Source organism: Dipodomys spectabilis, unplaced genomic scaffold (genome assembly GCF_019054845.1).
Source record: "Dipodomys spectabilis isolate Male_0828 unplaced genomic scaffold, ASM1905484v1 ptg000145l, whole genome shotgun sequence".
Classification (NCBI taxonomy): domain Eukaryota; kingdom Metazoa; phylum Chordata; class Mammalia; order Rodentia; family Heteromyidae; genus Dipodomys; species Dipodomys spectabilis.
The window spans coordinates 23,870,145-23,928,765 of record NW_024870822.1 but is presented as its reverse complement, the minus strand read 5'-3'; the positions used below and the strand labels follow the sequence as shown (position 1 = coordinate 23,928,765).

Sequence of the window (58,621 nt, the reverse complement as noted above, 5' to 3'; positions counted from 1 at the left end):
CGCTCTACAACTTGAGCCACGGTGCCACTTCTGGTTTTCTGGTGGTTAATTTGAGATAAAAGTCTCACCGACTTTCCTGCCCCAGATGGCTTTGAACTGGGATCCTCAGATCTTAGCCTCATGAGTAGCAAGGATTACAGGCCTGAGCCACCAGCACCTGGTGCTGAGGAATCAAACCCAGGACCTCATGCATGCAAGGCAAGCACTCTACCACTGAACCACCTTTCCAGCCCCTATTAAGAATTTAATAGCCACCTGCTGGTGGCTCACACCTGTAAAAATTTCATGGAGTCAGGCGCCGGTGGCTCATACCTGTAATCTTAGCTATTCAGGAGGCTGAGGTGTAGGATCAGGGTTCAACTATGCAACTTTACCTCCAGTTAACCATCCAAAAAAAACAAAGAGGAGCTATAGCTCATGGTACAGTATCCACCCTGGCCCTGAATTCAGGCCCCAGTAATGGCAGACAGCTATTTCATCCCTGGATTACTGTGCAACTGTACTGTTGTACTCTTAGACTTTTTTTTGGCCAGTCTCGGGGGCTGTCCCTGAGTTTTTTGTGTTTTTTTTTTTTTTTCCCGGTTGGTCATGGGGCTTGAACTCTGGGCCTGGCTGCTGTCCCCCAGCTCTTCAGCTCAAGGCCAGCACTACATTTGAGCCACAGAGCCACTACTTCCGGTTTTTTGAGTGGTTTATTGGAGATAAGAGTTTTACAGCTTTTCCTACCCAGGCTGGCTTTGAACCATGATCTTCAGATCTCAGCCTCCTGAGTAGCTAGGATTACAGGCGTGAGCCACCAGCACCCTGCTGTCCCTGAGCTTTGTTATGTTCAAATCTATTCTACTATTTGAGCCACAGTTCCACTTCAGCTTTTTTTTGTTTATTGGAGGTGTCGTGGACTTTCCTGTCTAGACTGGTTTTAAACTGTGATCCTCAGAGCTCAGCCTCCTGAGTAGCTTATAGGCATGCACCACCAGCACCTGGCTTTTTACATTGACATTAGTTTTCCTTTTGTTTGGAATGTTCTAAAATGGACTTAATCAAAGTAATCAGAAGACAAAAATGGTAGAATTTTGCAGAGCCAATCAGTTTCACAGACATACAAGGGAAGGGGTTAGGGTGTATGTTTCAAGTACATTCCTTGCCTAGCTTATTCCAGGTCCTAGATTCAATCCCCAGGAACACACATACTGAATATCCTCCTAGTTTGTCATTACTTAACATGAAAATCATGCTACCAATACCTGTGGTTTGACAACATACATATTGAGAACTCCAAAGATTCCAAATGAACTATATCTATATATATATATATGGTTTTCATTAAACCCTGACAAATAAAATGTCTGATGGTATGTTACTTTCAGTGTGGAAGATAACTCGGATTAAATAAATTGTCTACAAATATGAGGATTCAGCTATTGATCCACCGTTTGCTACAAAAGTGGATCACTTGGGTTTGTTTGGGTTTTTTTGTCGGTCATGTGGCTTGAACTTGGCTTGGGCGTCAACTCAAGGCCAGTGTTCTACAGCTTGAGCCACAGCACCACTTCCAGTTTTCTAGTGGTTTATTGGAGATAGAGTCTCTCGGAGTTTCCTGCCCGGACTGGCTTTGAACCGTGATCCTCAGATCTCAACCTCCTGAATAGCTAGGATTATAGGCGTGAGCCACCGGCGCCCAGATATTTGAGGTATACTTTTTCCTAGCTTTCCTCAAAATTTCAAAGTTGTCAAGGTGTTTAAGAACCTCTATAAACCATATAATGGGGACTGGGAAGAGATAGGTAAAACTTTATTTGCACAACATCTCGACCAGGAACTGCTATGTTTTGTCAATATACATTACAACTATCTTCCCTGTAAGTGGGAAATAGGTTGTTTTACCTTACCAACAGGAGCTAAAATGAGACATCAATAGCCACAGCTCCTAATGAAACCAACTGTCGGTTTTCAATTCTTTAGTGTTTAATAGGGAGGTGGGAGGGAATTATTAAAATGTTGTAAGTCACCTAGAAGTCTTCTCCCACAAAAACTGATTTTAAATGTTTAATGCATCAATGTGGTGGCATGGGTCTATCATCCGAGGTCAGTGGTTTCAAGTTACCCAAGCAGAAGTCTGATAACCTTCATGTTCGACTAATTAGCAATAAAGTTGTACTGGAGTGAAATAGCTAAGCAAGTTGGCCCTGAATTCAAGCCCTGGTACTGGCACAAAATACCAACCAAAAAAACCCTTTTAGGGCTGGGAAGGTGGCTCAGTGGTACAGCGCTTGCCTTGCATGCATGAGGCCCTGGGTTCCATTCCTCAGCATCACATAAGCAGAAAAAAAAGCCCGAAGTGGCATTGTGGCTCAAGTGGTAGAGTGCTAGCCTTGAGCTGAAGAGCTGAGGGACAGCGCCCAGGCCGAGTTCAGGCCCCACGACCGGCCCCCCCAAAAGAAAAAAAAAAACCTTTCATAAAGCTATAGTTAGAAAAACTTGTGTGGGATTAATACAAGTTTTCACTGCTTCACAAACCAAAAATTATTATTTTGCCAGTCCTGGGGCTTGAACTCAGAGCCTGGACACTTCCTGAGCTTTCGCTCAAGGCTAGAACTCTTTAACCACTTGACCATGCCACTTCAGGCTTTTTCTGTGTATGTGGTACTGAGGAATCGAATGCAGGGCTTCATGCATGTTAGGCAAGCACTCTTGCCACTATGCCACATTCCCAGCCCTGAAAAAAGTTTTAATAGTGCAGCTAGTGGTACACTCCTGTAATCCTTGCACTCTGGAAACTAAGGCAGGAGTTCCAGGCCAGCCTGGCCTACATGAGAACCTATCTGGGAAAAAAAAAAGACAAAGTTTTGGTTATAAAATACAGATAGTCTCTGAAGGATGCACAAAGTTTAAACCAAAAGCACGTGTTTTTCATTTTCTCAAGAGACGCTATTGTGAACTTGAAATGAGCAAAACCCCTACTTATCAAGTGGCCTAATCCAATGTAACCTGACACCATTAAGGCCTGTAAGTAATCGGAACTGAGTAGCTAGATCACAGGCGTGAGCCACCGACCCCACCCCACCCCCAAAAATCAGAACTACTTTAAAATTGTTTATTATGCATCAAAACGATTTTCTTTCACATGGTATTTGGATATCAAGGAGATGTACAGGAACAACATTCCAAACTCAAACTAGAGTCAGTTCTAAGCGAAAAGATAACCAAAGCCTTGATTATCCGTTATATAATCACCTTAATCTCCCAGTTTATGAAAGGATTCAAATCTGAGCCCAGCCTCCCCATTCTTAGTACAGATTCGATTTAAAAGAGAGAACTGCCATGATCTGGCTTGCCAAACAAATGAGGGTTTACTAGCATTGCCAATGGTTTAGAAAGGCGTTGGGTTGAGAGCAAGAAGCAGTGTCACTCATGCCATAACGAACCTATTCTTGCTAGGCTTCGGGATTCCCACCCAATGCTCTTCCCATCCTTTTGACTTTAATTCCACGACACACAACAGGGAGAGAACATACAAATGCAAGGACAGCATTTCAATCGACTTCAAACTGAAGAGCCAAAGACAAGAACGCACAGCAGAACCGGCATCGTCTCCCTGCGGAGTCCAAGGCCCCGGCCCCGGCCACCGAGCTCCGCAGGGGCTGAAGGATCACCCTTCCGCCAACCGGTCCTCGCTACACCCGCCCGGCGACGGTGGAAACACCGGCACGCCAGGAAGCCGGCTCCCGGCACACGCCAGCTCTCCGCCAAGCAGAGCCCTCGCCCGAGACCCAAGGCCTCGGCCAGCACTGGGAGTCTCCGGGGAGCCTGAGGGCCTCGCAGCCAGTCCTCCTCCTTCCCTTCTCCTCCCTCCGGACGGGACAACATCCGGCAACCGCGAGGCAAAGGCCATCCGGTCTCCAGAATGTGCTCCGGCAAGCCCACCGGGAGCCCCCAAGCTGCGTCCTCGCCCCTGTGGGGAAAATGGCGCCCGTCACTCCTTCTCCCTCCCGGGTAATCACAAGGACCAGCCTCCCACCCTCGCTACAAGATGGCGTCTGCCGCCCGGGCCCCAGAATCGGCATACTTCACGTCTTAGTGAAGTGGTGTAGGGCTGGGACGAGCCGTTCTGCCAACCAGTCAGACGCAGAAGCTTAGATTCTGCACTTCGCACGAGCCACTCAGACGCTGGCGGGAAGGCCAGGCTAGGATGACGTAAGGGACTAATGGAGTTTCCCTTGGCGTCGCCTGAATTTGAACCAATAGGAAGCAGGAAGCGTCCGTTGAGTGACATACTGACAGCCCAATGGAAGCTGAGGGCGGGCCTCAGACTTCCTATGCGAGTTGCGGGGCCTGGGGGCCGGGCGGCTGTTTCCTGTCCTGGTGCATGGTGGTCGGACGAAGGAATTGTTGGAAAATTTTCTCGGAGGTTCGTATATAAATGTGTTTTTACCCAGTGTGCATTATTCTTCGCCCGGCCGCCGCCCTCAACGCGGCGGCGCGGGCCCACTTGGGCCTGGGCTCTGGCTTCCCGCTTCCAAGCCTGGGCTTCAGGCCTTGCCGATGCTACGGCCGCCTCGGTACGGCGCCTGAGCAGAAGCGGAGTTTATTAATAACCCGCAGCCGCCACTCTAGGGCGGCAGAGCTTTTCTCACTGCGGACGCCCCCCCACCTGGTCTCCGCGCCGCGCCCCGCCTGTTCCCCTTGGGGACCGCCGAGGGGAGGGAGTGGGGAGGGTGGAGTCCTCGGGCGCCCGGCGGCGTTTCTGCGCCTGACCTTCGCGGGGAGCGTGTCCCCAGGCGCGCCGAGTCGGAGCATCTCGGTTCGGGACGCTGGGGCCACGGTTAGCGCCAGGCCCCAGCAGGGGCGCCGGCTGCTAGTCTGGCCCGGGGCCCACTCGGGACCCCGTCTGTCCACCGCGCCAAGAGTTTCCCCCCGCATAATCGCGGGCAGATCTCTTGGTTTTCCTTGTGTTTTGTCTATTTTTTTTTTATAAGATCGCTGAAACAATATTGAAAATTAGAAGCTAACAACTTATTATTTCCTTCCTCCCCTTCTTTTTCCCTCCCGATTTTGGCCAAAGAATATAATTTGTGAGACCTGAACCAAATTTTTTGTTACCCCTTGTCGCTCTTGTTTTGTTGGGTTTTTTTTCCCCCTTATTTCCCCCTTTTGTTACACAAAATTTTTAAAAGTGAAAAAAAGAAAAAGAAAAAAGCTATTGCCAGACAATTGTCTTGAATCAACTCCCTTTATTTTGGAAGCTTCTTAAATCAGCGGGTGAGAAAATGTAGATCCCTGGTTATGATTGGCTTTGTCCTTAATCTTACTAGAACATACGTGTGTTCTGATGTACTTAAAACATGAGTATTATTGAGTACTATTTTCTTGGCAATGTGTACTTATAAATATTATTTATGATGAGATTTCCCCAAAGTCCCAACAATATGTATAACTTAATTTCTCCTGGGGTATTTTGATTATTTGGAAAATACTTAATAATTTACATTTCTCCCACTTTAATAACAGCTTTATTGACAGAATTTACATACCTTAATACACTGCTTAGGTGAATTTCGATATTTTCTGAGTTGTGCATTTCTTATGTTTATATACCCATCACAGTCAACTTCAGAATATGTTCACCATTGTCCCAAACTACCTACACTTTACTCCCTTATTTCTTCCCTACCCTTAAATCTGTAGATTTACCTATTTTTCACATTTCAAATAAATAAAATCATATAGTATGTGAACCCTGACTGGCTTATTTTGCTTAGGTTGGTATTTGCCAGTTCATGTCAGTGCATATGTCAGTTCTGCTTTAATTTTTCCATTATACATACGGTTATAGCACATTTTATTCATTAATGGACACATGGATATTTTTACCTTTTTGCTATTAGGCATGTTTCTAAAACATCTAAGTACAAGCTTTCAGATGACATAGGTTTTATGTTTCTTGGGCATATATATGGAGGGTTAGGGCTACTGAATTGTAATTCTACATGGAGTTTTTGTTTTTTCTTCTGATACTGGGGCTTAAACTCAAGGCCTGTGCACTGTCCCTTAGCTTTTTCACTCAAAGCTTTCTCCAACTTAAACTACTTCTAGCATTTTTTTTTTTACTTCTAGCATTTTGGTTGTTGATTGGAGATAAGCGCCTCATGGACTTTCCTGCCCAAGCTAGCTTTGAACCTGAATCCTGAGATCTCAGTCTACTGAGTAGCTAGAATTACAGGCATGAGCCATCAGAACACTACATTGAATCTTAAGAAACTCAAACTTTTTTTTTTTTTTTTGTCGGCCATGGGCTTGAACTCTCTGGGCCTGGGTGCTGTCCTTGAGCTCTTCAGCTCAGGGCAGGTACTTTGCCACTTGAGCCACAGTGCCATTTCCATTTTTTTTTTTTTTCTGGTGGTTAATTGGAGATAAGAGTCTCAGGGACTTTCCTGCCCTGGCTGGCTTTCAACCACAATCAGACTTTTTATTTATTTATTTTGCCTGTCCTGTCTCTTGAACTCAGCCTGGACACTTTCTCTGAGCTGTTTTTTGTTCAAGGCTAGCACTCTACCACTTGAGCCACAGTGCTACTGCTGGCTTTTTCTGAGCAGTTTATTGGATTTAAGTCTCCTAGACTTTATTGCCTAGGCTGGCTTCAAACCACAATCCTCACATCTCAGCTTCTGTGTAGTGAAGATTACAGGTGTAAGCCACTGGTACCCAGCTACTGTCAAAACTTTTTGTGCCATCTACCAAGGAAAGATAAGGGTTCCCCTTTCTCCTCTTGGTTGCTAATACCTATTATCATTCTTTTTCATAGCCATGCTAGTGGGTATGAAATATATCTTGTGGGTCTGACTTGCATTTCTCTGGTAGCTAATGATGTGCATTTCACCATGTGTTTATTGGTCATTTGTATATCTTTTGAAAAGATACACATGTGTGTCTTAGATCTTCTTTTAATTTTTACTTTTTTTGTTTTTTTATTGTTGTTAACAAAGGTAAAAGAAAGGTTAACAGTTACCTAAGTTAGGTAAAAAGTTAATTTCTTTTTGGACAATGTAACCTCTTCCCTCTCACTCTCCCAGTTTTTCCCTCCCATCCGTATCCACAAGTTGTATAGTTCATTTTCAACATAATGTCTAGTGAGTACCATTGCTGCATTTGTTTAAGCACTTATTTTGCATGTTGGAATATTGCTATGAAGTAAAGGCTCATTGGGTTCTCCCTCCTTCCCTCCCTCCCTTCCATCCTCTCCTCTCCCTGACCCCCCCCCCCCGCCCCCTCTCTGCCACTCTCTTGATGCTAGTACTGAGGTTTGAACTCACCCTCAAACTCTCACTTGGCTTTTTCTGCTTAAGACTAGTGCTCTACAATTTGAGCCATACCTCCATTTCCAGCTTTTTGCTATTTGAAGATAAGATTCTTATAGACTTTCTGTCTAGGCTGACCTTAAACCTTGATCCTCAAATCTCAGCTTCCTGACTAGCTAGAATTACAAGAATGACCTTCAGTGTCTAGCTTGCCAAATTATTGTTTGTTTAGTTACTTAGTTACTGTTTTGTACTAAGGATTGAACACAGAGCCTCATGTTCCTAGGCAGGCACTGTACCACTTTTTATATTTGTTATCTTTTTAGGCTGGTTCTCAGTTTATGCCCAGGTGACCTTGGGCTGTGTTCCTTTTTTTCCTCTTTCTTTTTAATTTTATTTTATTGTAAAGATGCTGTGGGCGAGAGGGAGGTTCTGTGTTCCTTTTTTATGCTTCCCCATGTAGCTGGTGATGATAGGCACTTGCCACTTCACCCAACCATTGTGCTTACCCCATGGCTGTGTTAACAAATGTAGGCCACCATGCCCAGCCATTGATTGAGATAGAGTTTCAAACTTCTGTTTTGTTTTCAAACCACAATTCCGCCATTCCTTTCTTTTCCTACCAAGTAGCTAGATTACAAGCTTGAGTGCCTGGCCTGACTCATTATTTGTTAGTTTTCTGAGAATCAGGGTTTGTGTTTTAAGTCTGAGATTTTACTTTTTGTTCCTGGCTTTATTTCAGGCCAACATGATTTTTTTTTTTTTTTCTGGTCCTGGGGCTTGAACTCAGGGCCTGTACACTGTCCCTGAGCTTCTTTTGCTCAAGGCTAGCACTTGAGCCACAGCATTGACTTTTTGTTGTTTATTTGGTACTGAGGAATCAAACACAGGGTTTCATGCATGCTAGGCAATTACTCTACTAAGATACATTCCCATCTAACTTCCGGCTTTTCCTGAGTAGTTTATTGGAGGTAAGAGTCTCAGGGACATTTCTGCCCAACCTGGCTTCAAACTGTGATCCTCAGATACCAACCTCCTGAGTAGCTAGGATTATAGACGTGAGGCACTGATGTCTGGCCAAAATGATTTTTGAAAGAGTTTTCATGTACCATTGCTCCTTTCTAAACTTAATTATGAGATGGAATTATGTGTGGGAGGGGGATTGGAGAGCTGATATTGGGGCCTGAACTCAGGGTCTGGAGCTCTTGCTTAGCTTTTTTGTGCACAACTGGCACTCTGCCACTTGAGCCACTTGCTCTACTTCCAATGTTTTACTAGTTAATTGGAGATTGTCTGGAGGATTTGTCTGCCCTGTTGACTTCAAACCTGAATCCTTAGACTTCAGCCTCCTGAAGAGCTAGGATTATAGGCAGGGTCATCTGAGATAAATTTATTTTAACTCAGAGTTTCAGAAGTCCATGAGGGATTGTTTTGTCTGGGCCATGTTGAGGCAGTCCATCACTGTAGAACAAAGTTGCTTACCACATGATGGTCCAGAAGCAGAGAGACAGACAGGCAGGAGCCAAGAGCAAGTTATATTTTTTCAAGGCATGTCCACAGAGACCTACTTCTCTTAACTAGCCTCCCATCCCAACATTTTTTGAATCCATTAAGAGATTAACTATTGATTAGATCAGAGCCCTGAGAATCCAGCCACTTCCTAAAAGCCCTTTAGTTGGTAACCCTTTAATATACAGTCTTTTGGGGACACTTTGAATTCAGACCATAACATTCTGCCCCTAGGTCCCAAATGCTTATACCTGGATCCTAAGCGTGTTTAGTTCATCTCCAAGAGTCCCCAAAGTCTTAGCAGTTTCAGCATTGCTTGAAAGTCCAAGTCCAAAGTCTCCTGAGACTCAAGGCAAACTGTTAGCAGTGAGCTCCTGTAATACTAAAACAGTTATATTTCCAACATAAAATGGGAGACATTCTCATACCAAAGAAGAGAGTGGAAAAGTAGTGAGGAAGAACTGAACCAAAGCAAGATTCACACCCAGCAGAGCAAATATTAAATCCTAAACTTTGTGTCTAGTATCTGGAGTCAATGGTTAGCTCCAGTCCTTAGGCAGACCTGCTCCTGCTGTCTTTCTTATGAGTTGCAACCCACATGGGATCTTTCTGGCGCTGCTGCTTTTGGTTTCCTCTATATGTGTTCCACAGTCCTGGAATCTCCATTACTCTTTTGGCTTCACATTGATCATCCTTTCAGGGACTGGCCTGCTGGGAATCAAACCATAATATATACTGCCTGGTCTTTCTTTTGAAATCACTTTTTTTTTTTTTGGGGGGGGGGGGGGTTGTGAGGCTTGAACTCTGGGCCTGGGCACTGTCTCTCAGCTCTTTAGCTCAAGGCGAGTGCTCTACCACTTGAGTCACAGTGCCACTTCCGGTTTTCTGGTGGTTTATTGGTGATAAGAGTCTCATGGACTTCCTGCCTGGGCTGCCTCTGAACCATGATCCTCTGATCTCAGCCTCCTGAGTAGCTAGGACTACAGGTGGGAGCCACCGGTGCCCGGCTTTACTTCAGTTTTTTAGAATCTTATGTTTTTGCCCAGGCTGATCTGGACCTCGATCCTCTATTTATCCCTCCTCTGTAGCTGAGATTAAAATGTATGCCTTTGCACCTGGCCTGCTTAAGTATATTATGAAAAATATGAATGTAGTCAGTCTACGTTTATTCTTTTGCTATTAGGTGGAGTACTCTGCCCCTGTGTTCAAGCCCCATTCCCCCCACCAAAAAGGGATGGGAGAGAAAGCTTAAGAATATTGAAATTTAAAGTGTACGTTTCCTCAATGGAATGCTTCACATCATATCATGTTGATCTGTCTCATTCGTTGAACATTCACTCTTTGTATTGCTGAGTACAATGCTAGTACTCACCATGCACAGGATCATGAGTTCAGTTCAGGAAACATAAAAAGGTTGAGGGACAGATGTAACCTGAGGTTTTTCCACTGTCCTATAGTGTTTTTCATTGCCATTCACCTATTCTTGCTGCTCACTAGTCATTCTACCACTTGAGACACACATCTAAACTAGCAATCTCTTTGTATAGTTAAAGGGCAGAGGGCTGGGAATGTGGTAGAGTGCTTGCCTAGCATGCATGAAGTCCTGGGTTCTGTTGTTCAGTACTTCATAAACAGAAAAGGCCAGAAGTGGCACTGTTCCTCAAGTGGTAGAGTGCTAGCCCTGAGCAAAAGAAGCTCAGGGACAGTACCCAGGCCCTGAGTTCAAACCCAGGACTGGCAAAAAAAAAAAAAAAAAAATCACTGGCAGACTTGTAGATAGGAAGTTTGATTGAGTCTTGACAGTCAGGATAGGTGCATATTTTTAGTTGATGTATTTCAGATCTGCATTTTTTTCAGTCAAGCCTTCTGGGCTCTAGTGGCTCATACCTGTAATCCTAGCTAATCATGAGGCTGAGATTTGAGGATCGCAGTTTGAAACCAGCCCAGGGAGGAAAGTTAATGAGACTCTTAATATCCATTTAACCACCAAAGAGTGGGAAGTGGAGGTATGGCTCAAGTGGTAGAGTATTAACCTTGAGCAAAAAATGCTCAGGGAGGGGCTGGGAAGTTGGCTCAGTGGTAGAGTGCTTGCCTTGCATGCATGAGGCCCTGGGTTTGATTCCTCAGCACCACATAAGCAAAAAGAAAAAAAAAAGCCGGAAGTGGCACTGTGGCTCAAGTGGTAGAGCACTAGCCTTGAGCTGAAGAGCTGAGGGACAGCGCCCAGGTCCAGAGTTCAGGCCCCACGACCAGACCCCCCCCCCAAAAATAAAAAAAGCTCAGGGACAATGTTTAGACCCTAAGTTCAAGCCTTAGGATTGGCACAAAAAGAAATAAAAAAACAGCGAATGTATGTTAAACTCCATTTGTTTGTTTGTTTTTGCCAGTCCTGAGGCTTGAACTCAGGGCCTGAGCACTGTCCCTGAGGTTCTTTTGCTCAAAGCTAGCATTCTACTACTTGAGCCACAGTGCTGCTTCCAGCTTTTTCTGTTTGTGTGGTACTGAGGAATTGAACCCAAGACTTCATGCATGCTAGGCAAGCACTCTACCACTGAGCCACGTTCCCAGCCTTTTTTTTTTTTTTGCCAGTCCTTGTGCTTGAACTCAGGGCCTGGGCACTGTCCCTGAGATTCTTTTGCTCAAGGCTAGTGCTCTACCACTTGAGCCACATCTTTTTTTTTTTAATTTACTTTATTGTTATTATAAAGGTGAAGTACAGAGGGGTTATGTTTACATGAGTCACGTAATGAGTACATTTCTTTTTGTGCAGTGTCATCTGTTGCTGGGAGATTTTTGAAATTGAGATGCTTATTAGTTGAGAATCCCAAAGACATTATTAAAAGAAAATATACTAAGAAATATCTGTTAATAAAACTTTTAGTTGGTTATTATCTTTAAATATTTGTACAAAGGGGTTTCAATTCAACTTGTCAATTTATGTTACAGTGCATCTTGATCAATGTCACCCATTCCATCATTTTCTCCCACATCTATCCCAACGCCACCCATTCCTCAAGTTACCTGGTTCCATTGAATACTATGACTGTATTCATCCACCATTCCTCTCTCTCTGCCTACCTTCCCTTAAATCCTCTCTCATAAAAACATCTTCCTGGTATACATTTTGTTAATCTGTCAGTTAACCATTCAAAGGAGTTACACCATTAGAATTGTTAGTAAAATTCTTGTTGTGAGCTGAAGTTGTACAAGTCAGTAGTAGGATGCTTGCCTAGCATGGATGGGCTGCTAGCCTTGTTCCTTGGTACATGCATGTGCGTGAGTGCATGCATGCACACACGCGTGTATGTACATATACACACAAGATAACATAGAGAATGAGTATGAACAGATGTTTTAGAAAATATTTTTGCCAGTCTATCACAGTACCCCTTGAGCCACATTTCAACTTCTGGCTTTTGGATGGTTGTTTGGAAATAAATGTCTTACAGACTTTCCTATCTGAGCTGGTTTTTATTCTTGGATCTCAGCCTCCTGAATAGCCTGGAGCCCAGCCTTTCTACTTCATTCTTCTTCATACACACTAATCGCACGGAAAGCAAACCAGCCTTATTTCTTAAGCTTCCCTGTGCAGGTGTACATTTACTGAGCTATATGTCCAGTGCTACTTTTTTAGTCTTAAGTGAAATACCATTGTCTTTCAAATACCACTTTTAAGGTTCACAATTATTTGCAACTTTTTCCTAAGTATCATTCTTAAGTGTCTATATTTTTCTTCAAGGCAGAAAATGTTGTTAGCCCAAATAAATCGGGATTCTCAGGGAATGACAGAGTTTCCTGGAGGAGGCATGGAGGCTCAACATGTTACCTTATGCCTGACAGAGGCAGTTACTGTGGCAGGTGAGCATTCATTTAAGGGGATTGTGTGGGTTTGGAAATAACATTTATCTTAAGGAAAATCTGTAACACTGTGTTTCTTATTTAGTGAGATCCAGCTCATACTAAGGCCTTTTTATGAGTATTGTTTTTAACTTGCCATTCATGTCATGCATGCTGGTAGAGTAGGGAAATAATTTTTCTAAATGCTAAGAAAGAGTCTTAAGAGTTAAGTATTCTACCTTTTGCCTAGTTTTCTTCTTTAAAAAATAGTTTAATCAGCATATGTGTATGTGTATGATAGTATCTAAAGAAAGCAATTTTGTTTTATACTAGATGGTGACAATTTAGAAAATATGGAAGGTGTAAGCTTACAAGCAGTGACACTTGCAGATGGTTCTACTGCTTACATACAACACAATTCTAAAGGTATGTGTCTCTTACACAACCAGTTTGTTAATACAGTGTTTTAGAACCATAGAGTTGGAGCCCCTAGTAACTTTACTGCATTTTCAATTTCCTAAAGATGCTATATTGCATATGATAATTTAAAATTATTTCAATTGAACTGAAATTTTGTTTTGATAATTTAGGGACATCGTTCAAGATATTTGGAAGATATTCTGGGGCACCAAAATTAGTAGAGGAGAGCAGAGTAGGAAGTATCTCTGGTTTTTAGCCTCTTTCTTTGTTTCCTTCTTCCATGTGTGTGTGTGCGCGCGTGCACGCACGCACACTCACGTACACGTGTGTGCCCTCATAGTGTGAACTCAGGGTCTTAGCTGTCTCTTAGCTTCTTTGCTCAAGACTGGTGCTCTATTACTTGAGCATAGCTTTCATTTCTAGCTGTTCTTAATGGTTAATTAGAGATAAGGCTTTTTCTCATGACTTTTTCTGCTCAGGCTGGCTGAGTAGCTAGGATATACAGATAGAAGACACTGACACCGACTTTTTATTTTGGGGGTGGTGGTGGTACTACTGGGATTTGAACTCAAGGCCTTACACTGGTTAAGCAAATGACCTACCACTGAGCCATGCCTCCAGATCTCTCTGATATTTCTCTTAAGAACATTCTTGCTTTTTTTTAATTATAGTTATTTAAAGAGTAAAGGACGTTTGATTTGGGCTGGGACTATGGTTTAGTGGTAGAGTGCTTGCCTAGCATGCATGAAGCCCACCCAGGGTTTGATTCCTCAGTACCACACAAACAGAAAAAGCCGGAAGCAGCATTGTGGCTCAAGTGGCAGAATGGCAGCCTTGAGCAAAAGAAGCTCAAGGACAGTGCCCATCAAGTCCCAGGATTAGCTAAAAAAAAAAAAAAAAGACATTTGGTTTTGTTTGAGGAACTTTGTCTTTTATTGGTGTTTAGTTCGCTCTAGGAAATAGCTCGGTTCCAAAACTCCTTGTTTTTATGGACTATCTACCCACCAGAGGTGAGAATGATAACTGGCTTCTTTTTTTGGGGGGGTCTGGTCGTGGGGCTTGAACTCTGGGCCTGGGCGCTGTCCCTCAGCTCTTCAGCTCAAGGCTAGCACTCTACCACTTGAGCCACAGTGCTACTTCCGGCTTTTTTCTTTTTGCTTATGTGGTGCTGAGGAATCGAACCCAGGACCTCAGGCATGCAAGGCAAGCACTCTACCACTGAGCCACCTTCCCAGCGATAACTGGCTTCTTATATCCTGACATCTTTCAGCTTCCTATGGTCAAGGTCATTAATCCTAAGAGGTTTTGAAAAATATATACAGGTTCAACCTGATGTAGGTTGCTGTATGCGCCACTCTTCCTCTTGAACTCATGTGATTGAAAATGGGAGGGGAGGAAGGATGGCTGAGGGAGGATTTTCTGCTTTCTATAGGATCACTGGATGTGTTATTGCATTGCCTCAGAACATTGAGGGAAGAATCAAGATGAACATGAGCTTAAGTAGTGTATGTTTTTATAGTTGCTATTATTTTGAAATTGTATAAAGTTTTAACTTTTTATTTGTCCTAATTTATTGACTTTACATTTCATTACAGATGGAAGACTCATTGATGGACAGGTCATTCAACTGGAAGATGGTTCTGCTGCCTATGTTCAACATGTACCCATACCTAAAAGTAGTAAGTGTTTAAGATACAACACAGGAAATACTCCTGATTCTCACATTCAGTACTTGCTGCCTCCAGTTCCCACTTACTACCTAAACTTATTCCTGATTTCTGGTCTTCCTTCTGAAAAGGGAAGTCACTAGATGCAAAAGAGAGGATCTGTAGATTGTTTTTTGTTTGTTTTTGCTGGCCCTGGGGCCTGAACTCCTGGAATAGGTGCTGGTCCTAAGCCTTTGTGCTCAAGGCTAGTGTTCTACCACTTGAGCTACAGTGCCACTTCCAGCTTTTTCTGAGTAGTTCATTGGAGATAAGAGTGTTATAGACTTTTCTGCCCAGGCTGGCTTTGAACCGTGATTCTCAGATCTCAGCCTCAGTAGCTAGGATTAGAGGCGTGAGCCACCAAATCCCAGCTGTAGACTGTTTTTATTTAAACAGGTCTTTTGTTCAAAGATAGTAGAAAATGTTGAATGCCAGTGGCTCATCATTGTAATCCTAGCTGCTAAGGAGGCTGAGACCTAAGGAGTGTGGTTTGAAGCCAGCCTGGACAAGAAAAGCCCATGAGACTCTTATTTCCAATTACGCATCAGAAAACAGCAAGTGGTGCTGTAGCTCAAAGTAGTAGAGCACTGGCCTTGAAAAAAGCTCTGGGAGGGCTGGGAAGGTGGCCCAGTGGTAGAGTGCTTGCCTTGCATGCATGAGGCCCTGGGTTCGATTCCTTAGCACCACATGAGCAGAAAAAGCCAGAAGTGGCACTGTGGCTCAAGTGGTAGAGCGCTAGCCTTGAGCTGAAAAGCTGAGGGACAGTACCCAGGTCTAGAGTTCAGGCCCCACAACTGGCAAAAAAAAAAAACAAAGCTCAGGACTGCACCCAGGCCCTGATTTCAAGCCCTATGACTGACAAAAAAAAAAAAAAAATTAAAAGATAGGGGTTGGGAATGTGGCTTAGTGGTAGAGTTCGATTCCTCAGTACCACATAAGCAGAAAAAACTGGAAGTCGCACTGTGTCTCAAATGGTAGAGCGCTAGCCTTGAGCAAAAGAAGCTCAGGGACAGCGCCCAGGCTCAGAGCTCAAGCCCCACAGCTGACTAAAAAAAAAAAAAAATCAATCAATTAAAAATAAATAAGTAAATATAAGGTAGTGGAAAAGAAATTACTCCACAGACCCCACTGTAGAGATGAGTAGGTAACAGTTCCAAATGAATCTATTGTCTGTGTTAGAATCCTATGTGTCACTCACAGTCTTCTTTTTTCCCCCTTCTTTCAACTTTCCACATCCTTTGTCAAACAAGTATATTCTTATTTTTTATCTTTACATACTTTCTCAAAGCAGCTTTATTGAAATGGCTTAAATGTGCAGAAATTCATAAAGCAAGTGTCAGTTGTCATGATGTATTTAATGGCTTACTAATGTTAATTAGAAGGTGCTGGAACACATGAAATCTAAATGTAAGTCTTGTCCTTGAGCAGGGGACAGTTTGCGTCTAGAAGATGGTCAAGCAGTACAGTTAGAAGATGGAACCACCGCATTTATTCACCATACCTCTAAAGGTACGATAGCTTTGGAAACAAGAATAGAATTAGGGAGAAATAGGAGTGTGAAAAAATAAAATTTGCCGTTAGCTTCTAAAGTGTTTATTCTTTGAAGTACAAGGCAGCATATTTGGGCATGATTTAAGAAAAAACTTCCTGATAATCTGAGCTATCCAAGAACAGTTTGGAATAGCAAACACCATGGACACTGGGATCTCAAGTTGGAGCACCATAAACTGACATGAGTTCAAATCCGGTTTTTCTCTATGTACTGCTTTTTTAAATTTTATTTTTGTCAGTTTTGGGGATTGAACTCTGGGCCTGGGTCCTGTCCATCAGCTCTTCAGCTCTAAGCAAGTGCTCTACCACTTGAGCCACAGCGCCACTTCTGGTTTCCTGGTGGTTTATTGAAGATAAGAGTCTCATGGACTCACCTGCCCATGCTGGCTTTGAACAATCATCCTCAGATCTCAGCCTCCTTAGTAGCTAGGATTACAGGCATGAGCTCCAGCACCTACTATTGCTTGTTAAATTTTTTAAATTTCCTAATTTTTAGCCAGGTATGGGAGCTCACACTTGCAATGCTAACTATTTGGGAGGGACAGAACCAAAGAAATAAATTTCAAGGCCAGCCTTGCTCAAAGTTTAAGAGAGTTCATCTCAACTAATACAATGAGCATGGTGGATTGTACCTATTATCCCAGTTGTGTGTGAACTGTAAGTAGGATTGTGATTCAGGCTGGCTTAGGCATAAACCTTATTCAAAAAATAAAATAAAAAAGGCTGGAAATATGGCCCAAGTAATAGAGTGCCTGCCTTACAAACATAAGGCCCAGAGTTCAAACAGCAACAAAAACCTCCTGCCAGGTACCAATGGCTCATTGCCTATAATCCTATCTACTCACAGGCTGACATCTGAGGATTGTGGTTCAAAACTAGCCTGGGTAGGAAAGTCCATGATACTCTTATCTCCAACTAACCACCTAAAAAGCCAGAAGTGAAGTTGTGGCTCAAGTGGTAGAGTACTAGCATTGATCATAAATGCTCAGGGACAGCACTCAAACCCTGAGTCCAGAGTTCAAGCCCCAGGAGTGGCACCAAAAAAAAAAAAATCATGATTTCTAAGGAAAGGGACTTAAATTCCCAAACCTCAGATACCCATTTTGTACAGTAGGGGTGGTAAATGTAGCCTCAAAGGATTAAAAGAAACAACACAAACAAGGAACATGGTCCAGTGATCATAGTAACTACTTAGTAAAAGTTCATTCATCTGTTAAATTTGTATTAGACTATTTATTGGACTTTTCATTTAATTTCCTTCTCGTCCACCTCCCCAGATAGTTATGACCAGAGTGCATTGCAGGCAGTTCAACTAGAAGATGGCACCACAGCCTACATCCACCATGCAGTGCAAGTTCCACAATCTGACACCATCTTGGCAATTCAAGCTGATGGAACAGTGGCAGGGCTGCATACTGGGGATGCAACAATTGACCCTGACACCATCAGTGCTTTGGAACAGTATGCAGCAAAGGTATGATATTTTGCAATGTTACAACCATCACAGATAAAGCCTCTGTTTTACATGAAAAGAAAAAAAAAAGCATACTTTATCAAGAAATGAGCAATTAGAATCAAATTCAGATAGCATCAAAGAAACCATCGCTGGGCTCTGGTGGCTCATGCCTATGATCCTAGCCCCTCAGGGAGCTGAGATTTGAGGATCACAATTCAAATCCAGCCTAGGCAGGATAGTCCATGAGACTTTTTTTCCTCTAAGACCTGGGGCTTGAACTCAGGGCCTGAGCACTGTCCCTGAGCTCTTTTTGCTCAATGGTAGCACTCTACCAGTTGAGTCACAGGGCCATTTCTGGCATTTTCTGTTTATGTTGTACTGAGGAATAGAACCCAGAGCTTCATGCATGCTAGGCAAGTACTCTGCCACTAAGGTACATTCCTAGCCCTCCATGAGATTATTATCTTCTTTGTTGTTTTTGTTTGTTTGTTTGTTTGTTTTTCTTAACTCTGGGCCTGGGCGCTGCCCCTGCGCACTTCAGCTCAAAGTGAGCGCTCTACTGCTTGAGCCACAGCGCCGCTTCTGGTTTTCGAGAGTCTCACAGTCTTTCCTGCCCGGGCTGGCTTTGAACCGTAATCCTCAGATCTCAGCCTCCTGAGTAGCTAGGATTACAGGTGTGAGCCACCAGCGTCCGATGATTATTATCTTCTGTTAACATCAAAAAGCTAGAAGTAGGGGCTGGGAAGGTGGCTCAGTGGTAGAGTGCTTGCCTTGCATGCATGAGGCCCTGGGTTCGATTCCTTAGCACCACATAAGCAAAAAGAAAAAAAAACCGGAAGTGGCGCTGTGGCTCAAGCGGTAGAGCACTAGCCTTGAGCTGAAGAGCTGAGGGACAGCGCCCAGGCCCAGAGTTCAGGCCCCACGACCTGACCTCCCCCCCCCCCAAAAAAAAAAAAAATATGGTTCACATGATCAAGCACCAATAAAGCAAGCAAACTGAGCAAGGCCTTGAGTTCAAACCCCAATATTGACAAAAAAATAAATAAAAGTAAAGGAAAAAATTCTCAAATTTTACATCACAGGGTTGATAATGATTTAGTATTTACTTTGTTTGGTTTATTTTACCAATCCTGGGGCTTGATCTCAGGACCTGGATACTGTCCCTGGGCTGATTTTGGCCAAGGTTAGTGCTCTGCAATTTGAGCCATACTTCCACTTCCCGCTTTTTTTGTGGTTAATTGGAGATAAGTGTCTCATGGAGGCCTGGAATCTAACTTATTGGGAGAGTGCTTGCCTAGCATGCATGAAGTACTGGGTTCAATTCCTCAGTACCACATAAACAAAATGCCAGAAGTGGCACTGTGGCTCAACTGGTAGAGTGCTAGAGCAAAAGCAGCTCAAGGACAGTGCCCATGCCCTGAGTTCAAGCCCTCAGACTGGAAAAAAAAAAAGAATCTCATGGACTTCCCTGCCTGGGCTTGCTTTGAACCATGTACATATGAGCTACCAGTGGCTAGCTTTCTTTGTTTGAGGGGAGGGCATTGAGATGTATCTTGAATTCATGATCTCAAATATGTACCCCATTCCAGGCAAAATAGTTTTTCTCTGAGGTAGATATGGTTGTGTGTGTTTATAGTCCCAATTACTTGGAACATTAGCGCAAGACTGTTACTCTAGAAATTCAAAGCCATTGTAGGCAACATAGAAAAAAATAATCTGAGGAGTGAGGCTGATAAAGACACATTGTGGCTGGGCGCCGGTGGCTCACGCCTGTAATCCTAACTACTCAGGAGGCTGAGATCTGAGGATCATGGTTCAAAGCCAGCCTGAGCAGGAAAGTCCGTAAGACTCTTATCTCCAATAAACCACTAGAAAACCGGAAGTGGCGCTGTGGCTTAAGCGGTAGAATGCTCGCCTTGAACTGAAGAGCGTAGTGACAACACCCAAGCCCAGAGTTCAAGCCCCACAACCAACCAAAAAAAAAAAAGACACATTGTGTTCATACATAGGACATGATAGTGGCGCTGTGGCTCAAGTGGTAGAGCGCTCGCCTTGAGCTGAAGAGCTGAGGGACAGCGCCCAGGCCCAGAGTTCAAGGCCCACAATGGATAAAAAAAAAAAATCTGGCATATATAGGACATGACAAAATAAAACTTGTAGAACACCGGGTGCCAGTGGCTCACATCTGTAATCCTAGCTATTCAGGAGTCTGAAATCTGAGGATAATGGTTCAAAGCCAGCTTGGGCAGAAAAGTCCCCATGAGACTAATTTCCAATTAACCACTCAAAAACTGGAAGTGTACTGTATTACCTCAAAGTAGTAAAGTGCTAGCCTTGAGCAAAAGAGCTCAGGGACAGTGCCCAGGCCCCCAGTTGAAGTCTTGCAACCAACAACAACAAAAACCCTTCTAGAACAAACTGATGCTAATAAAATTTGAGGAACTGGGCATGGTGACTCAAGCTTATAATCCTAGTTACTTGGGAAGTAGAGATTGAGGAATTGTAATTTGAGGAAAGCCTAGGTATAGAAAGTTGAGGAGACTCCCATCTCACTCAATGGCGAGGTACTGTGGCACGAGCCATCCCCATGGATATGAGGAAACAAGTAGGATGATTATAACCCAGGCTTGCCTAGGCATAAAGTATAACCATGGCAAAAAGGAGCAAGAGGCCAGGCTCAGCTAGTAGAGTACCTGCCTTGCAAGTGCAAGGTTTGAGTTTAATCCCAATAGCATAAAAAATAAAAAGAGGAGAGGGGTGGGAATTCAGAAAGATTAAATAAAAATAACATGGGGGGTGGTGGTCATGATTTATTTTTCTTGTATTCAACATGTATATCTCAAAGGTCTTTGAGGGAAAAGGTCTAACTCAGTGGTAGAGTGTTTACCTAGAATGGATGAAACTTTGAGTTCCATCCTCACTGCCACAGGGTTTAAGCTTTCTTTTATTCCTGTAGGTGTCTATTGATGGAAGTGAAAGTGTAACAGGTACTGGAATGATTGGAGAAAATGAACAAGAGAAAAAAATGCAGGTATGTAAAGCTGGAGGATTTTTGTTCTTTGAGGGTTTTTCATTTTGTTTTATTATGAGGGTCTTTTTAAAATTTTTTTTATTATTATAGAGGTAATTTACACAGAGGTTACAGTTACATAAGTCAGTTAATTAGTACATTTATTTTTTGGACAGTGTAACCCCTTGTCTTGCTCTCTTCTAGTTCATATAAGGATCTTTGAATAAATCCAGGCTGACCTTGACCTCACAGTCCTCCTATCTCAGCCTCCCACATGCTAGAGGTATACTTGGAGTCATCATTGTGCCCAGTTTATGAGACTTTTTTTTTGTTTTTTGGTCGTGGAGCTTGAACTCTGGGCTTGGGTGCTGTCCCTCAGCTCTTCAGCTCAAAGTGAGCACTCTATTGAATCACAGTACCACTTCCAGTTTTCTGGTGGTTTATTGGAGATAAGAGTCTCAGGGACTAGCCGGGCACTGGTGGCTCACGCCTGTAATCCTAGCTACTCAGGAGGCTGAGATCTGAGGATCGAGGTTCAAAGCCAGCCCGGGCAGGAGAGACCGTGAGACTCCGATCTCCAATAAACCACCAGAAAACCGGAAGTGGCGCTGTAGCTCAAGTGGTAGAGCGTTCTCCTTGAGCTGAAGAGCTGAGGGACAATGCCCAGGCCCAGAGTTCAAGCCCCACGACCGACTAAAAATAAAAATAAGAGTTTCAGGGACTTTCCTGCCTGGGCTGGCTTTGAACTATGATCCTCAGATCTCAGCCTCCTGAGTAGCTAGGATTCCAGGCGTGAGCCACCAGTGCCGGGCATGAGACTTTCTTTTGCCAGTCCTGGGGCTTGAACTCAGAGCCTTTATTGCCTAAGGCTAGTGCTTAACTTCATCCAGATTTTTGCTGGTTATTGAAAATAAGAATCTCTGGGGCTGGAAAGGTGGCTCAGTGGTAGAGTGCTTGCCTTGCATGCCGGAGGCCCTGGGTTCAATTCCTCAGCACCACATAAACAAAAAAAGAAAAAAAGCCGGAAGTGGCTCTGTGGCTCAAGGGGTAGAGCGCTAGCCTTGAGCTGAAGAGCTGAGGGACAGCGCCCAGGCCCTGAGTTCAGGCCCCACGACCGGACCCCCCAAAAAAAAAAAGAATCTCCTGTTTGGGCTAGTTTCAAGCTACAGTCCTCAGATTCTCAGCCTCCTGAATAGCTAGGATTGCACGTGTGAGAAATTTTTCCTACATATATAAATTACTTCAAAATACACAGATTTGTATACATCAGATAATGGAGGTTGTATCTACCATGTGTCATTATAGTAAGTGGAATTGGACATACTTAGCTAGATAACAAAATGTAGTAGTTACCCTCAACCCCACTGGTCTCTCACTCAGTGATCCTTGGAGCTCTGCCAGTTAGCTACCACTGGCCTGCAACAACCTGAGGCTTGGTTGGCTGACAACTTGAACTCTAGGTCCAGTTTGTTCAAATTTCACTTCCTAGCTTTTGACTGTGACCAAGTTATACTTAACCACCATGAGTCTCATTTTTCATATTTGTAAATCATTGATATAAGGGACAGATTATACCTTTTATATAAAATATTCATCACAGGACATCATGTAAGTACAACTCCTCAATAAAGGTTGGTTAACCTTTTTTATTATTGAGGTGGCCTTGAAATTTAATCTTAGATTCTGTACAATGTTCACCCCTGGGATTTGCAACTCCTTAAATGCAGTGGTCTATAATGACTACTAGAATTTATACTTCCAGAAATATACTTAGGTCATTTTCTTTTCTTTTCTTTTCTTTTTTTTTTTTTTGGGGGTCGGGTCATGGGGCCTAAACTCAGGCCTGGGCACTGTCCCTTAGCTCTTCAGCTCAAGGCTAGCGCTCTACCACTTGAGCCACAGCACCACTTCCGGCTTTTTTCTTATGTGGTACTGAGGAATCGAACCCAGGGCCTCATGCATGCAAGGCAAGCACTCTACCACTGAGCCACCTTCCCAGCCCCACTTAGGTCATTTTCTTGTATAATGACTTTCTTTTTTTTTTTTTTTTTTTTTTAATTTTTATTTATTTTTTATTGTGAAAATACTGTACAGAGGGGTTACAATTACATGGGCAAGATAATGAGTACATTTCTTATCAAGCATTGTAGCCTCCTCCTTTGTTTCCCCTTCCCATCCCTTCCCATCCACCCCCCCAATCCTCCCCACTCCCCCCCACCAAAGTTGTAAAGTTCGTTTTCGACTTGTACGTCTCATTGTTGCAAAGGGTCTTTTTTTTTTTTGTCAGTCAAGGAGCCTGAAATCTGGTCCTGGGCACTGTCCCAAAGCTCTTCAGCTCAAGGCTAGCGCTCTACCACTTGAGCCACAGTGCCAGTTCCAGCTTTTTCTGTTTATGTGGTGCTGAAGAATTGAACCCACGGCCTCATGCATATGAGGCAGACACTCTACTATTGAGCTACCTTCCCAGCCCTATAATGATTTTCTATGTCTTTTGGGAGAGCTATGGCTTTTTCTGAGTTCTCTCAAGGAATGACAGGCCTCTTGAGTTCCTACAACTGCATGGGCCAATAGCAGTGATTTCTTTATCCATTTTATATAGTAGAATGATATGTAATATTTTCTTTGCTGTGGTAGTTTGACTCCTTCCAAAAGAAAAATCACCACTGATTTAGTGCAATATATTCTTTTACTGGCAGGCAAATAGGCCCTGTGGGATTTGAAAAAATCAACAACGAATTTATAGCAGAGAAGTTATTAGAATTCTCAGAATACACATTAAACATAAATAACCATGAAGTCATTTTCTGAGCTGGAAGTGATGCTGTGGTTCAAGTGGTAGAGTGCTAACCATGAGCAAAAGAAGCTCAGGGACAATGCTCAGGCCTGAGTTCAAGCCCCAGGACTGGCAAAAATAAATAAACCGGGTGCCAGTGGTTCATATCTATAATCCTAGCTACACAGGAGGGGCTGAGATCTGACAATCCCAGTTCAAAGCCAGGATGGACTCTTATCTCTAACTCACCACCATAAAAAGAAAAAAAAAAAGCCAAAAATGGAGCCCTGAATGCTTTTTTGGAGCACAGAAGCTCAAGGACAGCATCCAGGAACACAAAGGAACAAAGAATGAAACTTGTTAAAAGTTTATTTAAAGTGTAGAAGCTAGGAGGTGACAAGAAAGAGCTAAAGAGATGGAGTAATTTTGATCAAAGTAAATATATACATGTATAGGAATATCACAATGAAACCAAAGCTCCAGAAGAATAATTTTTGATGTGTGACAGTCTGCATAGCAGGTTATTACAGCACTATTACCAAAAAGCCTAAAGAGTCAGTTGACACACCAAGGCTTGAAGCCACCTTAGGCCAAAAAGCCCACAAGATTCCATTCTCAATTAACCAGCAAAATAAAAGCTAGACTGGAAACCTTGCTCAAGTAGTAGAGTTTCAGTTGTGACCAAAAAAGAAAAGTAAGAACATGAGACCTTGAACTCAAGATCTAGTATCAAGCCAGGCGTCGGTGGCTCACGCTTGTTATCCTAGCTACTCAGGAGGCTGAGATCTGAGGATTGCGGTTCAAAGCCAGCCCGGGCAGGAAACTCCATGAAACTTATCTCCAATAAACCACCAGAAAACCTGAAGTAGCGCTGTGGCTCAAGTGGTAAAGCCCTTGCCTTGAGCTGAAGAGTTGAGGGGCAGCACCCAGGCCCAGAGTTCAAGCCACACAACCTACAAAAAAAAAAAAAAAATCTAGTACCAGCAAAAATAACATATATAAAATAATAAAGAGGGGCTGGGAATATGGCTTAGCAGTAGATTGCTTGCCTAGCATGCATGAAGCCCTGAGTTCGATTCCTCAGTACCACATAAACAGAAAAAGCCAAAAGTGATGCTGTGGCTCAAATGGTAGAGTGCTAGCCTTGAGCAAAAGAAGCTCAGGGATAGTGCCCAGGCCCTGAGTTCAAGCCCCAGGACTTGCAAAATAATAATAATAATAAAACCATGGGGGAGGGCTGGGAACGTGACCTAGTGGTAGAGTGCTTGCCTAGCATGCATGAAGCCCTGGGTTCGATACCTCAGTGCCATGTGAACAGAAAAAGCTGGAAATGGCACTGTGGCTCATATGGTAGAGTGCTAGACTTGAGCAAATGAAGCTCAGGAACAGTGCCCAGCCCTGAGTTCCAGCCCTAGTAATGGCAAAAAACAAAAACCAACAAATAAAACCACAGGGCGCCGTTGGCTCATGCTTATAATCCTAGCTACTCAGGAGGCTGAGGTCAGGATCATGGTTCGAAGCCAGCCCAGGCAGGAAAGTCTATGAGGCTCTTGTCTGATTAAATACCAAAAACAGCTGGAAATAGGGCTGTAGCTCAAGTAGAAGAGCGTTAGTTTTGAGTTAAAAAGCTGAGAGATAACACCCAGGCCCTGATGCAAGCCCTAGAGCTGGCACATAAAACAAAAAGAGAAGAAAACCATTATTTAACTTTTATGATATCACAATTTTTTAAATAGATGGTCATCTTTAAAAAGTATTTAAAATCAGGGGCTGGGAAGGTGGCTCAGTGGTAGAGCGCTTGCCTTGCATGCCTGAGGCCCTGGGCTCGATTCCTCAGCACCACGTAAGCAAAAAGAAAAAAGCCGGAAGTGGCGCTGTGGCTCAAGTGGCAGAGCGCTAGCCTTGAGCTGAAGAGCTGAGGGACAGCGCCCAGGCCCAGAGTTCAGGCCCCACGACCCGACCCCCCCCCCCAAAAAAAATTCAAAGAATAGCACTGATTTTAAATACTTTTTTTTTTTTTTTTTTTGGGGGTCCGGTCGTGGGGCTTGAACTCTGGGCCTGGGCGCTGTCCCTCAGCTCTTCAGCTCAAGGCTAGCGCTCTACCACTTGAGCCACAGCGCCACTTCCAGCTTTTTTCTTTTTGCTTACGTGGTGCTGAGGAATCGAACTCAGGTACTCAGGCATGCAAGGCAAGCACTCTACCACTGAGCCACCTTCCCAGCCCCTATTCTTTGAATTCTTATGGTATTATTGTCCAGGAAAAAATATATATACAAGTTTAGACTGGAATCTCTAACGTTTTTTACGGCTGACTTAAAGATTTTATGTTCATTACTTCTGAAATTTAAAATGCCTCTACATTGTTTTTAGTATTCAAGTCTTAAAAAACAAAAAAGCACAGTGGCTGGGAATGTGGCTTAGTGGTAGAGTGCTTGCCTAGCATGCATAAAGCCCTGGGTTTGATTCCTCAGTACTACTTAAAGAGAAAAAACTGGAAGTGGCAACTGTGGCTCAAGTGGTAGTGCTAGCCTTGAGCAAAAGCAAAAAAAATTCAGTGCCCAGGCCCTGAGTTCAAGCACCAACACTGGCAAAAACAAACAAACAAACAAAAAAAAGTACGGTTATAGATACTCCTTGAGTATGTCTAGGAATATCTGCATACAATAGATGTTTTCTAAAAGAATGGAAATGGATTTGTAAGCTTCAGCTATGCATTCCTTTGGCTCCCAGAAGTGTTGATGAATATTCTAAAGGGGCTGACTTCAGCCATGCAATAGGAGGAACCTGATTTAGCATTATAGACTTCCAGTGATGACCCAAGTCTAGAACTCAAATTACAGTTTTATCTATTTTTTTAATTTCCATCTAATTTTAAACTTCATACTTATTTCTTTTTTTAGATTGTCTTACAAGGGCATGCAACAAGAGTAACTGCTAAACCTCAACAAAGTGGAGAAAAGGCATTTCGATGTCAATACGAGGGGTGTGGAAAATTATACACAACAGCTCATCATCTTAAGGTACATGCAAGAGAAATATTGTATCTAGTTATGAGAATACCCGTACAGTAAGTACAACATGGTATGCTTTTTTTGTTTTTATTGCCAGTCCTTGAGCTTCTTTTTGCTCAAGGCTAGCACTCTACTATTTTAAGCCCAAGGGCCACCTCCTGTTTTCTGTTGATTAATTGGAGATAAGAGTCTCAGGGGCTGGGTTCCATGGCTCACACCTGTGAGCCAGCCCAGGCAGTAAAGTCCATGAGACTCTTATCTCCAGTTAACTACCAGAAAACCAGAAGTGGCGCTGTGACTCAAGTAGTAGAGCATTTGCCTTGAGCTGAAAGGCTGAGGGACAGTTCTCTGGCCCAGAGTTCAAGCCCCATTACTGACAACAAAAAAAGAAAAAGAAGAGTCTTGGACTTTTTTGCCCAGCCTAGCTCTGAACTGTGATCCTCAGATTCCAACCTCCTGAGTAGCTAGGATTATAGACGAGAGCCAGCAGCACCCAGCTTCAGAAGTATTTTTAATTTTTGTGTTAACAGTAATTCTCTGGAATCTAGCAAAAGTTGGTGTTATGCTTAGTATGCACAAAGTCCGAGGTTCAGTTCCTCGGCATTGGAAAATTGTTGCATTCCAAGTATTTAGGCCAAATATTTTAATTTTAATTAGAATAGAAAGCAATCGAGTAAACTGACTCTCCGTGTTAATATTTATTGAACAATTTATAATGTATCAGGAAGTGTAAATTTAGCATCTTTGTAGTAGTGGCCTGAGAGCCTATCTCCCTTAGATGTCAGTGTGTGATTTGGGTATGTTTACTAGCCTTTTGATACCTCCTTTTTTCCATCTACAAAATTAAATCCCTATAGAATGGTTGTGAGAATTAAACAAGTTAATACAGTTCATGTAAGGCACTAAACAGAGTGAAATGACATGCATGAAATGTTCAGTGTTTGTTGGTTACTCTCAAGATTACTCATTTTAGCTTGGCACTGGTGGCTCATACCTGTAATCCTAGGTACTCAGGAGGCTGAAATCTGAGGATCACATTTCAAAGCCAGTCTGGGCAGGAAAGTCTGTGAGACTCTTTTTTTTGTTGTTGTTGTTGTCGTGGGGCTTGAACTCTGGGCCTGAGCACTGTCCTCCAGCTCTTCAGCTCAAGGCAAGTGCTCTACCACTTGGGGGCCACTTCTGGTTTTCTGGTGGTTTATTGGGGATAAGAGTTTCAGAGACTTTCCTGCCTGGGCTGGCTTTGAACCACGATCCTCAGATCTCAGCCTTCTGAATAGCTAAGATTACAGACGTGAGTCACTGGCACCCGGCTTTTCTGTGAGACTTTTTTTTTTTTGTCGGTCGTGGGCCTTGAACTCTGGGCCTGAGCGCTGTCCCTCAGCTCTTCAGCTCAAGGCTAGTGCTCTACCACTTGAGCTACAGTGCCACTTCCGGTTTTCTGGTGGTTTATTGGCGATAAGAGTTTCACGGAGTTTCCTGCCCGGGCTGGCTTTGAACCGTAATCCTTAGATGTCAGCCACCTGAGTAGCTAGGATTATAGGCATGAGCCACTGGTACCTGGCTTCTGTGAGACTCTTTATCACCAATAAACCACACCACCAGAAAATCGGAAGTAGTGCTGTGGCTCAAGTGATAAGAGTGCTTGCCTTGAGCTGAAGAGTGCTGGGGCAGTTCCCAGACTCAGAGTTCAAGCTCCATGACTGAAGGAAGGAAGGAAGGGAGGGAGAGAGGGAGGGACTGCACCACTAGGCAGTGGTGGAGTCTTGTTTCAGATGGAGGTCCCTGCTTCATTCTCTACACTTTTAACTTACTTTGGGTACTAACTATCTTCCTGCACTCTGTTACTAGTTCTCTAGTTTATTGTACTTTTGGACACTCTGGAAATACTGAAATTTCAATGTTCCCTTACCTTATTTAAAAGGAGTCAAAGGAGTCCCCTTTAATATATACCATTTAGGCCTATATTGAGCTATAGTTTTGTGAAAAAGTTGTCTTTTGTTGTTGTTTTATTTATTTTTGTGCTGTTTCTGGGCCTCCCACTTCCACTCAGTTCTTTTGCTCATGGCTGGTGCTCTACTACTTGAGCTACACCTCCACTTCTAGCTTTCTGCTGGTTAATTAGAAATGAAAGTTTCTTGGTTTTGTCTGGCAGGGCTGCTCTGAACTTTATTGTTTGTTTTGTTTTGTTTTTGTGCCTGTCCTGGGACTTAAACTCAGTGCCTGATTGCTGTCCTTAAGCTTTTTTGTCCAAGGCTAGTGCTCTATCTCTTGAGTCATAGCTCTACCTCCGAATTTTTGTAATTGGACATCAGAGTCTTATGGAATTTCCTGCCCTAGCTGGCTTTTGAACCATGACCCTAAGATTTCAGCCTCCTGAAGTTTAATTAGGGCCATGAGCCACCAGCTCTTGGCTGGCTTTGAACTTTGATCCTCAGTACTCTGCCTCCTCCTCAGTACCTAGGATAGGCACAGGCGTGAGCCACTGGTGCTTGGCTGTCTTAAAAAAAAAAAATGTACTAAGCCAACCACTGATTATGCATGCCTATAATCCTAGCTACTCTAGAAGCTGAGATCTAGAGGATCAAAATTGGAAGGCAGGTTGGGCTCAGCTATTTACCAGATTTCATCTCCAAAATAACCAGCAAAAGGAAAGGTTGGAGGCATGGCTCAAGTTGTAGAACACTGCCAAGTGAGTATAAGGCCCTGAGTTCAAACCCTGATACTGGCAAAAACAAAAGCAAAAACCCAAGTCATCAGTGAGAGAAAAAAGTAGTCCTATGTTGAGATCATCTTAATCTAAGAATGTATCAAGAAAATATAATTGTGCTTATATTTTAATAACAGGTCCATGAGAGGTCACACACAGGAGACCGGCCTTATCAGTGTGAGCATGCAGGCTGTGGGAAAGCATTTGCAACAGGTAAAAACATAAATTTTTGTTTATTGGTTCTAAAGGAGAATTGAGCATACAGGCTAGAGGCAGGAACTCTCGTGTCTACAGAAGCATGTGAGGTTTTTAGCTTCTCTCAAGGCTGGCACTCTACCATTTGAACCTCATCTCCACTTCACAACCTACTTTAAAAAAAAAAAAAAAGCAGGAAAAATAAAACCAAGTTTTAGAAGGTGACCTTTCAGTTTAATTAATACAGGCACCTTGAGTATGGAGAAATTGGGACTTAGTTGGCCAGGGCCACTCTCGGGACTCATGTGGCGGAGCTTAGACTTGATTAAGCCTCCTGCCTTCCATTTCTCATTTTTATCTTAATTCTACTTTAAGCTTTGGGAGTATGAGTTATGAATAACATTGGATAAAATTAGGGCATTTTAAAAAGGATGAGTCAGCTGGGTGATGGTGACTCATGCCCATAATTCTTTCTACTCAAGAGGCTGAGATCTGTGGATTGTGATTCACAGCCACAATTAACCAATTAACCTCCAAAAAGCCAAAGTAGAAATGTAACTCAAGTGGTATAATGCTAGCTTTGAGCTGAAAAAGCTCAGGGACAGTACAAGGCCCTGGGTTCAAGACCCCCAGGACTGACACACACAAAAAAGTGGGAGGAGCTGGTGTCTCACATCTGTAATCCTAGTTATTCAGGAGGCTGAGATCTGAGGATTACAGTTCAAAGCCCATCAGTCTGGGCAGGAAAAGTCCATGAGACTATTTATCTCCAATTAACACCAGAAAACCGGAAGTGGCCAACAAAAAAAGAAAAGAAAGGGCTAGGTGCTGGTGGCTCACACATATAATCTTTGCTATGTAGGAGGGTGAGATCTGATGATCAAGGTTTGAAGCCAGCCAGCCAGGAAAATCTTTGAGACTTTTTTTTTTTAACCAGTCCTGGGGCTTGAACTCAGGGCCTGAGTTTCTTTTTGTTCAAGGCTAGCACTCTACCACTTGAGCCACAACACCACTTCTGGCTTTTTCCATTTATGTGTTACTGAGGAATCACATCTAGGGCTTCATGTATGCTAGGCAAGCACTGCCACTAAGCCACATTCCCAGCCCTGTGAGATTTATCTACAGTTAATCATAGAAAAAGCTGGAAGTAAAGTTGTGCCTCAAGTGATAGAGTGCTAGCTTTGAGCAAAAATAATACCCAGGGGGCTGGGAAGGTGGCTCAGTGGTAGAGTGCTTGCCTTGCATGCATGAGGCCCTGGGTTCAATTCCTCAGCACCACATAAGCAAAAAAGCTGGAAGTGGCGCTGTGGCTCCAGTGGTAGAGTGCTAGCCTTGAGCTGAAGAGCTGAGGGACAGTGCCCAGGCCCAGAGTTCAGGCCCCATGACTGGCGGAAAAAAAAAATAATAATAATAATACCCAGGCCCCTAGTTTAAGCCCCAGGACTGGCAAAAATTAAAAGGAAAAAGGAAGAGATCACATCATTTTCTAAACAAAGATAAAGTATTGAATTTTTGGCATGACAGGCCTGAGCTATCAATATTTTCTCATGCATTTTTAGTAGTTTTTCCACTGAATTTGCCCAGTATTTTGCCCTTATTATTTAACACACACACACATACACACACACACACACACACACGTATGCATGCACATGTGCACATGTCTATAATTCTAGCTACTCAGAAAGCTGAGATCAGGGGATCAAGGTTCAAAGCCAACCTTTTTTTGAACCTTTTTTTCTTTTTCTTTCTTCTTCTTTTTTTTTTTTTTGCCAGTCCTGGGCTTGAACTTAGGGCCTGGGCTCTGTCCCTCAGCCTCTCGGTGCTCAAGGCTATCACTCTACCACTTGAGCCACAGTGCCTCTTCTGGTCTTTACTGTTTATGTGGTGTTGAGGAATGTTAAACCCAGGGCTTCATGCATGCTAGGCAAGCACTCTACCACTAAGCCACATGCCCAGCCTCCACAAGACGCTTATCTCCAATTAACCATCAGAAAACAGGCAGTGGTTCTGTGGCTCAAAGTGGGAGACTAGTAGCCTTGAGCAGAAAAACTCAGGAACAATTCCAAGCCTTGAGTTCAAGTACCATGGCCAACACAAAAAAAAAAGGTCTCGGATTTGTCTGTCCAGACTGACTCTGAACAGCACTTTTTCATATCTCAGCCTCTTGAGAAGATAGGATCATAAGTGCCCAGCTTTGCTATATTTTTAATTGCTTTATCCCAATGTGCTTGTTTAGAGAAGTATTAATTTTTTGGAATTTCCCTTAAAGGTTATGGATTAAAAAGTCATTTTAGAACTCATACTGGAGAAAAGCCATATCGATGTTCAGAAGATAATTGTACTAAATCTTTCAAAACTTCAGGAGATCTACAGAAACATATCAGAACCCATACAGGTACTGATGAGAATAGAATATCATATATAGCCATTTTATGTGTGTCTGTTGGGTATGTGGGGGTATGTATATTTGTGTGTGTGTTGAAGGGGGCTTCTCCCTAGAAGTTGTTTAATTTGAGCACAAAGATCTCATAGGCAAAGGCCACTTCTTGCCTAACAGTTAAAAGCCTTTAGGTTCCAAGGTTATACAAAGCAAATATGAAAAGAAGTAGTATAATTGGCAGATTAATGTTTTCATAAATTTATATGTGAAAATAGTAACATGTTCAGCATAATGTATATTCTGTCAAGGCAACAGATTATAAAAAGACTAAAATTATATTTCTTTTCAATAATATAGAATAAATAAACTTTTAGGATATCCTGGAGTTTTTCTTAATCCTTATTCTTTCTTTTGTTTCTTTCTCTGTTTTTTTCTGCTCAATTTATGCCTATCTAGATGATTCTATCTTGGAAAGTCATGTAGTCACTGATGGGTTTTGACTGCTATTGAGATTTCCTTATGAAAATTTAAGTTTGTAGTAGAAGATGCCTTTTCCAAGAAAAGGAGAAATGCCCGAAAGGCAACCTCAGCACAAAAATGGTAGTTTTGAGTATGATCCTAGACAGAACTGAAGGATAAGACCTTCCAATCTTCTATATGTTTTTGTACCATTTAATTTATTCCATTTTATATTTTCAGGAGAAAGGCCCTTTAAGTGTCCCATTGAAGGCTGTGGTCGGTCCTTTACAACATCAAATATCAGGAAAGTGCACATTAGGACACACACAGGAGAAAGACCCTATTACTGCACAGAACCAGGATGTGGAAGGGCATTTGCCAGTGCAACCAATTATAAAAACCATGTGCGGATACACACAGGTAACTGTCACACATCGCTTCATCTTGTTTCAGTTTGACTCCTGCCATGGTTTTTTCCAGAAACCGTTTCCAGCTAATCTCTTCCCTCCTTCCTAAAACATGATATGTTGGAAAGGGGTTAAGCATTTTTAAAGTTTTTCAGTTAAAAAATACTGTTTAGCCAGGCGCTGGTGGCTCACGCCTAGCTACTCAGGAGGCTGAGATCTGAGGATCCTGGTTCAAAGCCAGCTCGTGCAGGAAAGTCCATGAAACTTATCTCCAGTTAACCACCAGAAAACCAGAAGTGGCACTGTGGCTCAAGTGATAGAGCGCAAGCCTTGAGTTAAAGAGCTGAGGGACAATGCCCAAGCCTGGAGTTCCAGACACATGACTAACAAAAAAAAAAAGTACTATTTAACATTCAGATGTGTATCTGTTAATCATTGAGCATCTTTTATGGGCTTAACTGCCAGAGACTAGAGATGCAGATGCAGAGGCTATTTATTTAGGGAAATAAAGTATGCATGGACTTGCTGATTATAGTCTCCTAATATGTGAACACAATGCTATGGCAAAGTCAGGCTTAGTGTAGTGGGTTTCTTTGTTTATGCTTAGAAACTGAGTATCGCTGTGTAGCAAAGATAGCAGCAAGCTCAAAATTCTCCCGAATGCTGGGATTACAGGCCTGTACCACCATGCCTGGCAGCTTTTTGAGGTTCAACCATGGCATAGCTCCTTTCCCCTCCCCTCCCCTCCTTTTTCACCTTCACCTCTCTCCTTCCCTTTCTCTTCCATTCCCTCCTTTTCCCCTCCCCTTCTTTCTTTTCTCCTTTCCTTTCCTCTCTATCTCTTTTTCTGTTGCTTTTTTTTTTTTTTTTGGTCAGCCATGAGGCTTGAACTCAGCCTGGACGCTGTCCCTCAGCTCTTCAGCTCAAGGCTAGCACTCTACCACTTGAGCCACAGCGCCACTTCCAGTTTTCTGGTTTTTTATTGGAAATAAGAGTCTTGGGCTTGGAAGGTGGCTCAGTGGTAGAGTGCTTGCCTTGCATGCATGAGGCCCTGGGTTCGAGTCTTCAGCACCACATAAGCAGAAAAAGCCAGAAGTGGTGCTGTGGCTCTAGTGGTAGAGCGCTAGCCATGAGCTGAAGAGCTGAGGGACAGCGCCCAGGCCCAGAGTTCAGGCCCCACGACCAACAACAACAACAACAAAAAAAGAGTCTCACAGGCCGGGCACCGGTGGCTCACGCCTATAATCCTAGCTACTCAGGAGGCTAAGATCTGAGGATCATGATTCAAAGCCAGCCCAGGCAGGAAAGTCTGTGAGACTCTTATCTCCAATAAACCACTAGAAAACTGGAAGTGGCGCCGTGGCTCAAGCGGTAGAGCACTCGCCTTTGAGCTGAAGAGCACAGGGACAGCGCCCAAGCCCAGAGTTCAAGCCCCACGACTGACCAAAAAATAAAAAAAGAGTCTCTGGGCCTGGCTTACTTCACTTATTCTGGCTTTTTTGTTGGCTGATCAGGAATAAAAATGTCACAGACTTTCCTGCCTCTGCAGGCTTTGAACTTCAGTCCTGGATCTCAGCTTCCTGAGTAGTTAGGATTACATATGTGGACCACTAGCACTCAATTTAGATGGAGGTTTGTTGGGGTTTTTTCGTCCTGGGGCTTCAACGCTGGGCTTGGGTACTATTCTTGAGCTCTTCAACACAAGTCTAGTGCTCTACCACTTTGAGCCACAGCTCCATTTCTGGTTTTCTGGTGGTTAACTGGAGATAAGGGTCTCATGGACTTTCCAGCTCTAGCCAACTTTAACCAGATCCTATTCAGCCTCCTGAGTAGGATTACAGACATGAGCCACTGGCACCTGGCTTTTTTTTTTTTTTTTTTGGTCCAGTCATGGTGCCTGAACTCTGGGCCTGGGCACTGTCCCTCAGCTCTTCAGCTCAAGACTAGCGATCTACCACTTGAGCCACAGCGCCACTTCCGGCTTTTTTTCTTTTTGCTTATGTGGTGCTGAGGAATCGAACCCAGGGCCTCATGCATGCAAGGCAAGCGCTCTACTACTGAGCCACCTTCCCAGCCCCCTTTTTTTTTTTTTTAGGAGGCTGGGAAAGTGGCTCAATAGAAGAGCGCTTGCCTTGCGGGCATGAGGCCCTGGGTTCAATTCCTCAGCACCACATAAGCAGAAAAAGCCGGAAGTGGTGCTGTGGCTCAAGTGGTAGAGCGCTAGCCTTGAGCTGAAGAGCTGAGGGACAGCGCCCAGGCCCAGAGTTCAGACCCCACGACCAGACCCTCCCCCCTCCCAAAAAAAAAAAAACTTTGGAAGTGGTACTGTGGTTCAAGTGGTAGAGTGCTAGCCTGAGCTGAAGAGCTAAGGGACGGGCCCAGGCCCACAGTTTAAGCTCCATGACCCAAAAAAAAAAGAATTAAAACTTTTACTTCCCTTTACAATGTGCTTGCTGTTAGTAAATACTGAGTAAGGGGTGTGTGTGTGTGTGTGTTTGTGTGTGTTTGTGTGTGTGTGTGTGTGTTGGTACTGGAACTTAGACTCAGGTTCTTGAGCTCTCACTTGGCTTTCTTGCTCTCATCTGGTTTTCTACCACTTGAGCTACACCTCCAGTCCCTGAATAGCTTTTCTTTTCCTTTAGACCAGTCCTGATGCTCGAACTCAAAGTGCTTTCCTTCAGCTTTCTCTCTCACTTGAGACACAACTCCATATCTGGCTTTTTGTGGCTAATTGGAGATAAGAGTCTCACAAACTTTCCTGCTCAGGCTAGCTTTGAACTTTCATCCTAAGCTCTTAACCTGCAGAGTAGCTAGGATTATAGGCATTGACCACTGGTGCCTGGTCCTGAATAGCATTTGATTGGCAATAACAAGTCATATTATATGGCTGGGGACATGGCTCAGCATTAGAGCTTCTGCCGATTGAATACTCTCCCCAAGTATTTGGGGAGGGTATCAAATGAAGGGACAGAAAACAGTAGCTCAAGTGGTAGAGCACATGACTAACAAATTGAAGCCCTGAATTCAGTCTCTAGAACTGAGAAGAAAAAGTCGGATGAACTTAAATGAAACATGTATGCCCTTTTAGACACTGACACGTCTAAATATGTTCAATAGACATTTTAGAAAATTCCTTTTCATTATCTTTAGAAAATTGTTAGGGTAAGCTGTATTGGTTATAGTAATACTTACACTTATTATTGTTAATATTAAAATAATGCTATTAATGATATCTATATTACTTATAGGAAGCAATCAATTTCATCAAAATTTCATTAAAATTCGACTGGGCAATAACTCCATCCTTACTTTTCTCAAACCAAGTTCTTAATTTCTCTTGAAATTAAGGGAAAAGAAAGATTTATGCCCAGGCCATTAATTCTCTCAGGATGCAGACTGCCTTCTGAGCCAAGTCAAAATCCATAACCACAATAAAGAGAATTTTTTGTTTTGGTATTCTTTTCTTATATGGTTTTATTGTAGAATGAGAAGGGATTTGGGATTTTTCTTCCCTCCCCCCATCCCTCAATGCTGGGGATTGAACTTGGCCTTCCACATAAACTAGGCAAGTGCTGTTACACCTCAAGCCAGATTGGTCAACTAGTATTTTTAGCTGTCCCAACGCCTCTCAGGTATAACTATCTGCCTATGTAGAAGGTGACTTTTTTATATGTTCTTTACCTAGGAGAAAAGCCATATGTTTGTACAGTTCCTGGGTGTGACAAAAGGTTTACAGAATATTCCAGTTTGTATAAACACCATGTTGTTCACACTCACTCCAAACCATACAACTGTAACCACTGTGGGAAGACATACAAACAGATCTCCACGCTGGCCATGCACAAACGGACAGCCCACAATGACACAGAGCCCATCGAGGAGGAGCAGGAAGCCTTCTTTGAGCCTCCTCCAGGTAAGTTTTGTCCATTCTGTCTGTTCCCGAGTGGGAATCTTAACAGCTAGGCATATAACTTATTATCTATGGTAGTTTTCCAAATCATGAAACTTTGTTCATATAATCACACAAACATAATTTACAAGTAGCATATCAGAGTAAGATACTGGTACTCCAGGTAGTTATAAGTGGGAAATGGTTTTCCTGTAAAACCATTTTTGGAGAGATGAAAATGAATTTTGTTAACTAGGTGAGGAAAATTGGTTTGGGGAAGGGCAGCAGAGGTAAGGGCAAGAAAACTGCCATGTAGAGGGACTGGCATATTCAACAGGCCTACAAGCTGGGAAAGGAAAATAATTTGGAGATAGTGAAAGAAGCCTAAAGGATGAGACTGGAGTAGTTAATTTAGGTTCATTAATGATGCTGGTCTTAATTAAAGAGCAGAGAAGTGCTCCAAATAATCCTTCATTGATTCAAATGCTCTTAGGAATAAGAGACAATTCATTATTTCCTCAATGCAGTAAGAAGATAGTATGGGGGCTTGAACTTAGGCCCTTGAGCTTGCTAAACTTTCTTGCTCAGGACTAGGTATTTTGCTGTTTGAGCCATGCCTCCGATTAAGCATTTTGCTGGTTAATTGGAGATAAAGTCTTACAAACTTTTCAGCCCAGGCTAGCTTCAAACTGAGAACCTCAACCTCCTGAGTAGCTGGGATTATAGGCATGAGAGACAACACCTGGCTATCTTACCTTCCCACCTTCCCTCTCTGTCTCTCTGTCCTCTTTCTCTCTGTGTCTGTCTCTCTATCATTTTTCTCTCTGTCTGTTTGTCCCTGTCTCTCTCTGTCTCTCTCTGCCTCTCTGTCTGTCTGTCTGTCTCTCTCTCTTGTGTCTATCCTGAGTCTGGAATTCAGGGGTTGGGCACTGTACTTGAGCTCTTATGCTCAAGGCTAGCACTCTTATTACTTGAACCATAACTCTATTTCCAACTTTTTGGTGGTTAATTGGAGATAAGAGTTTCATGGACTTTTCTGTCCAGGGTAGCTTTGAACTGCAATCCTCAGATCTCAGCCACCTGAGTAGCTAGCTAGGATTACAAGCATGAGCGATTGGCTCCTCACTCTTTTCTCATTTTTAACAACTAATTGAAATATTCAAAAATATTTAGGTAAAAAGTTGGTTGAAGAATAAAGAATTGGGGGCTGGGAAGGTGGCTCAGTGGTAGAGCGCTTGCCTTGCATGCCTGAGGCCCTGGGTTAAATTCCTCAGCACCACATAAGCAAAAAAAAAAAAAAAAGAATAAAGAACTATTCATCTGCTCAAAGATTATCTGTAGTCCTTTAATTTTTCCTTTTATATGATTGTCAGATGGTAGCATAAAAACAACAGTTCCTGTAGTCTTTTTCTTTTTGCTGGTTGTGGGGCCTGAACTCGGCCTGGGCACTGTCCCTCAGCTCTTCAGCTCAAGGCTAGCGCTCTACCACTTGAGCCACAGCACCACTTCCGGTTTTTTCTGCTTATGTGGTGCTGAGGAATTGAATCCAGGGCCTCATGCATGCAAGGCAAGCACTCTACCACTGAGCCACCTTCCCAGCCCCAGTTCCTATGGTCTTGAGTGCTAAATTATTTTCTAGCCAAAGTACTCCAAGTTAGATTTACACTGTGTGGGGAGATGTTGCTCAAAGGGTATGAAATTCTAGTTAGGCAGCAGGAGTAAATTCTGTAGCAGTTGTACATCATGATGACTACAATTAATGGTATACTTGGAAATTGTTCAAAGGAAAGAAGTAAATAAAATGATACTATAACTGCTAAATCTTTCTAGTTAGAAAGCTGACTTTAATTATATAAAATGTGGTTTATAAGGCTTTTTTTATTCTTTTCCTTACATATTGATAATTCAGATTATTAGGGGTTCTTGTTCCTTTGCCTATAATAACATTTAAAAAACTAAAACTACAATTGCTTTTCTAGTAGGAATAGATCTGTGTTCTTTTTCTCTTATATAACTCCTGAGTTTTCTAAGTCTTTGGAATAATAAAAAGTAAATAGCTGTGAAATAAAAAGGAGTAGAATAATGACCATCTGGAAATTACACTTTGATGACTGTAGTCAAATGAAAGTGTGCATCAACCACTGACTTTGGAAATGTTCTGAAATTAGTATAGTCCTTTTAATTGGGGAAGGAAAAAATTTCCTCTCTGGTGTCATGGATAGTGGAAAATATTGGAAGAGATGGATCTGTAATCTCATTGGTTGCCAAGAATAGCAGTAATGACTTGTAGAAGTTACTGTTTACTGATTCTTTGTGAGATAAAGAAGTGAGCCAGTATTCCTGTTTTGTCACTTATTAAATGATTAACTTCACTCCAGATATACAGCATTACATTGCTTTACACAATGATGTCATTGTGTGCTGATAACTTGTACCCTCTTGTGTTAAATGAGTTAGTAGATTTATTTACAAACCATTCTGGTTTTGTGGTTAATGTTTAGGAAGACTGCCTTATTCCCTTTATGGCATCTGAAGTTACTATAAGAATTTAGAAGATATTATCTTATATTGAGAGTTATTTCTGCCAGTCTTTCTATACAGTTCCTCTTCTCCTTATCCTCAACACATGTATACAAACAATATCATGTAATTATTCCAACCAAGAGAAAAATAAAAGCACTTAAATTTCATGGGAAAGGTTTGATTTGGACTGATTTGATTTGGTAATGTGGAGGTAGAAGAAGCCAATTTTCATGGTTTAGAATGTAATAATTTTAACTATATATATATATACATAATTTTAATATTTAAAATGTCTTCTGTTTTGTAAAGATTGGTTACTTGGTCACAAAAATCATTCATTTATTTTAAAACAGGTCAAGGTGAAGATGTTCTTAAAGGGTCCCAGATCACATATGTTACAGGCGTTGAAGGGGATGATGTTGTATCTACACAAGTAGCCACAGTAACTCAGTCTGGTTTGAGTCAGCAAGTTACACTCATATCCCAGGATGGGACTCAACATGTAAGTATCTACCAAAAACCAAACAAGTTAATACTTCTCTGTACTGGGGCTTGAAAGACAAGCTGGGTCTTGAATATCAAGACATAAAGTTGCTAGGCAGTGACAGGCACCCTAAAGGTTTCCTGTATTCTGTTGAAAAGATTATGTGAAGCAAGATTAATAGAGGAAAGGCTTGTACCTCTGTAAAATCCAAATGGTATTACTAGTATAGCACAGGTGAGGTAATGAGCCGGTGGCTCATGCTTGTAACATTAGCTACTCAGAAGGCTGAGAGCTGAGGATTGTTGATTCACAAAGCCAGCTGGCAGGAAAGTCGGTGAGACTCTTATCTCCAATAAATTACAGGGAAAAAGGGGGTGGGCAGAGCAGGGGGAGTGGAGCTGTGGCTCAAGTGGTAAAGCACTAGCTCTGAATAAAAGTTCGGGGACAGTATCCAAGGTGGGGGGAAAAGGTGAGGTGACTGAGTCAAGGCATGAAACACATCTCACAGAATGAGGGAGAATGAGGAAGCAGCAACACCATTGACTGAGGTGATGCGGATGTGATGGAAACATTTTTTAAAATGCTGGGAAATAAGTATCAGGCAAACCTCAAAATTTCCCATACTCTTTTTACTTAGGAGCCTTGGTATTTCATTCAACCTGCTTCACAGAGTTTATGAGTTTTTATTTCAGTTTTCCCCAAGAAAAGCTATTTTTGGATAGCTGTCATTATTTTCTAGGTGCCATTAGTCTACATTAATTCAGCTTTGATTTTCTTTTAAGCTTTAGCTAAAGGTGTTTTAGAATCTGGTAAAAATAGGTACATAGGGTATGATGTCCCTTTTTTCCTCTAGTTTGTATTTCTTTATCCTCAGAGCCTTTTTCCTTACCCATCTCACAGAGCTTTACATTATTTCACATTTAATTTGCCTTTGTTTCGATACCCGTTACCATTCTGGCATTAGCTCAGAAACTGCACATATTCTGGATTGAATAACACAAGGTATCCCTGCCATTGCATCACATCCATTCCACAGTGCCCACTTCAGTAGCACAGTTCTCAGCACAGTGCTCTCTTTCCACTGATTAATATACAAGATTGAACAGAATTACTTAATTCAAGTCAACCCTAACACTTTGTCTTTAATGAGATCACCACATACAGAGTTCCTCTGAGGTCATTTGATCTAATCTTTCTCCCTCCTTATTCAAGAGAAATCCTTTTTGTAGCAGCTCTGAAACCACCCCTACAGAGATACTCTGGATGGTTGGGCAGTTTCTCTAAAGAGGCAGCCTGTCCCATTGTTCAGCAACTCTAGTGTCATCCATTCATAGCTTAGTCTCTGACCATACAAAATGTAATTCCTATCCATGTATTTCAAAATAACTATCCTTCCTATACCAGTTCTCTCTATACCTAATTTTCCCATGTCTTTCGGAGATTTGAGAGATTAAGTCAGTCAAACATAGACATTTATTAATCATCTACCAGTACTAGGTACAGTACTAGAAGAACATGAAGAGAGGTTTCATAGTCTAGCAGGAGAAAGACATCTCTAAAGTGAAGGGTAATTCTTAGAAGAAATCCTAGAGGCCTTCCTAGAGAATGGTCATTCTCAGAGAGGTTTTAGAGGATTTTCTTGAGTTTACCAGGGAAAGAACGAAGGAAACAGCAAAGCCATGAAAATATAACAAAATGTGACACTGTGTGAACTGCAAACAGTCATGGCTGTCAGATGCAGATTTGAATATAGTAGAAGATGAATCTGGAGAATTTGTAGAAGCCAGATCATGAAAGGTCAGGAATGTCATGTAAGAAGTCTGAACTGTAGTTAAGGATAAGAATTTAAGTAGGGAGGCTGGGAAGGTGGCTCAGTGGTAGAGTGCTTGCCTTGCATGCATGAGGCCCTGGGTTCGATTCCTCAGCACCACATAAGCAAAAAGAAAAAAGCCGGAAGTGGCGCTGTGGCTCAAGTGGTAGAGCGCTAGCCTTGAGCTGAAGAGCTGAGGGACAGTGCCCAGGCCCAGAGTTCAGGCCCCACGACCAGACCCAAAAAAAAAAAAAAATAGGGAGCACGATGAGACTTGCTCTTCTTTGTTTTAGAAAAGTATCAAGGTATGGGCTTGGAATGTGGCTTAATGCTTGCTTAGCATGCATGAAGTCCTGTCCTGGGTTTGATTCCTCAGTACTGCATAAACAGAAAAAGCCAGAAGTGGCCCTGTGGCTCAAGTGGTAGAGAGCAAAAGAAACTCAGGGACAGTGCCCAGGCTTTGAGATCAAGCCCCAGGACTGGCCAAAAAAAAAAAGTAGCAAGGTATAGAGAGTAATGAGAGCAGGATTAGAGAGAAGTTGAATTATTATAGAAATTATTGCAGAAATAATCATCTAAATTAGCAATAGAGATAAAAAGGATTATATGAATTCAAGAAATCTGCATTTTGCTGAAAGTTTATTCCTTTGTAAAGGTATATTTGTTCCTACAAAGTAAACTTATGCAAGGATTAAGCTCAATCCTTACTTATGACAAATGCAGCAAGAAATATTGACTGACCAGTAAAATGAACTATTTTTTTTTTGCAGGTCAATATATCTCAGGCTGACATGCAGGCCATTGGCAACACCATCACAATGGTAACACAGGATGGCACGCCTATCACAGTGCCTACTCATGACGCAGTCATCTCCTCAGCAGGAACACACTCTGTTGCTATGGTCACTGCTGAGGGCACAGAAGGACAACAGGTAAATACTTTTGACTTTTATATCAAATAGTACATACATCAGTAGTAAAGCTATATTTAAGTACCCGTGGTCCACATGTGTAATCCTAGCTACTCAGGAAGCTGAGATCTGAGAACTGAGGTTTAAGGCCAGTTCCTCTAGAAGGAAAGTCCATGAGAATCTTTTTTCTTTTTTGGTTGGTCATGGGGCTTACACTCAGGGCCTGAGCGCTGTCCCTGAGCTCTTTTGCTCAAGGTTAATGCAGTAACACAGCGCCACTTCTGGTTTCTGGTGGTTAATTGAAAATAAGACTCTCATGTACTTTTCTGCTTCAGCTGGCTTTGAACCCCCCCATCCTCAGATCTCAGCCTCCTGAGTAGCTAGGATTATAGGTTTGAGCCACCAGTGCCCTGTGATTCATGGTTTGTTTTTGTTTTTGGCAGTCTTGGGCCTTGAACTTGGCCTTTACACTGTCCCAGAGCGTCTACCTCTGGAGCCATTCTATATTTTTCTGTTTATATGGTACTGAGGAATGGAACCCAGGGCTTCATGCATGCTAGGCAAGCACTCTATCTCTAAGCTCCCTTCCCCAGCCCTCATGTATTTTATTATACTATTTACTTGAGAGAGACAGATAAACAGACCAACCAACCAAATGACCAAAACACAACCACTAGCCTTCAGGCTAGTATTCCCAACTAATCAGTCATTTCTGAGGCTCAAGGCTCCTGAATAGGTTTATAGCCCTGTTTGGGTAAATACCTGACTCTGGGTATTTACCTAAGATAGATTTACTATAGTTGCTAGTCTTTAAAAACAGTGACCCTAAGGCAAACATTCCTCAGATCCTTGTTTGGAGCTTATGGGTCCTTCAACTAGTCTGGAGATGAGGCTTTTTTTTTTTTTTTTTTTTTTGCCAGTCTTGGAGCTTGAACTCAGTCTTGGAGTCTGAGCTTCTCTGTGCTCAAGGCAAGTACTCTACCACTTGAGCCAAGCACCACTTCTGGCCTTTCTGTTTATGTAGTACTGAGGAATCGAACTCAAGGCTTCACACATGCTAGGCAAAAACTCTACCACTAAGCCAGAGATGAGGCTTTTATAGCCAAAATAAAAGTAGACAGCTTTGGGAAACTGAAGATATGAGACTAGACATTGTCACTGTTCCTTCTGCTGCAGCTGTAGACCATTGCACAAATGTTGGCGTCCCCTTAGGATGTTTGGACTCAGTCTGTGAATTATCTGTAACACTTAAAAACACTTAAGTTGTTTATGTTCACAGGAACAAAATCCTTCTCTGGCTCATTCTTTTTCTGTTTCTCCCACTTTCTCTCCATTTCCCCTTTTCTTCTTTTATTATTTCTCATACCCCCTTTTTTTTTTAAAGTGGTACTGGAATCAAACCTCAGACCTCTCTAGTACCAGGCCAGGACAGACCCTGAGCTACATCCATAGCCCCCTCCCACCACCTTTTGTTTCTAGCAGAGGTTGTGTTTTGCATCTAAATTGCCTTTATCATTAGTATAATGATAATGGGACTGAGCTTGAATTCTGGGCTTTTAGGCTTACTGGGTGTTCTACCCTAGAACCTAATGCCATCAGCCCTAACTGTTTTATTATCCTAATAGAGATAGGCTCTGGAAATGGATCTTTCATTCTTGATATTAGTTAGCTTTCATTAATTTTTTTTTTTTTTGTAGGTTGTGGGGCTTGGACTCTGGGCCTGGGTGCTGTCTCAGCCCTTTAGCTCTTGAGCCACAGTGCCACTTCTGGTTTTCTGAGCAGTTAATTGGAGATAAGAATCTCATGGGGGGGAGGGGGGCTCAGTGTTAGAGTGCTTGCCTTGTATGCGTGAGACCCTGGGTTCGATTCCTCAGCACCACATAAGCAGAAAAAGCTGGAAATAGCGCTGTGACTCAAGTGGTAGAGTGCTAGCCTTGAGCTGAAGAGCTGAGGGACAGTGCCTAGGCCCAGAGTTCAGGCCCCAGGACCCACCCAAAAAAAAATTCTCACCAATTTCCCTGCTGGGGCTGGCTTTGAACTGTGATCTTCAGATCTCAGCCTCCTGAGGAGCTAGGATTACAGGTCTGAGCCACTGGCACCCAGCTCATTTTAGGGGGGTCCAGTTGTGGGGCCTGAACTCTGGGCCTGGGCACTGTCCCTCAGCTCTTCAGCTCAAGGCTAGCACTCTACCACTTGAGCCACAGTACCACTTTCTGGCTTTTTTTTTTCTGCTTATGTGGTGCTGAGTAATCGAACACAGGGCCTCATGCATGCAAGGCAAGCGCTCTACCACTGTTTTGTTGGTGGTGGTGGTGGTTTAGGGGCTTGAACTTGGGGCCTGGGCTCTTTTCCTGAGCTCTTTTCATGCAAGGTTAGCATTCTACCACTTTGAGCCACAGTGCTACTTCCGGTTTTCTGGTTAATTATAGAAAAGAGTCTTAAGGACTTTCCTGCCTGGGCTGGCCTTGAACTACAATCCTCAAATCTCAGCTTCTGCATAGCTAAGATTACAGGTGTGAGCTACGGGTGGCTGGCTGATTCACTAAATTTTAATTTGGAATTTTTTATCATTCCTTCTTTGATTTGTGGATTAGACTTATGTTATTTAACTTCTGGAAACTGAGCTATGAGGATTGTGGTTCAAAGCCAGCCCAGGCAGGAACATCCATGAGATTCTTATCTCCCATTAACCGTCATAAAACTGGAAGCGGTGCTATGGCTCAAGTGGTAGAGCACTCGCCTTGAGCTCAAGAGCTCAGGGACAGCACCCAGGCCCAGAGTTCAAGCCCCACGACCGACCAAAAAAAAAAAGTGACAATTGTACAAAGGAGTTAAAGGCACAGCTCAAATTGAAAAAGGACTGCCTGAGTGGCAGTTCAATCCCTGAGGTCAATCCCTGGTACACTATCATTGTGTGATTGTGGTACAAGAGCCACAAAAGTCTGTTGTTTCTTCTGGCTAGGAACTTCAGGAGGATTAGGAAAAAGTTCCCTGAAGTCAAAGATGGGAAATGAGTATGAGAAGAGATGCTTCTTTTTGTCAGTAATGTCACTGATCTTTTCAGTTTTATTCTTTTTTTTTTCTTTATGTGGTGCTGAGGAATCGAACCCAGGGCCTCAGGCATGCAAGGCAAGCACTCTACCACTGAGCCACCTTCCCAGCCCCATGATCTTTTCAGTTTTACCAGTTAATTCTAGTTAAGAAACATAACAGGTAAACAGGAAAAAATAGTGTCTGTCACAGCACTGATCCGCTCTCAGAACTAAATAGACATTATGATAGTAATTAGTCTATATGTGTAATTTCCCAAGTAGGTACTTACAGGAAACAGAACCTAGGGACAGCTGTATCTGATGGAATATGGTATGACACATAACTTTTCTGTGTCCTGTCCCCTGCTGTACTGTTTGTTAATTTTGTAATCTTAGTTAAATCCCCTCTCTGAGTATTCCTCAAGAGTCTAGACAAGGGGCTGGGAAGGTGGCTCAGTGGTAGAGCGCTTGCCTTTCATGCCTGAGGCCCTGGGTTCGATTCCTCAGCACCACATAAGCAAAAAGAAAAAAGCCAGAAGTGGCGCTGTGGCTCAAGTGGTAGAGCGCTAGCCTTGAGCTGAAGAGCTGAGGGACAGCGCCCAGGCCCAGAGTTCAGGCCTCACGACCAGACCCAAAAAAAAAAAAAAGAGTCTAGACAAGGCAATACATAAGGTTTCTTCAGTGATAGGCTTCTATAAACTTACAGTACCTTGTATAAAATGGACTTTAACTTATTTGCATCATAGATTGAATTCTTCATATGTGTTTTATTTGGTTAAGGTTGCGATTGTGGCTCAAGACCTGGCAGCATTCCACACTGCATCATCAGAAATGGGGCACCAGCAGCATAGCCATCACTTAGTAACCACAGAAACCAGACCTCTAACCTTAGTGGCAACATCCAATGGCACCCAGATTGCAGTTCAGGTGAGTACAAGGGCATCCAGTCCTCAGTTGACAGCAGTGCTTCATAGCTCTTAACCTGGGGTCCTGGGTTTTATATAGCTTAGAGGAAGCAGGATACAGAATGATCTGGATACCTAGCTTTTAAGGAAATAGGTATATTTAGGTGATCTCAAAGTGACTTTACTACTTTGCATGTTGTTGAGAAATTGATAGCAAGAAAAAAAAATTCAGGCATGTATCCCTGTATGCATTCAGAGAGCTATCCTCACTGTCAAAATAAAAGTACAAGCTAGGCGACCGTGGTCTATAATCCTAACATCTCAGGAGGCTGAGATCTGAGGATCTCAGTTTGAATCCAGCTCAGACAGGTAAATCTGTGACTCATCTCCAATTAGCTACGAAGAAAGCTAGAAGTAGAGTTGTGGTTCAAGTAGAACACTAGCTTTGAGCACAAAGGGAACAGCATCTAGGCCCTGAGTTCAAGCCCCGGAACTAGTATACACACACACACACACACACACAAAAAAATCCCAAATAAACTATTTATTCTCCTGTAGAGAAGGTGAGTTTTATGTGCTTAATAATAGAGTCAACAGTAGTTTTTTTGTGTTTGGTTTTTGTTTTTTTTTTACCAGTCCTGGGGCTTGGATTTATTTCCTGGGCACTGTTCCTGAGCTGCTTTTGCTCAAGGCTAGCACTCTATTACGTGAGCCACAGTGCCACTTCTGGCTTTTTCTGTGTATGTGGTACTGAAGAATCGAACCCAGGGCTTCATGCATGTTAGGCAAGCACTCTTACCACTAAACCACAGTCCCAGCCTACTATTTTTTTTGAGCTTCCTAACAAGAGATTGTCTTTACCAGTAGTATTTAACAAGCCCAAGAGTCAGAATTATGAAGAGAAGTTTTATTTCTGCCATGTAATATTTCTTCAGCACTATTTTGATTGTGGCTTTTGAATTGTTAATGCTTGATGTATATCTTCTGTTTCAGCTTGGAGAACAGCCATCTCTGGAAGAAGCCATTAGAATAGCATCTAGGATCCAACAAGGAGAAACACCAGGGTTGGATGATTAATCCTCAGAACAATGGAGCAATAAAGCAGGAGCCTTTCATCTTCTGGCAGCAGAAATCCCTGAAGCCGGGGCCCAGGAAAACCAGAAGTTCCATTCCCGATACACTGTACACATTTTAATGCAAGAGTGGAGAACATTTTATTCTTGACACTTTTGTGTATATAACCCCTGGAATAAGTTCCCAAAGTGATTGTGTACAAGCCTGAAATTAGGGCAATACAGTACATTTTCATGTTACTCTTTTATCAGATTGCAATCTACTCGCAAGACCACTGAAGTCTTAATGGAGTCTTATGATGGATTTTTAACTTACTGTGAAAAAGAGAATAAAGGCTGTAACGAAAACTGTTGAAGGTTCTAGATGTCAAACAATCAAAACTCCAAAAGCCATCATGGACAATAAAGGTGTGAAGCCTTCAGATATTTCCCCTGTTAGTAGAGTGTCTGCAGTTTTTGTTCTGTTATATATTGTCCATTTTTATTTGTTTCATGGTTTGAAGACTGTACATTTCCTGTTTCCCTTTCCTGTTACATACCAACTTTTCAATTTGTAATGCACTAGCATTACATTGGATTATGTATAAAATTATAAAGTTTGGTTATTTAAAATTAAAACATTAAATCCAGTGTTTGGGTTTTGTTAAAGATTTTACTAAGTGTTCAGTTTTTTTGTAACTGTTTTTAAATGATAATTAATACTCTAAAGTTTGACCACAAGTTGGTGCCCAGGTAACTGCTATAAATAATTGGAAATGGCTTTACTCTGAAAATTAGGCTAGTACACTGGTGTAAATTATTTATTTTTGCTTATGTACTTTTGTTTTAAAGCTTATTTACCCTAAAGTTTATTATTAATTTTGAATACAGCAATTTTTTAAATGTTACCTTTTATTTGTTTTATTAAATTTGGGTGGAGTTTGGGGGGAATGTTCCAGCACACATAGGTTGACAGCATATTGTGTGTAACACACAGAATAAGCACTTTCCATGTATATTTTTTGTGGACTTGCGGTGGGCTTGTGTGATTTACTGTCATGAGACGGCACTACATTGTATACATGAGGAAACAGTATCCATGGTCGCTGATGGCCCCCAAGCCTGTGGCTGTGAAAGGCAGAGTATGGATTGGAGAACCTAGGCTTGCCCCTGCAGCAAGGAGGCAGATCTGGCCCTCTGGTCAGCTGTACCTGTGAAGGAACATTAAAACTCCTTTCTTTACTTTACTCTTTTTTTTTTTGTCAGCTGTGGGGCCTGAACTCTGGGCCTGGGCGCTATCCCTGAGCTCTTCAGCTCAAGGCTAGTGCTCTACCACTTGAGTCACAGCACCACTTCCAGCTTTTTCTGCTTATGTGATGCTGAGGAATTGAACCTAGAGCCTCATACATGCAAGGCAAGCACTCTACCATTGAGCCAACTTCCCAGACCCTAGTCTCTAAATTTTTATAAGGAGTAGAGACTGTAGGCCAGGTGTGTTTTTCTTTGTAGCAACCTTAAGTTGTGTCTGGGAGAAGAGTAAGATCAGGGTGTTTTCTTGAATGGGAAGAAAGGTTTGCCTTGAACATTTCCAGGATATATTGCAGAGGATTCTGTGGCAACTAGCTCCATTTACTACAGTCCCTCTCGGAGATTTTTCTTTTTTTTTTTTTTGTTGGTCGTGGAGCTTGAACTCTGGGCCTGGGCGCTGTCCCTCAGCTCTTCAGCTCAAGGCTAGCGCTCTACCACTTGAGCTACAGCGCCACTTCCGGTTTTCTGGTGGTTTATTGGAGATAGGAATCTCACGGTCTTTCCTACCCGGGCTGGCTTTGAACCGTGATCCTCAGATCTCAGCCTCCTGAGTAGCTAGGATTACAGGTGTGAGCCACCAGCGCCCAGCTCCTCTCGGAGATTTTTCATGTTTGATGACTCACTGTACATCCTGTACATCCTGTGCTGTGAAGAGACCCTATGGCAACTTCACTAGCTACTGTCTGCACAGCCCCATGACTGACAAAAAAAAAAAAATGTACTGTTTATGACATTCTATCCTGAAATTGCTTGTGCTCTTTCAAACAGAAAAACAATGACAACAAAAATAACCTCTCCTCCATCCACCCGCCCCCCCCCCCCCCTCTATATCCTGGGGGTTAAACTCAAGGCCTGGGTGCTGTCCCTGAGCTTTTTTGCTCAAGGCTAGCACGCTACTTTGAGCCAAAGCTCCCTTTCAGTTTTTCAGTGGTTAATTGGAGATGAGTCTCACTGCCTGGGCTGGCTTTGAACCACAGTCCTCAGATCGCAACATCCTGAGTAGCTAGGATTACAAGCACGAGCCACTGGTGCCTGGTTCCCTTTTTTTTTTTTTTTCCTTCCCCCCAGTGCTGGGGCTTAGACTCAGTACTTTGCACTTGCTAAGCAGATGTTCTACCACTTGAACCATAACCCTAGCCCTCTTGTGGGTTGTTCAAAGCCAAAAAGGAAAGAAACTGGCTCACGAATGAAAGGCATGTAGGTGGGCTCTGGGGTTCGTTGTCAGTAGAGGGTGCTATAGAGGTCAGGGAGCCATCCATAGCCACTTCATCTGTCTGTGTACCACTTCCTTCTGAGACAGTGTCCTGATCTGTACAGTCTTTAGTATGAAAAAAGACATATTCCCTCTGAAGTTTTGATAATTGAGTCTAATGAAGTAAGCTGACAAAAATAAAACTGCCAATAGACACACTAACAAAAAGGCATGCAAATTTACTATATGCATGAGCACAGGAAAGCCACACAAAACCTGAGTTGAAGAAAGCCAAATTGGGCATGGTGGTACACACCTGTAACCCCAGCAGTTTTGAGGCTGAGGCAGAAAAATTTCTCATTAAAGACTACCCTGGGCTATCAAGAGACACCTGTCTCAAAACAAAAACAAAAACCAGGATCTCAATTTGTAGCCTAGACTGGGCTTGAGTTTTCACTTCTGCCTCAGCCTCCTGAGGGCTGAGATTGCAGGAGTTTGCCATTCATGACCATTCTTAGAGACCCTATCCCAAAATGGGGGTGGGTGGGGAGTCGCTTAGGTTCCATAGGGGTTTGTGCTGTACATGATTTTTAGGGGAGATAGGCCTGAAGAGTAGACAATATCCTGAGACAAAATCTGTCTGGGCTCTCTGTATGGTGTCAGCTTCAGTCTCCTCTTCTGTTGAGTCAGTGTTTTCTGTTTCCTGAGGGAAAGGGCACAACACAGTTGCATTTCTGCTGGAGAAACTTGCCTTGGATAACTTCAGAATGGATTTAGTTCTGTGTTCTGGGAGAAGCAGAGGAGTGAGATGGGATAGGGAATTTATAGTGAACAGGTCAAAGGCCTTTTTATTTATTTTTTGCCAGTCCTGGGGCATGAACTCAGAATCTGTACACTGTCCTGAGCTTCTTTTGCTCAAGGCTAGCACTCAACCACTTGAGCCACAGCACCACTTCTGGCTTTTTCTGTGCATGTGCTACTGAGGAATTGAACCTGGGACTTCATACATGCTAGACAAGCACTCTACATCTAAGCCACATTCCCAGCCCAAGACCATGGTTCTGAAATTGCTTTTTCTTCCTCTCCCCCCTTTTAAACTACTCAGTATTCAGGTGGCTCACACCTATAATCCTAGCTACTCTGGAGGCTAAAATCTGAGGATCTCTGTTCAAAGTCAGCCCTGACAGTAAAGGCTATACAACTCTTAATCTCTAATCACCAAAGAGCCAGAAGTGGAGCTGTGGTTCTAGTGGTGAGAGTCCTAGCCTCGAGCGAAGGAAGCTCAGTGAAAGTGCCCAGCCAGCCCTGAGAGCAAGCCTCTGGACTGACAAAAAAAAAAAACAACGGTGCAGCAGGTCAAAACATACTCTGAGATATCCTGTTCTGAGCCCTCACACCCTGATGGAAGTCATTTCAGGCTAGGAGAAAGAAGGGAAGAGAAGGATCTCGACTTGGAAGAAATATTTACAGCCAACCTGAGAGGATAGTTTCCCCTCTCTCTCTCTCTCTCTCTCTCTCTCTCTCTCTCTTGCCAGTCTTGGGGCTCATTAAACTCAGGGCCTGGGCACTGTCTCTGACCTTCTTTGGGCTCAAGGCTAGCTAGCTCTCTACCACTACAACAGTTCTACTTCCAGCCGTTTCTGAGCAGTTTATTGGGAGATAAGAGTCTCTCGGACTCTCCTGCCTGGGCTGGCTTCCAACCATGATCCTCAGACTTTAGCATCTTGAGTAGCTAGGATTACAGGTGTGAGCCACCAGTGCCAGCTAAAAGGTAAGCTCTTTAAGAGACTATCAGAGATAAATTCAGAAATGCCATTATTAGGGTAGTAGGCTTTACCAAAAGGGAAACCTTCAATCCTGATGTTTTCTCTCTGGTTTAAACAACCTCTTGCCCTGTGCTTTCACTGTGCTATGACCACCAAGAAGGCCCTTACAAGCTGGGTGCCCATGGCTCATGCCTGTAACCCTAGCTACTCAGGGCTGAGATCTAAAAATGACAATTCAAAGTCAGTCCAGGCAGGGAAGTTTGTGAAACTCTTATCTCCAATTAACCACCAAAGTGCCAGTGATGGAGCTATGGCTCAAGTGACAGAGTGCTAGCCTTGAGTTAAAAAGTTCATGGAGGGGCTGGGAAGGTGGCTCAGTGGTAGAGCGCTTGCCTTGCATGCTCGAGGCCCTGGGTTCGATTCCTCAGCACCACATAAGCAAAAAGAAAAAAGCCAGAAGTGGCACTGTGGCTCAAGTGGTAGTGCGCTAGCCTTGAGCTGAAGAGCTGAGGGACAGCGCCCAGGCCCAGAGTTCAGGCCCCACGACCGGACCCAAAAAAAAAAAAAAAAGTTCATGGCGTCAGGTGCCAGTGGCTCAGGGCTGTAATCCTAGCTACTCAGGGGGCTGAGATCTGAGGATCGAGGTTCAAAGGCAGCCTGGGCAGGAAAATCCAAGAGACTCTTACTGCCAATAAACCACTCAGAAAACCGAAAGTAGCGCTGGGGCTCAAGTGGTAGAGCGCTAGCCTTGAGCTGAAGAGCTGAGGGACAGCAACAAACCAACAAATCAACAAACCAAAAAAAAACTCATGGAAAGCCGGGAGTTGGTGGCTTATGCCTGTAATCCTAGTTACTCAGGAGGCTAAGATCTGAGGATCACAGTTCAAAGCCAGCCCAGGTAGGAAAGTTCATGAGAAACTTATCTCCAATAAACCACCAGAAAACTGGAAGTGGAGCTCAAAATGGTACCGTCTAGCCTTGAGCCAGAAGCTCAGGGACAGCACCCAGGCCCTGAATTCAAGCCCTCTGACCAACCAAAAAAAAAAAAAAGTCCAGAAACAGCACTCAGACCCTGAATTGAAGCCCCAGGACTGGCAAAAAATAAAAAACCCTATGATATATGGCCTCTCAGTCTTGGACATCCAAGTCTGCTGATATGTGACAAATTTCTTTTCTTTATAAATTATCCAGTTTGGCCAGGTGCCAGTGGCTCACTCCTGTAATTCTAGCTACTCAGGAGGCTGGGATCTGAGGATCACAGTTCAAAGCCAACCCGGGCAGGAAAGTCTGTGAGACTTTTTTTTTTGTCAGTCGTGGGGCCTGAACTCTAGGCCTGGGCGCTGTCCCTCAGCTCTTCATCTCAAGGCTAGTGCTCTACCACTTGAGGCATAAGTGACACTTCCAGATTTTTCTGCTTATGTGGCACCAGCACCGAGGAATCAAACACAGGGCCTCATGCATGCAAGGCAAGCATTCTACCACTGAGCCAACCCCCCGTCCATCTGTGAGACTATTATCTCCAATAAACCACCAGAAAATTGGAAGTGGCACTGTAGCTCAAGTGGTAGAGCGCTAGCCTTGAGCTGAAGAGCTGAGGGACAGCGCCCAGGTCCAGAGTTCAAACCCCACAACCAAAAAAAAAAATATCCAGTCTGTATTTTGCTGTTGTAGCCACAGAAAAGGGACTGTGACAGGTGTCAACAGACCAAGCTGGCCTCAAACTTGCGATCCTCCTACTTCTGCCTCTGGAATGAGATTATAGGTATGCATCACCACATCTTGCACAAGTTGTTTTCTGGTGGTGCTAGGGACTGAACCCAGAGGCTTGCACATGCCAGGAAAGCTTTACTTAAAGATAAGAAGCTACCATGCTAGCCTCTGTTGCACAGTCTTGAACAGGAGCTCCAAAATAAATATCCTTTTGCTTGCCTTGCTCCTAACTTCTGAATGCCTCCATCACCTCTCCAAGAACCCTGGAACCCAGATCACTAAACTGTTTCTAAGTTTAGCTTAGTACAACCTCAAGGAATCCTTCCTGTTTTGGAAGTCAGCAAGGATCTTAGTTCTATAGATTCTTCCTTGCTCATTGAAAAACTTCCCTACCATCATCTTCAGAGGGGCCTATAATCCTGACACAACTTTTCACCTGATTGTGCCAATAAATCACAGGAACAACACAGAAATGGCTATCACTACTATTGTTACTATTATTGTGTGCATGAGATGTGTTGGTAACAAAGCTTAAACTCAGGGCCTTACATTCTTGTGTGACTTTCTTGCTCATGGCTGGTGCTTTACCACTTAAGCAATACTCTGGTCAAGAAATGGCCTTTTAGGGCTGGGAAGGTGGCTCAGTGGTAGAGCGCTTGCCTTGCATGCATGAGGCCCTGGGTTCGATTCCTCAGCACCACATAAGCAAAAAGAAAAAAGCCAGAAGTGGCGCTGTGGCTCAAGTGGTAGAGTGCTAGCCTTGAGCTGAAGAGCTGAGGGACAGAGCCAGGCCCAGAGTTCAGGCCCCACGACTGGACCCACCCCCCCCAAAAAAAAAAAAAAGAAATGGCCTTTTAAACAAATGAAAAATTGCATAGACCCACTTATAATAAGAGAAATCAATATTAAAACTCTACTGGAATGATTCAAAATAAAATGATAAAATTAAGAAAGGAAATCTGTATGAAGCCGGATGCTGCAGGCTTACACTAGCATCCAGATAGATACTTAGGTTAAGATCCAGAGGACCTCAGTTCAAAGCCAGCCTCAGCAGAAGAGTTTGAGAGACTCTATCCAAAATACTCACCTAAAAGCTGAGCTTCAGGCATGACTCAAGTGGTAGAGTGGTAGCTATAACAAGCAGCCAAGCAAGTACAAGACCCTGAATTCAAACCCTACTACAAGAAAACACACACACACACACACACACACACACACACACACACACACACACACACAAACAAGATCCCATATTTTCCCTGTCAAATTGGGAAATAAAAATTTTTTTGATGGAGCCGGGTGCTGGTGGCTCACGCCTGTAATCCTAGCTACTCAGGAGGCTGAGATCTGAGGATCGCGGTTCAAAGCCAGTCCGGGCAGGAGAGACCATGAGACTCCTATCTCCAATAAACCACCAGAAAACCGGAAGTGGCACTGTAGCTCAAGTGGTAGAGCGCTCGCCTTGAGCTGAAGAGCTGAGGGACAGTGCCCAGGCCCAGAGTTCAAGCCCCACGACCGACAAAAAAAAAATTCTTTTTGATGGGGTTGGGGGAGCTCAACTTGGCACTTGCCAAGCACATACAAGGCATTAATTTCCATTTCTAGCACCTCAACCCAAAAAGTTGACATTCTGGGCAAGGATTTATGGAAACAGATTTAAAAATGCACAATTCCTCGACCCAGAAATACTTCATCCAATCACATGTCCTAAAGTTATAGTCACATTAGTTTTAATAGTTAAAAAGTTTAGAAATAGCCTAAAAGAAAACTGTTGCAACAAATCAAGGGATTCATACTGCGCAGGACTCCTCTTGGCTCTGAGATTGTGTAGGATAGTTTTAGATGGGTTGCACTGGGTAGAACAGCCTGGTCACATCAAGGGATGTGGATGGCAAAGTACCTTCCTCAATATGGCCAAAATCTCGTCCCCACAAGTAGATTGTGCTTAATTTTCTGTGTCAAAAGGGACTTTGCAGATGTGAGATCTTGAGGTAGAGAGACCATCCTAAATTATCCAGGTGGTCCTTTTGGGAGGAACCAGCAGACCACTGAGGAGACAGTGATATGGTTACAGTAGTGATGTCGTTGAAGGAGGACACAAGCTAAGAAACACAGGAGGCCACTTCTTTGTTGTTGTGGCAAGGGGCTTCCTTCTTCTTCTTCACCAAACCTGGGGCTTAAACTCAGGGCCTAGGCATGCTCCTTGAGCTTTTATAATCAAGGCTGCTCTACCACTAGAGCCACAGTGCTATTACTGGCTTTTTGATGGTTAATTGGAGATTAGAGTCTCATCATGGATTTTGCAGCCTGGGATGTCATTGAATTGCCATTTTCAGATCTCAGCATCCTGAGTAGCTAGGGTTAAGGGTCTGGGCCACCAACATCTGGCTAAAGCACCATTATCCTTGAAATCTCCACTAAGGTCAGGAAGAAGACAAGAATGTGCATGACTTCTATTATTTGATGCTGCTCTAGAAGTGCCAGTAAATGTAATGACAATAAGTCAAAATGTTAGGGAAGAGAATTATTATCGATTAGAGACTATAACTAGGTATCCAAAGTAATAAAAACAAATTACTGTTGGAAACAATACGAGGGAAAAGACTATTCTTTCTAGCTGGGTGCCTGAGGTCATGCCTGAAATCCTAGCTACTCAGGAGGCTGAGAGCTGATGATCTTGGTTCAAAGCCAACCAGGGCAAGAAAGTCTGTGAGACTCTTTTTTTTTTTTTTGGGGTCCGGTCGTGGGGCCTGAACTCTGGGCCTGGGCGCTGTCCCTCAGCTCTTCAGCTCAAGGCTAGCGTTCCACCACTTGAGCCACAGCGCCACTTCCGGCTTTTTTCTTTTTGCTTATGTGGTGCTGAGGAATTGAACCCAGGGCCTCAGGCATGCAAGGCAAGCGCTCTACCACTGAGCCAACTTCCCAGCCCCTCTGTGAGACTCTTGTCGCCAGTAAACTACTCAGAAAAAGCCAGAAGTGGTGCTGTGGCTCAAATGGTAAGAACACTAGCTTTGAACAAAAAGAAGTTCAGGGAGAGCACACAGGTGGAAAACCGCAGGACTGGAAAAAGAATATTGTATCTTTATTTACATTGTCTGGTTTTTGTGTGTGTAGCTCTTCTGTTGTTTCTTAAGATCACTTGACAGAATACTGGCCACATAGGGCCCTGGAAGTCAGCAGAGCTGGTGGAGGAGGCTGAATGGGGGGGGGGGGGGGGGATGAACAAAAGAACAAAGGACTGGTTACTTCAAGTACCTTAAATGGAAGGCTGGAAGTTGGGCTAACACTGCAGGTGGGTGTGGTCAGCAATCCTAATACTTTCACTAGGCTAACTGAGAACAAAGCCCTTTGGGAGGCAAATTGGGGGGGGGGGGGCAGGGGTGTAGGGCAGGAAGCTCTTTTTCTTATCAGCACCTCCCACAGACTGAAACCATAGCACAAGGCTGCTTGTGGGAGACTGTGAGGAAGGCCAGGCTGGATGAAGTAAACAGATTAAGAAACAGAAGTTCAGGCTCCTTTTCTTTCTCCTTCCTTCCTTTCTTCCTTTTGTGTTTCTTCCTTCCTTGATTATTTTATGAGCATATATTAGTATATAAGGGAATTTCCATGTCATTTCCATACATACATGGAATAATATACCAGGCTTTTTTCCTAGAGCAAGGAGGAAAAGACTAGTCGAGACCTGAAAGAGAGGAGCAGTCCATATGTACCAAGAACGTTGGCTAATCAAGGACATCTGTCTATAATTTTTCTTTTTAGAGGGGTGCTGGTCTGAGACTTGAACTCATAGCCTCAAGAGCTCATTTTCTTGCTGTTTTGGCTTTCTTGCTCAAGGCTAGTACTCCATCACTTGAGCCATGTCTCTATTCCAGCATTTTGCTGCTTATTGAAAGTCTCTTGAATTTGTCTGCCTGGCTTCCAACTACTAGATGATGAGGATGAGGATGAAGAATGTTTTCAGAGGTAGTAGAATTTAAACTCAGGGCCTTGTGCTTGTTAGATAGGTGTTCTATCCCTTGAACCATGCTCTATCCCTTAACCACTATTATTAGTTGAATGCTAGCACTGTATTATATACTGGTACTAGGGCTTGAACTCAGAGCCTTACATTTTCACTCATAGCTGGCACTACACTTGAGCCACATTTCCAGTCCAGCATTTTACTGAAGAGTTTTGCAGACTTTTCTTTTTTTTGTTGTTGTTGTTGGTCGTGGGGCTTGAACTCTGGGCCTGGGCGCTGTCCTTCAGCTCTTCAGCTCAAGGCGAGCGCTCTACCACTTGAGCTACAGCGCCACTTCCGGTTTTCTGGTGGTTTATTGGAGATAGGAGTCTCATGGTCTCTCCTGCCCGGGCTGGCTTTGAACCGCGATCCTCAGATCTCAGCCTCCTGAGTAGCTAGGATTACAGGCGTGAGCCACCAGCGCCCGGCTCAGACTTTTCTGTTCAGGCTGGCTTCAACCCTATACTCCAGATCTCAGCCGCCTAAGAAAATAGGGTTACAGGTATAAGTCTGTCCTGGATTCATGTATCATAATTCTGTCTTGTCCCACTTTAGAGATAACAATAGGCCTCCTTTGGCTTTCTTGGGTAGGCATTCTGATAGTTTTGTGTATCATTCAGTCTATTAAAAATATGGGCTGGGAAGTGGCGCTGTAGCTCAAGTTGTAGAGCACTCGCCTTGAGCTGAAGAGCTGAGGGACAGCGCCCAGGCCCAGAGTTCAAGCCCCATGACTGACAAAAAAAAAAAAGAAAAAATTTGGGGCTGGGAAGGTGGCTCAGTGGCAGAGCGCTTGCCTTGCATGCCTGAGGCCCTGGGTTCGATTCCTCAGCACCACATAAGCAAAAAGAAAAAAGCCGGACGTGGCGCTGTGGCTCAAGTGGTAGAGCGCTAGCCTTGAGCTGAAGAGCTGAGGGACAGTGTCCAGGCCCAGAGTTCAGGCCCCATGACCGGACCAAAAAAAAAAAAATGAAGTCAGCTGGGAACTGGTGGCTCACACCTATAATCCTAGCTACTCAATAGGCTGAGATCTGAGGATCATGGTTCAAAGCTAGCCCATGCAGGAAAGTCCGTGAGACTCTTATCACCAATTAACCACCAGAAAACCAAAAGTGGCACAATAGTTCAAAGTGGTACAGCACTAACCTTGAGCAAAAAAGCTCAGAGACAGAGCCCAGGACCTGAGTTCAAGCCCCCACTGTTAGGTTTTTAAAAAGAGGTTGAGTAAGAACAGTACCAGGCACGCACGTGGTATTCAGGTAAGGGCTAGGTTAATTCATCGTTCTGGCTGGCACCAGGCCATGTTGGCACTCCACAAGGCTT

The 58,621-nt window shown here is 43.2% G+C and overlaps 1 protein-coding gene across 5 annotated transcripts; it reads left to right on the top strand.

Annotated features, from left to right (window-relative positions):
• The first annotated feature begins 4,327 nt into the window (after positions 1-4,327).
• Znf143 (zinc finger protein 143) lies at positions 4,328-47,994 on the top strand. 5 transcript variants are annotated; one of them, XM_042691653.1, is made up of 16 exons: positions 4,328-4,408; positions 12,544-12,662; positions 12,975-13,067; positions 14,657-14,740; positions 16,196-16,276; positions 17,596-17,792; positions 20,731-20,805; positions 26,458-26,577; positions 29,413-29,488; positions 31,743-31,868; positions 32,553-32,732; positions 36,405-36,632; positions 39,485-39,633; positions 42,196-42,357; positions 46,149-46,295; positions 47,267-47,994. In XM_042691653.1, the coding sequence occupies exons 2-16, from the start codon at positions 12,551-12,553 to the stop codon at positions 47,348-47,350; spliced, it is 1,914 nt and encodes a 637-aa protein (XP_042547587.1). In that variant the 5' UTR covers positions 4,328-4,408; positions 12,544-12,550; the 3' UTR covers positions 47,351-47,994. The 5 variants fall into 5 exon arrangements, with proteins under 5 accessions (XP_042547587.1, XP_042547586.1, XP_042547585.1 ...); XM_042691652.1 differs by having other exon boundaries at positions 16,193-16,276; XM_042691651.1 differs by having other exon boundaries at positions 4,337-4,408; positions 12,548-12,662.
• Positions 47,995-58,621: the final 10,627 nt, after the last annotated feature.

Excerpts from the sequence above, each read along its gene's own strand:
- Znf143 (XM_042691649.1), top strand. The coding sequence starts at position 4,367 with ATGGTGGTCGGACGAAGGAATTGTTGGAAAATTTTCTCGGAG. Across the intron at positions 26,578-29,412 it reads CAACAGCTCATCATCTTAAG|GTCCATGAGAGGTCACACAC; the intron begins GTACATGCAAGA and ends TTTTAATAACAG. Across the intron at positions 29,489-31,742 it reads TGGGAAAGCATTTGCAACAG|GTTATGGATTAAAAAGTCAT; the intron begins GTAAAAACATAA and ends TTTCCCTTAAAG.